Raw genomic sequence first — 72,089 nt, forward strand, 5'->3', positions numbered from 1 at the left:
TTACATTATTGTCACTACTGCACGCTAGGGAATTTTAAAATGTTTCTTTTCTAAAAAAAAAAATAATGGTGGTGTTGAGACATCCTGTTTTGCTGCCTGTTTGTGACGGTATCATGCCTCTCAGAAAGAAATGAACAGATTTATTCTCGATCTTTACAGTGATAGATATGCGCCAACGTCCTTCCTGCATCATTTTCCTATTATTTAATCCAAAATGTGTGCCTGAAATGAGTATATGTGAGTTTCCTAAGGGCACCTAGTATGTGTTGCCTACTAGGGCAGTTTCAGCAATAGTAGTTGCTTTAAGCAGAAAGGCGAGAAGTTTAACTTGACAATCAGGGCAGGTGTATGAGCACATAGTCACGTTTAGCTTGGCTAGTGAGTCCTGTGGTCATCTCTGTTGGCTACCCTCACAATGGGTAAATGGGGGCTCTTCCCGCTCATTCAGTATAAAAGCAATTTGCTTCTGGGACAGTGTAAGGACAGACATGTCTTTGTACAGTCTATGACTGAAAGTGTTTGAAATTACTTGGTATGTTATAATACTATTTAAAATTCTTCATATCAGCATAATACCTTACAGGGAAATAATACTATTTAAATTATCAGCAATTTCGAGTGCAAATTTACCATTATTCTTGTGTTTTTGAGAGGAAGTAGTTTGTCTATCAGTATCTTTGTTACCACGTGGTACCCAATGAAACAGTGACTTCATTTTCCGATGCAGTGTATTATGTGACACTGCTTCCAATGTGTAACGCAAATTTGTGGAACACAATGGTACGAAATGCGTCTCTGAATTTTATATTTTCTTAGATTTCAAGAAGTCGAAAGTTGGTGGCTTTGTTGAGTTATGATGCCACAGGATCGACGGTAGAGAACACGATCCTTCTTCCACTACTCATCAGTAAATGTAAATGCTTACACCTTCAGTGCCGGAATGATTAATGTGCGGTTTTGTGTATTTTAGGTAATTTATCTTGTAAAGCAGATGGGATTTCTAATTATGCATGCCAGTGAGTTCAACACGAGGCACTCAGACTGCATCGATATTCATGCCTTTCCTAATCACCGGACAAATCTAAAACTGCCAAGTGGAATGGGTAGTCACTTGAGTGTAATACTTAGCTTCACAATGGACTTCTGTACTTGAATAATTTGTCCCAAATTGGCACTAGCCTTGGGTTGAGCTAAGACTCATTTCTGAGTATGCAGTGGGACTCATAGTAGTTATCGCTGATGAACAATTACTTTCCTTTCCATCCTTTAATGCATGAACGAGAGTTTGATTATGAAGTTTCTTTCCTTTTTTTGCGACATATCAGTTCCTTCCCTTTTACTCTTCAGTGTTGATACGCGAATAGGACCATGCCTATGCATTATGTTCTCAAATGTTTCTTAATGTATTCTAATTAAATAAAATGTGTTGGATCAAAAAAATATTGGTCCAGAATGTTTAAAGGAAACATATGACTCCTATATGGTAAACCACCCGAATCCTTAATGCCTTTACGAGAGTATAAGATAAATTTCTGATCAGTAAAGTCAGGCATGATATTCTGATACTATTACAGAATTATTAAGAATGAAACAAAGTTGTTCGATACAGTTTGAGAAAGATGGTAGTATTAAGAGTGGATCAAGATGTAAAGACAGTTTAACTAAATTAGAAGCTTCCAGGATATATTATTTGATTAGCATAAGACCGTGTCATATGGCTCCGCTTCCCAGGATTGATATAAATCATTTACAGTAACCGTTTGTATGTCAGCCAAGCCCAGAAGAGAGAGAAGATAGCAATAGTAATGCTGTATATGCGTGACCCAGCCTGGAAGTATTATCTTACTGTCGAGATAGGTAGCAACATTGTATTCTAGCCCTCAATATGAATATGTCAAGTTCCTCTTTTGCTGTAGTCATGGTGAAGATGCCGGCAGTCTCTTCAAGAATATTTTGCGTTTGTATGATCGATAGTTGAGTTTTCTAAGCTACATTCAATAAGTGTTTTCAGTTTTGGTTCTTATTCCTACTAATTTCTTCTGCTGCTTTTTCTTTATAGCACAATACTTAATTCACCTCCATGATACAAACACTGATTCAGTAACAGCGTGTGGCTTCAGTGCCACATGGCTTTACTGTGCATTGCTCTACTGGAAATGGAATAACCATGCCTCTTGCTAATCTGTGAACTGTCTAGAAATCACAGTTTTCCGTGGACCATAAACCGTGGTGGGAAATGCCATTGACGTTTTAGCTTCAGATGAAACAAGTTGGAGATAACAAAAGATTATGTGACTGTGTAAAAATCAGATCGCAAACTTATTGGCGTGCAATCTTAACACTGAATCATAAGAATTTTCTACAAAACTAAATCTCGACAACTAGGCGCAGTATTACTGCGTATGAACATTGTTTTTTGTATGTTAGGCTAAGTTATTGATGTCTCTTGTACCGTATTTGTTCACTTAGACATATCCTTGGTTTTTCTTCATTTAGATATACTCCTTGTTTTAATGACTACCTTTGGCAGCAAACACGTTTCGTGCATTGTAGACGTTTAATAACAAGTTGTATGGTGCAGACAATGGAAGGAATGGTAACACTTCAATAGTATGATAACAGGTGTTATTAATGTTTAATGACCAGATGTTATTGCATTTGAAGGTATGTGTACCTGCTGTAGATGTATGTAAATACACTTCTAGTTGAAAAAAGTGAAGCGCCCAAAGCCATGGTCAGTTGTCAGTGTAATTTCGTACAATTAAACATCATCAGTGTTTATATAAATAGTTAGAGTTGCAATTCTCTTGGACGGGTAAAACTGACACCAAAGTGCATTTGTGTTATAAGTGGTCAGTATTCTTACCATATCTGGTAGCGTACATGAGGTGGCCGAATATCATCAGACGTTGAGAAAGCACTGTGAAGAACATGGAGATGCTGTACAGTTCTGTGGGACAGCGCTACACAGTTTGAAGTACCGCCATTGATGGTCCCCATTTGGCCGGCTGGTCGAATCGAAAATGTCCAGCTTTATGAGGTATTTGTATGTGACAGTGGCCCAGTGATGTACTGTATGAGTTCATGAGGGCAGTCATATATGTCGCCAGCGTTCCAGCTGCGCACATCCGAACACCACAAGGGAAAATCACTGCATTGAGCACGAGGTAGATCGTAATCCCTTCACATCTTCGTCTGCCATCTGAACAAGTTATGGATTCCCTAAGACATTATCTTTCATCCCACACTGCCCGCACAGTCGGTCAGAGATTAGCAGCAGTTGGACAAGGGAATTATCGTCGTATGTCTCGACTGCTTATATTGGGCAGACAATCCGGACCATTCAGGACCGATGTGTTGAGCATCAGCGGCACACACGGCTGCTTCAACCTGAGAAATCTGCAGTGGCGGAGCACTGTCTCACCGAGGGACACAGAATGCTATATGACAAGACACAAATGGTTGCCCCTGCATCTCGCTATTGGGACTGTGTTTTAAAAGAATCCATAGAGATTCGTTTATCTGACAATCTTCTTAATAGAGACAAGGGCTATCTTTTAAGTAAGACTTGGGACCCGGTGTTATCTGACATCAAAACACAACGGTCTGTGTTTCGATCGTCGGAATAAAAAATTTTTTAATTTTTGACAGCGATATCTCTATTTCGCCTATTTCCACCACTGGCGGCACGGTATGTTTTCTGCGCTAGAGGGCAGTTACGGCACCTTCTCGCGCACGCGTTGTGGGTCTTCTGCTGGCCTATATATGGGCCGCAGCTTGCGCTAGGAAGTCAGTTCCGGCGAGTTCGTGCACCAGCACCTTCACCTGAAGATGGCGGCCAGATGGACCGCGGAAATATTGTGTCATGAAGACGTTATGATCCGGCTGCATCCCCGAGAAGAATATTATCTATTACTTTGCATTGTGATATTACTGAGTTCACACATGGCTACGACGGATTCAAAGAAATAGAATGCTCACATGAATTATAGGTAATACTGTATTCAGTACAGGACGATAGATTTTCATTGCCAAGGCGTTGATTCAGTATGGAGTTATAGAGTATGAAATTTTAATGGTGTTAAGTCTGTAGGAATAAAGTCTGAAGTAAATTTTTACAAACGATTTAAAAAATAGGGAACATAGTATCTGAAAGTGAAAGAAACTCTTTTAATAGTCAAAGTATTGATTATACATACAATTTTTCTACATTGTAGGATTTGTGCAAAGTACAATACACAAGCAGCAAGGTAGGTATGTATGATCGTGCATCTACATAGCAAGACTAATATAGTCGTTTTCTTCGAGCAGAACGTATATATCGTCGCATCTTCACGAAGGTGGGAACACTGAGTTGTACGGGACCTTGCCAAACACTCTCCTGGCCATCTCCTTGAAAGAAGCGCCCAATGCTTCCCCTATGGCGGGTTCCAGCTCCTTCGCGATCTCCCCAGAATTCTCGTTGAGGAACTTGAGGGTGTTGTCAGCTGAAACATTCACACACATTTCTGAATTAGTTTTATTTCCCAGATGCATTCTTTAATCGTAACTAATATAATTTGTGAATTTTCAGCTCTAAAGCACAGATAAACAGGGTGATAGTTTCTGAGATGTACATCATGAAACAGAAATTTCGTAGCACCAATTTTCTAACCCCGCCCACCAAGTCAATGGGACCAGCATACATCACCAACTCTTGTCTCAGAAGGCGGCACAGTCAGTGACACACAGGGCCTCGCTGGGGTTGGCACGACACAGCTTTTATCAGTGTGGAGCTTATACAGGCGCGTCATCTGGAAAAGAAGCCAGCGCCATAGTTGGGGGGGGGGGCGGGGGGCAGGGTCTGGGCGAAGTATGGTGGGCTGTCCACACTTGTTTTGCAACAGCGTAGCTGGCCTAAGGAGCCGACAGGGAATGAAGTCGGAAATACGGGACTGAATCGGACACATCTTCTGGAAGCCAGCTCCGGGCTGCTGTGAGTACGTGGATGATAATGTTGTGGTTTGCAGCTGGGTCAGTGCATTGATGCCGTGTTTACGATTGATGGAAGCGTTGGAAAGACCCAAGACTGGCTGGACCAAAGCAGTAGGGAGTGCGACCAGTGACATCGTCTTGAGCTGGTGCTGTAGATCACTGTGGGTAGCCGTGGGCAAATTATGCAGTGCAGTAAAGTCAAGCTGGGGCATCAGTTGCCTTTTTCTTTGCATCATCGTCAATGATCAATATGTTGTGTGCAGCATTGGTCGGAGATACCGCAGTGGTTGGGGGTCGTTGATGGCTGCCCAGGAAAACCGTCTCTGGGGAACCAGAGTGCCGTTGAGCCGAGAGTAGTGTGGAAACAGCGGCAGTGCGCTGCAGTGGTTAGTGTTGGAGATGGCCGCTTGTAGTGCGGACATCGTCAAGCTTTGGTACCAGACGGTTTCTTCCTTCGAGAGCCCAGAGGAAGACGGGGCCTCATAGTCACGGAAAAAGACTGAATGTCCCTCATGGATTAGTTGTTGAAGTGACATTTGACGACCAGTTCACATTCGTCTTCAGGCCACAAGCAGCCCATCGGGACCATCCGACTGCAGTGTCATCCTCAGCTGAGAATGCGGATAGGACGGGAGTGTGCTCAGCACACCCCTCTTCCGGTCGTCATGATGGTTTTCTGTGACCGGAGCCGCTACTATTCGGTCGAGTAGCTCCTTAATTCGAATCACGAGGCTGAGTGCACCCTGAAAAATGGCCACAGCGCACTGCGGCCTAGATGGTCACCCATTCAAGTGCCAGCCACATCCGACAGCTCTTAACTTCGGTGATCTGACGGGAATCGGTGTATCCACTGCTACCTTGCATCCTTCGCAATTTAAAATGAAGAGTTCCTGTGATAGGAACACACTGTAGAGCACAGACCGACAAATCTTTTTTACGTATTATTTATGCAGTTGACAGGCACTAGCGTTTGTCAGAATTTTGACCAATAAAAATACATTGTGGGAGTATGCATGAAGGCCCGCGTAGTGAGCCTGGTGTTGGTTGTGGTATGAAGAAGGACGGCGATGCAGTGAGAAATCTGATTGTGAGATAACTGCATAATTTCATTACAAATCTGTTCACCTGTTTTCAAATGTTTATTATCTTCATCTTACAGATCTCCCGTTCCCTACTTCTGTATATCATGCCAGCCAGAAATTTGCAAGCGTAGGCCTGTAAACCCGATAGTTTACACACAGAAACACACACACACACACACACACACACACACACACACACACACACAAACACACACACACACACACACACACAATTTCCTTATAAGTCGGAAGAACGATGGCAATATTTAATATTGGTATATTCTGTTCCTTCTAGGTAAATAAGAGGATGTTTCTTTTGTGCTGTTTCTGTAGTTTACAATCGGCGCTACCTCTCTCATTCGTATTTATTTATTCTTTAGTTCTATGTCATACGTATCATTAATTTCCTATAACGATTTGCTATTGGACAATATCTCAGAATGATTGGAAACAACAGGGTACTAACGTAAATAAGGTTTACAATATACTGTTTTCAACAATGTGACTGAAATATGTATTAGGGCACCGATACACGTCGTTAACTTGGTTAGGAGTACAGGATTTTCCAGATGTTGCTTTCAAAAGAGCCAACATTCCTTGGCGTGTACAGGAATCTAACCAATATGACATAAATTCCATTGGTTACGTAATTTTCCTAAGTGATATAACTCATCAAAAATAAATTAACCAAATATATTTCCCACCTTAGATAAATCATTTGGTATAAGGAATAGCACCCTTCGAAGGACCCTTGGGCTGTAGAAAGTTGCCTTTTTTGTAACGGGTCTCATACTCTTCACAAAATGAAATAATTAATAACTCATTCAGTCCACATGGCATTAATGTTACTTCTACTGACCAAATGTAATAAACTCTGTGGATCGCTTCGTAAATTATTACCTTCAAGCTTAATTTCTCCTACGACTCTCCCCTTCAACGTACCTGACCTTTACAGTATAATTTTCTAGAACAGGTACATAAATTATTTGCTCAGTAACGCAAGATCTACTCCACTGCTTACCTAGTGCCTTGTCGTTGTTGTATAATCCCGTTAAGTCAACCACCAACTTTTCCAAATGGGGATTGACTTTGAAGTCCGTCACATCCCAGTACACCTCTCCATCGCGTTCAACCGGCTGTCCAGTCATCTCCAGGTCGGCCTCCAGTCTAGCTGTAAGCAAGAGGAACATGGGAAAGAATATTAGAGTAAATTTCAGGTCACTCAAGAAAAAGCACAGGACGAGGAGTCTCACATACATTAAGCTAGATTTAGCAGCTTTCAGTAGATAACAGATTAATAAGTTTATTTAAAGACGAATTATTTCCGTTTATGTCGCATTTCTTGAAATCTCCGTTATTCATAGTGGTGTCCTAAGTCGAATCAAATTATTACGAATGACACATGGTAGAAATAAAAAATCTTTGTAACGGTGTTGTTATCAAGTCTTATAAATGGTTACAGACATTCCTTCCAAGTCAATATTTTTAAAAATTGCTAATATGGTTAAATATTATTTACTGTACAGGCAACATCATTCTGTGTTATGAGAGGTGTACAGTCTTCAATAAGCTATTATGAATGATTATATACCTATAACAGTTAATAGGTGTGTTTATTGTAAGTGGCAAAGTTTAGGATCTTCAGGATCTCTGTTAAATCTAATTAGACATCTGTACTAAGTAAACATTACAATGAGTAGTACATAATAATAATAGTAATAATAAAAAATAATAATATCCATTTTTAGGCATCAGCTTTGAAATCATTATGCACGACCTGATCTACAACATTCACAGTTTCCACAATTAACAGTAAATATAAAGCTGGCTTCAAAACCTACTACAGATTTTGTACTATTTTGTGACCCAATTTAATATGAAAGGAAAAGGCCAATAACGTTTATCTTGCTCCACTGCACAAACAGCTGTTTAAAAGTGGGAATCAGTTTGTGGTATGCTGTCTTCTCAAATACTCCACTATTTACTTAACTGGTCCATATCATCGCATTTGTCTCATGCTGCAGTGGAATGTGGCGGTGGGAGACGGGGTGGAGGGATGTGGTCCCAACATACCTTAAATACCTGTGTTCATACATAGAGTGTATCATTATTAACAGCGTAAACGCACTGACAGTACACGATACCAAAAGCAAAAAAGTCTCGATACAAATAGCTCTGCAAACGAAGCATTTCCAAGGTAATTGCAACTTTGTGATTATCAGTCACTACCCATGCGATTCTGTGTAAATACCATATTACGGTCGCAGGTTCGAAACCTGCCTCGCGTATCGATGTGTGTGAAGTCTTTAGGTTAGTTAGGTTTAATTAGTTCTAGGTTCTAGGGGACTCATGACCTCAGATGTTAAGTCCCATAGTGCTCAGAGCCATGTGAGCCACATGCCGGTAGGGGGTGTGAGCTGTGTTCACGTTTTGTAAAACTGGAGTAGTAAACAGAATTGGTACTACAGTAGAGTACACAGTCAGAGTGTCACTCGCATCAAGTGTTTCCAGAGCATGAGTTGTTTTGTACGGTTGTTGGCAGTAGCTTGGAAAACTACAGTATGAGGAGTATGGGGACATGCATTTCATGTATGGTAAGGATAACGGCAATGCATGGGAGACTGCACGCTTGTTCCAAGGAATACTACTTTGACTGAAGGGACCTAGACAGTCGAACGTTTACAATGGTACATCAACGCCTCCGAGAAACTGGGAGCTTTGCAGATGCTGCGGGATTGGGTAGGCGTGCACGAATTCCACCAGAGTTTGATGATATGGAGCTGGAAACAGTCGAACATTGTCCATGGATCACGACAAGTAGATTTGCCACAGAAATTCCTGGAATGTGCCACATGGAGAATTGTGCTGCATCACCTTGCCATGTACACACACCACCTCCAACGAGTTCAGTGTCTTAGTAAGGCGGACCTCGGCCCTAGAATAACGTTCTGTCAGTGAATGCAACAACAAGCTGTAGCAACCTTGCATTGGACAATAACACTTTATTCACAGACGAAGCAGGGTTCGCATGTTGTGATTAATTATTACACGTTTGGAGTCATCTAGGCTCCAACGCACATGTGCACGTGTCTACATCCCCGCGTCGTTTCTTATTGAATGTATGATTAGAGGTGTTAAGTGATCGTCTTATTGGGCTGCACATTTTACCAAACCAGCTAAGTGGATGGTATGACCTTTGGTTTCTGCAACATCATCTAACAAGGATTGCTTGAGGATGTTCCCTGTTCGCAACGTCAGAGGACGTGATACACCCATGATTGGGCACAGGCGCATTTTGCTGTTATGGTGAGACGGCATCTAAATTGGCGATATGGCCGAAGATGAACTGGGCGAGGAGGACTCCAAGATCACTCGAGCTGAGCGACAACGGATTTCTACGCTGGGGCCACCATACGTGTAGCGTACGTCACTGCGGTTAACACTGTTAAAGAACTCAAACAGAGCTTGTCAGTGCTTGCAAGAATTTCGAAATAATTCAGTATGAAAGCGTTCGGAACTCTTTGATTAGAATATGTATAAGCAGTGTAAAACCTCACGTAGACTATTACAGCCTATAACCGTAATTTATCCTAACAATAAAATACATAAAGTTGATAGAGCTCAGTAGTTCGTGTAACGTAAATACACAATAGGAACATGTGTACTTATGTATAAGATTGTTCAATTTTGGACAACCTGCAGTTTCGTTGGTGTAAGGTCTCGGTTTGGTGAAGAGTAATTTGTGGATTAAGATTATATGTCGGTTTATAATTAAGGCTTAGTGCAAGATTTATTAGTATGTCAATTTACCCCTGTTTCGTTTAGAGCGACATATGAATAAGTTATTTTAAATTAAATAGAGTATTATGTATAATGACAAATATATTAAATACCAAGAATACCACAGTAGTGAAAGATAAAATGGACAGTTGTCCTCCCAGATAATAGAAAAAGCTACCTGAGTGAATGGTTTCCCAGAGTATACTATACATAAGAAGCTCTAGAGACTCTAGCCAGGTGGCAGTGTTTAAATACCGATCTAGACAGTACGTCTAGAGCGATAGTCATCATCTCCTAGCAGAATGTCGCCAAGTCCCTATATTTACTCATTATGGTGGCCATCGCCTCCACCAATGAATTCGTGGATACTTAAACAACACCTATCACAACATAACATTCATAATGGAGCTAGACGGGAAATTGATGTCTCGTTTTCTACTATTTCTTAATAAATAAGAACACTAATGGTAGTCTAGGTCGTGCAGTTTGTAGGAAGCATGCAACTAAATGCCACCATCGAATGGTGCAACATACAGTGCTTGCCGTACTGGTCCATAGCGCACAAGTCATCGTGCATCGTGATGAGCAAAGTCTTCCAGCGGAGCTACAATCACAGGGAGGAAGTGTTCCACCAAAGTGGTTACAGTAAACCCCATTAAAAAGGGCATTCATTGAAAGAAAAGACACCACGTCAGCCACCTTATGTGGGGCCACTCTTAATAAAGTGGATAGGCCGCCTGGATAAAGCGACATCAAAATTATCTTGCAGCCACCAATAAAAACGAATGATGCTCTAGGATCTACCGATCACCCAATGAAACTTTAAGTTCCGGGGATACGTATTATTTGATGTGAATAAAGTGTCCAGTAAATCAGAAAAACGCATAATGGGATCTCGACACGGAAATAGGGACTAGTTAGATTTCGCGCGGTACACTCACAGAAATCAGCAGCGGAAGAGTATAGCCTGAACGAAGAATATGCGCCGTACAAGTATCTGGACAACTGTTCGTGGACATTAATATGGAATGTGTCTGCGCTTCACAGGTATGGCCTCTTCACCTCTGCTGGATATACTTCCAAGGAGGTATCCAAATGTCTATGGAGGAATGGCAGGTCCTTATTCCTGAAGAGTCAAAAGTAGAGAAGGTCTGGGATCTTGAGCGAAGTCGACGTTCTCATAGCAGAGGAGTCCCAGTCGGTTCATGTCGTGATTCTGGGCACGCTTGTCCATTACAGGAATCTTATTGCTCACAGATCATTGCGTCAAAGATGCTGTTATATGACAGAACGAATTGTCATGCCGAAACAAACAATGTAAAATGTATTCATATGTTTCCTTGTTTCGGGTTTTCTTAAGCGCAGTAAGAGACCACATTAACACGAGAAACACCCCTATATCCTAACACCATCTCCTCTGTACTTCACAGTTGGCGCAACACGTGACAGCCGTTAACGTTCACCAGACATCAGCTGAACACAAACCCGTCCATCGGATTGCCCCAGGGTAGAGAGTGATTCATCACTCGAAATCACTCGTTTCCAGTCACCCAGTGACCACTGGCGTCGTTCTTTCCACCGTCACAACTGTCGCTTAGGATTGACTACGGAGATATATGGCTCATAATAAATATGGTCACGAAGTCAATGAAATTAAGGAATTCTGCTACCTAGGCAGTAAAATAACCAATGACGGACGGAGCAAGGAGGACATCAAAAGCAGACTCGCTATGGCAAAAAAGGCATTTCTGGCCAAGAGAAGTCTACTAATATCAAATACCGGCCTTAATTTGAGGAAGAAATTTCTGAGGATGTACCTCTGGAGTACAGCATTGTATGGTAGTGAAACATGGACTGTGGCAAAACCGGAACAGAAGAGAATCGAAGCATTTGAGATGTGGTGCTATAGACGAATGTTGAAAATTAGATGGACTGATAAGGTAAGGAATGAGGAGGTTCTACGCAGAGTCGGAGAGGAAAGGAATATGTGGAAAACACTGATAAGGAGAAGGCACAGGATGATAGGACATCTGCTAAGACATGAGGGAATGATTTCCATTGTACTAGAGGGCGCTGTAGAGGGCAAAAACTGTAGAGGAAGACAGAGACTGGAATACGTCAAGCAAATAATTGAGGACGTAGGTTGCAAGTGCTACTCTGAGATGAAGAGGTTAGCACAGGAAAAGAATTCGTGGCGGGCCGCAGCATCAAACCAGTCAGTAGACTGATGACAAAAAAAAAAAAAAAAAAAAAAAAGAGCGGCCGGTGTGGCCGTGCGGTTAAAGGCGCTTCAGTCTGGAACCGCGTGACCGCTACGGTCGCAGGTTCGAATTCTGCTTCGGGCATGGATGTGTGTGATGTCCTTAGGTTAGTTAGGTTTAAGTAGTTCTAAGTTCCAGGGGACTGATGACCACAGAAGTTAAGTCCCATAGTGCTCAGAGCCAACCAAAAAAAAATAAATAAATAAATAGATATCTGAACCCTTGCACCGCTTTCTTTGTAATTCCCTGCGCATAGTCACTGTGGTGGCTGGATTGATGGCAGCATTTTGCAACTCACTAATGACGTCTTCCACTGAATTAGTGCGATTTATTACAACTTTCCCCCAAACCTCGACGGTCCCTGTGCGTCAATACGAAGAGGTCTGGTTGGTCCGTGATGGATTACTTGGTGAGGTGACATCTGATGACTAGTCCACACATTTAGTAGCTGTGCTTTCCTCACCGATGAATTCTACTGTTACTGATTCTCTGCTGATAACAAAATACCCTCCGCTACCTTCTACAGTGAGGAGTCCCCTCTCGTCTCACAGGGTGGTTAATTCCACATTACACTGTGCTGTCCAAACACTTCCTATAGGACAGCGTACATTCGATATTGAAAACATCAAGTTGCTGTGCCGAGCTGGGCTAATAGGAATGCGTAATCCACAGAAATGATGTTCGACTCGTGTCTGTGAATAGGAAGGTAGATTATCAGCCAAATTCGGCGTGAAATTCCACGCTATGTATGGCCAGCACGCGGTACGGACGAACAACGCCCACTCAAAGATTGGAACACAGGTTGGCCCCCTTTCCCTCATGTCACAACGCTACGTCCCTTCCATTCCTCCCCACCTGCCGGTTCGAGAGCCTGGTAGCGAGGGCGGCCGAGGGGACGTCCGAAAAATTCAGCATTTCGCCCAAAAACGATGTGCAGTGACCGCCCATGAGTACACTATTTGTTTGTTCACATATTTTTTTATTCAGATTAATTGAGATAGCATCAGGTGAATAAGTGTTATGATTATGAACAAATTTATATCCCTGCAGCCACTGCCAGTAATAATTAATTTCTTTCTTTCTTTGTCTGAGCCTCGTCCCGTGGGTACGCAGGGTCAGCCATGGTTAATCGGATGTGGCATGTTAAGTATAAGGGGCGGCCGGATGCCCTTCCTGCCGCCACCCCGTACCCCCCAGGAAGGAATTAGTGTACCCCAGCTGTCTGTGTCTAATGTAAGCCATGGAATAGTGCGAAGGTGTTGCAAATGTCTGCGAGTCGTGTAACTGAGGCGGAACGTGGGGAACAGCCCGGTATTCCTCTAGGGGGATGTGGAAAACCGCCTAAAAACCACATCCAGGCTGGCCAGCACACCAACCCTTCGTCGTTAATACGCCGGGTGGATTCGATCCGAGGTCGGCGCGCCTACCTGAGTCCAGGAAGCAACGCGTTAGTGCTCTCGGCTACCCTGACGGGTCTCTACCAGTGATAATTACGCCAGACATATTATTTTTATGTATAGTGAGTGAATCAGAATGTCTGAGGAGCGTACTACAATCTAATTGGATTCATGTCGACTGCCAAGGGAACAGAGATAAACGACTGCCACAGTGTGCTGCCAAGGTTGGCATTGACGTAAACCTGCAGTTGAATAGTAAGGCTTAGATGTGCACGCCACGCAATGTGCACGTTGTTTATCCAATCCGTATGTATTTGACCCATAAGGCAATGGAGTCGTATCAGTTTGCGCGTGCACAAAAGCTGGTTAAAGGCATGCACAACGCAAGACATGCTCGCGACCGAAATGCCAAGTTTTACAGAGTCTAGAGGAGGAGCACTGTAGCATACCACGCTATGTTTCAGGTTCTGCGTCTATTCGTTTAACAGCATTCGATGAAAAATAATCAATTAATCCGCATGGCGTGAAAAGCGGATCCTCGTTGATAACCAGTAACACTTTCACGAAAAGTGTTTATGAGAGAGCGTAAGATGCGAGAATCTAGATACTTACGTGCTGTTACGTTGCTTATTCCCTCTCCTTTGACAGGGAGTACCAACACCTTGCCGTCGGCCTTGTAAGGCCCGACCAGCCGGAATGGTACGCCAGAGTGTATGTGTGCCTTCATGTTGTAGCTACCAGGCTTCATCCTGCAAACAGTTGCACAGACCAGCTTTGAGGTTAATCTACATTCAACAAATAATCACTTCTATAACTGTGTGGAAATAACATACAATTTACATAACAAAAGGAAATGCCGTAAAGATTTAAAATAGAATTTAAATAATGTAGCTATTCATTACAAGATGGATAGGAATGCATTTCTTCTCATTTCTCTATATAGTCATCAATGTTATCTAAGCACCTCTGCATATAAGTCAACAGCCAGGGCCCCCGACTGGTCTGTGAAGTTTTTCAACACCCCACTATACTACTTCAAAAATTAACACGGTTGCAAGAAAGGCTATGAAACTGGATAATGACCCCATCGTAGCTAAAAACATTTTCGTGATAGATTTTTTATTTTGCTGCTGGATACAGATTATTTGGTGTGGTCAGTAGAAGTGGGAAACCTATTTATATTTTCGTGATAGATTTTTTATTTTGCTGCTGGATACAGATTATTTGGAGTGGTCAGTAGAAGTGGGAAACCTATATATATTTTCGTGATAGATTTTTTATTTTGCTGTTGGATACAGATTATTTGGTGTGGTCAGTAGAAGTGGGAAACCTTTCTCACTTCCACTGACCACACCAAATAATCTGTATCCAGCAGCAAAATAAAAAATCTATGACGAAAATGTTTTTAACTACGATGGGGTCATTATCCAGTTTCATAGCCTTTCTTGCAACTGTGTTAATTACGAAGATAGTGCGTCTATTTTAAGTAGTACCTTGTATATTTTATTCTTTACTCCACTTCCTCTCCTCAAGAACCGTTCAAAAACGTATCAGTATCCCATTCATGTTATTAACAACATAAAATGAAATTAATCTGGCTCTCCTGTACTAACAACTACCCTCTGTAAGCTAAGTCGTCCGCTTGTTGAAGCTAAAAGTAAACAAATGGAAGTGCTTGGAAAATGCACATCTGTAATTCAGTCGACCGTTTTAAGTTGAAACTTTGCGTCAGTACAATGTACACGACAGAAGAGAAGGTGGAAATGCTACTCATCTGTGGACACTGTAAGTTAGGAGAACGGTAACTGCAATAATGTTTCCTTTTTAACAGAATGGGTAGGTGCAATACGGTATTGTAATACTACCCAACAAATTATTAGTGCTCTTTGCCTCCCGTTGCCGTAATAGGAAAAGCGTGATGATGTTGTAGTGAACAGGTACAGTGGTGACTAAGGAAAATACATCGCACTGTAACTGCTTCCAAGACAGTTTTGCATCCACTATCAAGTGGTTCAGCGTGTCCCCGTGAAATACTAGAATATAAAGTGACTACAGGCCGGACGAAGTGCTCTCACTCTCAGGTGCAATAATATTGCTGTCGAATAATACCACTAAACGATTTGTTGAATACAGTATTGGTAGGGCTTCCTTAAAAACTGCATCGTCATCCGTTTTGTTTTTTTTATTGTGATTGTAGGCAGGCGCGAGTTACTTACGAAGACGGAACTCTACAGACAGCTATAGTTTGACAAGAATCTACCTTCGTATCGGATGCTTTCTATTCTTGTTCTAACGCTTCAGGAAATAGGAAGTTTAAGCCCACTTACATTCTTCCGCTGTAGTGCACTGTTCTCACACAAACATTCAACTGAAGACGTTTTACAGAACGGACGGATTGTCAAAATCAGCAACTAGACCAGTCACTTTACCCCGAATATGTGCCCTATGTACTAGTACAGAGAGTCAAAGTCAGTTTCGTGTTATGATTTTAATAACGTCATTTCTACACACTGTAATATTTTTGGACAGGTCTTGATGAGAGAAGTGGATTACTGAATAGAAAATAGAGGGTTCTATTTAAAAAAATTCGTTCTGCTACTCATATGTTCGTTGTGAACAGAGTTACAATAAAGCCTATGATGCTGCCCTGATACCTAAACACCATTTGTTTCATACATTTTGTACAATGCTTCTACACAAAATGCTGTTTTGGATGATCAAGATAAATGGAACACACCATGTACAAGAAAGATTAATGAGATCCCCTATATACAAAACTTAAACATCTCTACTACACACTCTCATTCACACACACAAACAATCGTAGTTTTGTATAGAGTACAGTAAATAAGAGTATGACTGTCCTAGAGAAAAGTTAGTTCACATTCCCCAGTACCTTTTGAGGTTTTCAAGAAGTATTCCTTGGTCATAAGGCAAAGGACTTAATTTATAATCCCTTTCAATTTATTCCCATATGAGAATCCATCTGCTGCACTACAAACTTGCTGGTATTAACCTGGAAGGAAGCGCAACTCTAGGATGGATCTCAATCAATCCCTCCACTCCCTACTCCTTATAGAAGAGAATGAAAAGACAAATAACAGAAATGTGACGAAGTACTTCAGTGGCAAATTATTTCGTTATGAAGTACGCTGTCAAAGTTGAAATATCTCAACAAAAAGTACATTTTCTTTTGTGGCAGTGTCCAGAAGATATAAGTAAATCCAAGGATGGCATTTTGAAGTAATAAACTTGTGCCAATTTCCCTCATCAGTTTAGAATTTAGCAGTTTTTGGCTTTTGAAAGTAACTGAAAGATAATAATGGCCAATGTTTTCTTCTCGGGTTGCATGGGTAAAGGAGAAGCAGAGACCCTAAATTATGTTGCGCCACAGAATAATACTACTGGCCCATATTAAAAATTGCCCTGCAATGCCAGAGGCAGAGCAGAATGAATGAATGACCAAGTGGAATGCCAGCGAGAGAGAAATAATGATAGAGCAGCAGTAAATACAGAGACTGTTTCAACACCCTGGACAGGCTGAACACTCTTTCAAGCAATGTAGAAAAATGACGTCGTGGTAACACAGGAATAACGTAAAAATGCTGACTGTGCAGTGTCGCAATAATGCTCAGGTCAAACACAAGAGTAACTGTTCAGTTATTGATATAGCAGAAAAGAGTGTGCAGGCTAAGTTGTGACTTCCTGAGGTGACCAAGAATGGTGACAAGCAGAGAAAAGCAGGGCACATTCAATGATCTCACAGAATGATAATGAGTCTGGTGTAGCCAGACAAGTACATATACACAGACTTCCATAGCTTTGTTCTCACTTGTAGCTCAGCAGTTGCTTAGTGTAGCAGCTACCCAATACCGTGGCTCCATTCTGGGTCTACTGATATGGCTACAATGTAAGATGCCATTGGTTACTAGATCTGATGGACTCTGCTACTGACATCTGCTGCTGCCTCATCCACGCCTTGACTGATGGCAACAACAAAAAATGGCTCTGAGCACTATGGGACAACTGCTGAGGTCATTAGTCCCCTAGAACGTAGAACTAGTTAAACCTAACTAACCTAAGGACATCACAAACATCCATGCCCGAGGCAGGATTCGAAACTGCGACCGTAGCGGTCTTCCGGTTCCAGACTGCAGCGCCTTTAACCGCACGGCCACTTCGGCCGGCCTGATGGCAACACTTTGACACGTCTCAAGACCAGGTCTATGAAGGCGTCACTGATGATCCTTTACGAGCTGATCAACCACCATCATTCTGGGAGAGCACAGTAATAGCGGTCCCCCGACTTGCAGCTGTATGCAGTCTCCAGTGTTGCAGGCCAGTCTGTCGCAGAGAGCCCATGACATAACTTTCCATGACTGCAACCACTTATTGCAGAGCTATTCACTGCCTTTTTGGGATTGAGTCTATGTCATCAACGAGAGCACCGTAGTAGTGTGCTAGCTGTGCTCGTTCTGGCAACACAGACTATGGCATCCGTGCTGGGGCTAACTGGCTATGACGTCGGGATGTGCTAAGTGTGTGCCTTTCTCGCCACAGTAGTCAAGAATGCGAGATGAGCCGCAGTCAGCGCATATCAGCGTGGCCAGCGTCCTTCTTCCAGTTGCACTGACAGCAGCTGTGATGGAGGACGTCTGTGTATCTATGATCAGTGACTGTGCATTCTGATAACAATGTCCCATTATTACAGTCAGACGTTCGACAGATCCTCATGCCCACATTTGTCACAGTGCTATTCTGACGACTGTAGAGGTCACTGCCTTGGACTTCTATAACAACACCATAATGTGGAAAATATGGTGAAATGTTTTAATATTAATCGCAATGTTAAGGATATAGTTTGTTATGAGAGGGAAACACTGGAGGGTTCTGAAAGTACCTCGCACCCAAAATTGCAACAATTAGAACCTTTTGCAACCTGTGCTGTTTGTGACGCAGGTTGGTGTCCTTAATGTGTACTACAATTTGTGGATGCAGGTGTAATTGATTGCCCACTGCAGGACTATTGCCGGTCTTCGAAGCACGTACTTCCTTTATCAACAGAGCATGAAATGTTCGTGCCAGTGCGTGACATTCATGATCAAGGACAACAATATCAGAGAAGTCTTCGTCCACTTGATATCCACCACGTTCTCACGTTCTTAGTTCCAAACGTGCATTCTCACATGTGCCCTTTCCAATTTTTTTTTTCCTCTTGTAATTCGGTCACAGACACCAAAGGACGATTAGAAAGAGTGAATGGAGTCTTGAGAAAAAGTTAAAACGTGAACATCAACAAAAGTAAACCTAAGATGGTCGAGAAAGGACGGATTGAAATAGAAAAAGCACAAAGAATTAGGTAGGGTAATGAGACGCTAACAGTGGGAGAGAAATTTTGCTGTTTGAGTAACAAAATAACTGAAGATGGGAGATACAAAGAGGACGTAAAATGCAGACTTGCGATAGCAAGAAAAGATTTTCATAGAAAGATAAAAATGTAAACATCAAATATCAATTTAAGTGTTAGGGAGCGTTTTCCATGACCGTTCTTCTAAGGTGTGGCCTTGTACGGAAGTGAAACGTAGACGATAGACAGCACAACAAGAAGCAAATAAAAGGATAGAAAATGTTTCGCAGACGACTGCTATTGATGTGTTTAGTATGGCGGTTAAGTAATGAAGATGTATTCTGTCGTATTTGGGAGAAGAGAGCTATATGTGAAAATAGACAAAAGGGTTGACAAAAGTCGTCCTGGGGCATCAAGGAACAGTTAATTATGTAATTAATGGAGGCTTGGAGTGTAAAACGTGTAGTGGAGAACCAAGGTTTAACTACAGAAAAAAAGTTCAAGTTTATGAGGCAGAGAGCTGATTAGGTCGGAGAACTGCATCACACAAGAATTTGCTCTCAAGATCGCAGCAGCAGCAGCTACTTACTCAAGGGTGTCAACAATTCCCTCACCCATGCCGATCATATCGGCCTCATTGAATTCCAGGTTAAGAAACACTGGCCGATCGGGTGTGTCCTTAATGCTGATTTGCGTGAAGTGCATCGGGTCAATAGATGGGAGACCCAGACTCGGAATTCCTGGAAAGAAAACATGTATGAGAACGGATAGGCAGATGTGATGCAGTACTGCTACTTACATATATGAAGCATATACGGTCAACAACATCTTATCTTTTTGATTCGCTGCAGTTGACTCACTCCCACAAATAAGAGGAAGACACTAAATAGAAAGCAACAATCAAGACATTTGAGAACATCTGCAAATCAGTGGTTCTACGCAAAGTACTACAATATACCACTGGCGTAACAGTTCAGTTACACCAGGGTTCGGTGTTGATTTGGGGAGCCATATCGCGGTATTCAGTGGCTACCATGCACAGTCGCACTACAGCCAATGATTATCTGACTATTTTGGTTGATCGGATTGAAACATTATAGACGTGGCATGGACAGATTCATTAACGACTTCTGGTCCAGATTTACGATTTCGAGACGATACGTCTCTGACCCCTTAATCCTTCCAGATATGTTTCTGTAATAGGTAGGCGCTCCTTAAGGACTATATTCAAGAAATAAAATATAAGTTAAAGAAGACATTACTAACTTTCGAAATTTTTTATCAAAGTGAGCTTACAACTAAATTTACAAATGAACTACTCTCCAGAAAACTTAAATTACAATGTACAATTTACATATAAAAAACTCTGAATGTTAACAACATGGAAATGACCATTTAGTTTCAATAATAAATGAAAAGACGAAACTAACGAACAGTAAAATTATGTTGAATTACAAATTAAATTATCATCTGGAACTGAAACTTCCTGGCAGATTAAAACTGTGTGCCGGACCGAGACTCGAACTCGGGACCTTTGCCTTTCGCGGGAAAGTGCTCTACCAACTGAGCTACACAAGCACGACCCACGGCCCATCCTCACAGCTTTACTTCTGCCATTACCTCGTCTCCTACCTTCCAAGCTTTACAGAAGCTCTCCTGCAGAGCGAAAATCTCGTTCTGGAAACATCCCCCAGGCTGTGAAAAGCCATATCTCCGCAATATCCTTTCTTTCAGGAGTGCTAGTTCTGCAAGGTTCGCAGGAGAGCTTCTCTTCCATTTCCATAATATTGTCCTTAAGTACATCGCCCTTGTATAGACCCTCTATATACTCATTCCACCTTTCTGCTTTCCCTTCTTTGCTTAGAACTGGGTTTCCATCTGAGTTCTCTTATCTCCAAAGGTCTCTTTAATTTTCCTGTAGGCAGTATCTATCTTACCCCTAGTGAGATAGGCCTCTACATCCTTACATTTGTCCTCTAGCCATCCCTGCTTAGCCATTTTTCACTTCCTATCGATCTCATTTTTGAGACGTTTGTATTTCTTTTTGCCTGCTTCATTTACTGCATTTTTATATTTTCTCCTTTCATCAATTACATTCAATATTTCTTTTGTTACCCAACGATTTCTACTAGCCCTCGTCTTTTTACCTACTTGATCCTCTGCTTCCTTCACTACTTCATCCCTCAGAGCTACCCATTCTTCTTCTACTGTATTTCTTTCCCCATTCCTGTCAATTGTTCCCTTATGCTCTCCGTGAAACTCTGTACAATCTCTGAACATTTAGAAGTTTCCAATCTTTGCACCCCTTTGAAATCTTCCCAAAATCTGACAACAATAAGCGCTGTTTTATATATAACTCGAAAAAACACCGGCGCATGACATCCAAGAACTGCACGAGGAAATCGACTTCACGCTGCTGCTCCACCTACCTCTTATATAATATCGACGATTGGGAGGGGGAAGTAAAAATAATACATTCGAGAAATACATCACTGCGTCGACAGAAGTTACCTTGTCTCAGAATCGGTCTGGAGTCCATGAGAGCATTCTTCAAACAGCCGCTGAAGTCTGGGTCAGTCTGCTTGCAAGTTTTCATCGATGGTGCTGTAATAAAACAGAATTTCATTAGTGCACTATTTTACGTATGTAAAACACGTCGTATGACAAATAAAACTGACGAAACATCTGAACTATTGGACGTGGGCTGTCAACCGTGGCAAATATGATTTGTAATTTCTTTGCTACTTTTTAAAAAGACTTTTTTTTTATTTCAAGAACTTGAATTGCAGTTTTAACATATACCAGAAATGCTTCTAACTCTGTGAACATTATAGGGCTCGGTACTCATTGCACTGGTGCCAGGACATATACAAGTACGAAGATCTACAGCCATGAGCTATAGCTGAATGGTAAAATTAAGTACCCGGTTTTCGAGACTGTATGTCACAGATTCAGGGGAAAATTGTCTATTATCTGAAAAGGAAGCTGTTCACACATGTGACAAAGGTTCGTGTGTACAGACACTTTTCTTTATACTTTCAATTTCTTGTGCTTTTGCACTAGGATTGCATTTTAATGTTGTTTCTATTCTAGAGCTCGGCAATAGATTTAAAATTGGGAGTAATTTGGAGAAGGTAACGATAACGTCTGGAAACCTTGACGATACAGGGGTACTGAAACTATTTTCAATCTTGCTCAGAGACAATTTCTGCCAGACAAAAATACTAGGCCAACTGTAAGTATGAAACTACAAAATCGTTATAATTAAACTTAAGCTACTCAAGAGGACCCTGATAAAAAACGAGTGATCGTAGGACAATGGAACCTTGTGTAGGCGTTTTTTAAGAACATTCGGAAAAGAAACAGGAAATAAACTGTTGAAAGCAACACATTTTGATTTCCACATGAGAGGGTAACAATTTTTAACTGCGTACCATGTATGCGTCCTACGTTACAACCGTTGCTCGAAGTGACGATCATCTGCGTACACGACAGTCTGGAACTACACTAGAGACTGCTCTACTGCTATCCGAAATTTTTAAGGTGGGGTGTGGACGACGGATTATTCAGCTGTCAAAAATCAAATGGGTGTGAAATCTTATGGGACTTAACTGCTAAGGTCATCAGTCCCTAACCTAAATTATCCTAAGGACAAACACATACACACCCATGCCCGAGGGAGGACTCGAACCTCCGCCGGGACCAGCCGCACAGTCCATGACTGCAGCGGCCTAGACCGCTCGGCTAATCCCGGGCGGCATTCAAGTGTCGTGACACAGCTTGTGTACTGCTTCAAGACCGTACTTTGCGTCCAGCGCTCTCATCCACGTCAGCACTAAATTCTTCAAGAAACTTTGCTGAAATCGGCGTCTTCCAGCGTCAATTTCCAAATCGCCAGTTAACTGGAACTTACGAACCATATTTTTCAACCCCGGTGTGGACAGAGAACCTCTCCGTAAGGCATTAAAGTGTCGATACTGGCGAAGAGCAGCTGCAATACTGCTGTTGTTTTGGTAAAACAGCTTTACGAGTAAAACCCAGCCACCTTGTCCCGGCACTTATTGACTGTGTGGAACTATAGAGCACACTGGTGCCTGTGTTTCACCCCTACGTCGCCATGCCAGTTCTGGCGCCTAACGGCATGTCATGACGTTCAATCAGAATTACAGCACATGTTTTTCTTACCCTACTTCGGTTGAAAAAAATGCAGAATTTCTTGTGGAACTTCGTCGAATATTGGCGCTTCAGCCCCTACACCAATGGTTTCCAAGCTTTCTTAGACCCTGAGTGCAATTAGATGTTAGCTCGTACCACCGCCCTCCCACCTTCCCCTCCCGTCTCTTGTCACTGTCCCCCACATTATCACCAACATTAGCATCTAACTATGCTGTACAATAATGGCTTTTGTTGGAACACTTTTGTTTTTAAAATGACGAAATATGAGCGGTATTTACATTGTGTTTGTATGTGTGTGTGTTTGTATGTGTGTGAGAGAGAGGGAGAGAGAGAGAGAAAGAGAGAAAAGAGAGAGAGTGAGCTAGAGAGAGAAGAGAGACAATGAATGACGAAGGAATTCGAGGTGCATAGCACTTACTCCCCACTACTCCGTCTCAGACAAGAAAGCTAACTAATCACAGTGAAAGCAGACACTTCCTATGTATTACTCCTCTCCACTGCGTCAATTGGTTGAATTGCACACTGCAACCCCAATGAAACCCAATCAACTTAAAATGTGTGCACTATAGTTACTGTTCGTAAGTCACTTGATTGCTGCGCGCCTTACTTCTAACTGGCAAAAATTGGAAGACTTCAGGCTGTTAATCCTTTGTGTCTGACCACACGAACACAGTAATAGTAATAATAATAATAATAATAATAATAATAATAATAATAATAATAAAATATACAGCGCTACGGTAGGCCTTGCATAGTTACTGCTGTGTCGTGCTGTCAATTAATTCATTTACCTCTTTCGAAGCGAGTAGTGAAGCAATTTCTGGACTACTATCGACAACTTGGAGAAGACATTTTCTTGAGATATTCAACATTTGTTAGGTATGTGCCTCATTTTTATCATCAGCGATGCATGGTATAAAGCACAACGTATGTGTGGTGTGGACTGAGGGAGGAATCTCTAGCCACCAATACATTAATGCTACTAACTGCGAAAAAGTGTCCGCCCTTGGTAGCTGAGTGGTATGCCGGCACGGTAGCTCAGCGTGCGTCAACGCGACGGAATGTCATACCTAACGGCCCAGGTCCGATTCCCGGCTGGGTCGGAGATTTTCTCCGCTCAGGGACTGGGTGTTGTGTTGTCTTTATCATCATCATTTCATCCCCATCGACACGCAAGTCGCCAAAGTGGCGTCAACTCGAAAGACTTGCACGAGGCGAACGGTCTACCCGACGGGAGGCCCTAGTGACACGTCATTTACATTTTACTGCGAAAAAGTAGTGATTGATAACTTATATAATCAACACTATAGTCTTAAAAATTGTGATAATAGCAATTATCTTTTCGAAATAATTGAGTTTCGTGACTGAAACAGATCCGAATAATTTAGTTTTTACCCCTCAGAAAATTTCATTTCATCCCTTACGGGGTTATTGCTCCCACGTTGAGAACCACTGGCCTATATTTTCATGAAGTTCCGATAGGTGGGGGCGCTATACGTACCTTTTGAAACGGCTTTTGTAACAGAGGTGCTTTCCAAGCAGAGAGCTGAAACACTTTTGTCGGAAAACAAGAGCGTCGTGGGCCCTTGCAAAAAGTTTACAAAGATGTGAGAGTGAACGAAAGCACGGTGTCTTTGGGCGAGGCATCTGCCAACATCACGACAAGATCGTGGAAAACCTGTCCGATCATTGCTATAAAGTTATGTATCAGTGTGGTAAATAGTTTTCCATCGACGCTGGCTCAAGTAGCGAAAGTATTATAATCGCTGTGGGGTGGGGGGTGGAAAGGAGAGGACCAGTAATTTCTTACAAAATAAAATTGTAACGGAAAACATAGTTTATAAAACGACGAACATTCTGATAATATTACTTGATATTAAATACCTACGTAGGGACTTCAGAAAGTAAGTTACACGTGAAGTCCCAAACTAAGATCGTTGTACAACATGATGATAGTACATGTTTCGACTTCCCTGCAAACACAGTCCTGCTGCGGTGCGAGTAACAGGAGCACCACAGCGCGAGCGAACTTGTTCTGTCTTAATTAAGTGTTACCTACTCTCTGAAGTCTCCTCACACTATGATTGTCTACAATGTCCTCAAATGAGATCGTAAGAGTAGAAAAAAGTCATAGTGATTTGTAGGTACAACACTACTGGAAGCTGTGAGAACCTAGGGGCATCTGGCAAGGCGGATGACGGAAGAAGCAGAAATAGTCTTGAGTTTCGAAGAAAAATTGCTGTTGGCACACTTGATACCAGAAACAACCTTTAAACTTTATACCTTCCGCCAACACGTACTAAACTATTACGTCTGTCTGTTTGGCGAGGAATGATATTAACCGATTTACGAAGGCCACAATATTTTTCTTTCCTAGGGCGAAGCGGCAGCTATCACATGTCGACGAACAGACGCTGTAACATGCAATAATAAAGTAGAATCAAAGGGTTGTGTGCCGTACACGTAAATAAGTCTCCATAAATAGAAACTTTAAACTTGGTGCTTTCTCTGGACTTACTGTTCTTTCATGGATCAGTTTATACAACGATTGTTTTAGCCGCACGGGATTAGCCGAGAGGTGTAAGGTGCTGCAGTCATGGACTGTGCGGTTGGTCCCGGCGGAGGTTCGAGTCCTCCCTTGGGCTTGGGTGTGTGTGTTTGTCCTTCGGATACTTTAGGTTAAGTATTGTGTAAGTTTAGGGACTGATGACCTTAGTAGTTAAGTCCCATAAGATTTCACACACATTTGAACACTTGAGAGGAATGTGTTGTTCTATCTATGTCTACGAAACAATGCAAAGTCTGTTCCGTATATTTTCTAGTTTTAACGGATTGTGTGTAGTGCTTCCAAAAAGATAATATTTAATCAGCTAGGAATTTCCAGAATGAGATTTTCACTCTGCAGCGGAGTGTGCGCTGATATGAAACTCCGTGGCAGATTGTATGCCGCACCGAGACTCGAATTCGGGACCTTTGCCTTTCGCGGGCAAATGCTCTACCATCTGAGCTACCCAAGCACGACTCACACGCCATCCTCACAGGTTTACTTCTGCCAGTACCTCGTCTCCCTACCTTCCAAAGTTTCAGCTAGAAATTTGCTTGAAACAGTGTGATGTGTACCAAATGCAATAATCATTTTATTTTCGAAACATCTGTGATGTCATATCAGCGATTGAATTATTCAGATACCTCTGCACAGGACGAAACAATCATCCATTGACGTTAGACATCATGAACCTAGTATGAAAACTCACTAACAGGAATCAAGGTGTAAGTCTGTGTTGGGATAAAGCTCACAACGGTATTTCTGGAAATGAAACAGCAGATAGAGTAGCTACAGAAGCCCCTAGTATCAGAAAGGGAAACACTTAGGAGCAGCAGCTGCAGATATATTAATCGGCGTCAAACCAATAATCAGAGAGACGTGGTACGCAGAATTCTGATAGTCATCCAATTACTTTCTCCGAGGGTACGCTATAATAAACCCAGTACTGGTGATTTGAGTTCTGGCGGGAGAAACATCAGTTTATCAGAACATTTAAGAACATTAAAACACTCCTTACGTTCAACCATGGCTGATACACGAAACAACTTGCTATTATGTGATAGCGGTAACCGACAACATGCCAACCATTTCTACTTTAGCTGTCCGAACAGATGCGATACTACAACTGCTGCAACATCGGGTCAACATGAGCTGCCCTGTACAACTTCTATAACAATACTGCTACGTCGAATAAACTTTACAGTATATTCATTTTTGACTGAGGTGCTGGTCCTCTTTCATTGTAAACATCATATAAGACCTGTGCGTAAGTCTCTGAAGTAAGTGGTTTAGGAGGTTTCAAGCTGTGCGTCTGTTTTGTGTGAATTTGTTTCCAGAAGGCATATATATGCTTGATGACAATATGAGTCCCTACTCAAGTGCCAAGTAAATTAAACATAAAAGAACAAATGAACATTGAAAAGCTTCGTAATGTGTTTGTACGGGCTGCTTCATTACATCATTTGCAAACATTGTGGAACTGTAGCTTACAAACAGAACCTTCACCTCTTGAGGAAAATTTTTCTTTTAACACGTCATTTGCTACGCAAACGAGTGGTCTTGTAGGTTCCGAGAATGAAATTGAATAATTTTTACATGGTCGTTCGGATAATTCATAACAGGCATTGAGCCTTCCTGAGGCTGACTGTTTCCCTACCACAGGAAACTATTTGTTCCTCTGGAGTGGACCGTTACTTCTCGTGAAAAGTAAGAGTGATTTTAGGCTTCAACATACAACTGCTTCAAATAACCCGTCCCTTTTCATAACAAACTCTCAGCTGTTGCATGGCGTTTAAGTTTTCGTTTTTGATTTCCACTTTATAAATTATTAGTAACACGTACTAACAGTCAGAACCACATATTGAAACAACTGCGCTATCCTAGTGGATGCAGCAGGTCGAAATATAGCGTGACCGCAAAGTCCGCAAACATTTGAAAATGCTATAATTCACGGAATAATGTAAGTTGAGGTGTAAAACGTGACGCACGTGCCTAAAATGGCATGGGGTTTTTTTAACCCACAAGCGGGTGAAAAAACGGGCCAACAGATAAAACTGCAGAATTTGGGATACCGAAATTACTAGAACTGTCATGGAAACCGAACTGCATGACGACATCACGGTGAGGTGTGTATTTACCATGTCAGTCGTGAATACACCCTTTTTCTTCGAGGAAATGCGGGCTGCTACTTATCAAACTACGTGTGCGATGTACACCAATATGTTACATGAACGCATCGTCCCTAGCCTAGGTGATAAACACCCGCTGGAAGGTACGACTTTTATGCAAGATGGCTCTCCACCCCTCATTAACACTCGTGTGAAAGATCTCTTGCACACATCGTTCGATGGGGATCTAGTGCCGATCCGCCACATTCGGGATGCTTGGCCTGACAGGTACCCACACCGTAATCTGTGTGATTGTTGGTTATGTGGTTACGTGTAGTCTTAAGTGTACCGCGATCGTCCGACATCTTTAGGGATGCTGAAAGACAACATCGTGTAGCAATTTCTCGCCACACCTTCTGATATACTGTACAGTGATGTTCACAAAATTGTCCCTGAACTACAGGTATTGTTGATGATTGATGGCCGATATGGCGAGCATTTGCTATAAAGAACATCGTCTTTTTTGTGCTAATTATTGCTTTTGTATCATATGAAGAGCAGTCTGAGTTCTTTTTCTGCATTATTCTTTTGGTTTTGAATAAAACTATATGTCATTTCCAGCGTGTATGTGAGTTTATACCTTTTGAGCTACATTATTCAGTGAATTACTGAATTTTCAAATGTATACAGACTTTTGGATCACCCTCTGCATCAATTCAGACAATTGGTTCCACATACATGATGTTGTGATTTGGCAAGACAGCCAAGCCACTAGGAGGTGAAGCCGAAAGGCACGCGTTTAAGCTCACGCAGGCTGGCGTGAGGTCTGGAACAGTTAAAGGATTTGAGTCTAGCAAATAAAGTACGTAGCTGTTGGAATACTTAACTTTAATCCATAATTGGTGAACATCGGTCTGACGGTACATGCATCACAAGATAAATAGCAATTGATAATGGCGCCTTGCTAGGTCGTAGCAAATGACGTAGCTAAGGCTATGTTAACTATCGTCTCGGCAAATGAGAGCGTAATTTGTCAGTGAACCATCGCTAGCAAAGTCGGCTGTACAACTGGGGCGAGTGCTAGGACGTCTCTCTAGACCTGCCGTGTGGCGGCGCTCGGTCTGCAATCACTGGCAGTGGCGACACGCGGGTCCGACGTATACTAACGGACCGCGGTTGATTTAAAGGCTACCACCTAGCAAGCGTGGTGTCTGGCGGTGACACCACACATGACTTTATTTTCATTGGTGTATATTAACTAATTCCAGCTTGACGAAAAATGTTATCATCTGCGACAACCTAAAATCACTCTATTTTTTTTCCTTGAGACACGTCTCTGAGTACACGTAAAGTGTATACGACAGTTACCCGTATCAGAGCTTCAGGGGGTTTCTTTGACGTTTTCATGTTACGGCACTTACCTGTGGAACGCCATGGAAAGAGGTGGGTATGATGCAAGTCGGATTGAAAGCAAACTACACGAATTTGCTGCGTAGCCTCTGCCATTGATGATTTGTCTAATACGTCGTTCTTGTGCACCTCTTTTCTTCATCATTACAATAAGAAAACAAAACTCGAACATAGCGCACTGTACTTAATATACGAGTACCCTGTAAGAACACATAATCAGTTGCTCCAACACGTCAGTCTATTCTAAGTGGTTTCCACAGGTATAATGCACAATTTGTATGGACACCGCTAGTGGATATTTAGTGACAAATATCGCCTAATCACGAAAAGCCACAATCCGATATCATTTCCAAGTGAAAGAAGGACGGAGCAAAAAGGAAAGAACGTTATTGATCTGGCTTGAATAGAATCAGAAGAACTGTTTGCAATTTCCCATTACGACCAACATAAATTGGAAAGAACACATAGAAAATGTTGTGGGGAAGGCTAACCAAAGACTCCGTTTTATTGGCAGGACACTTAGAAAATGTAACAGACCTACTAAGGAGACTGCCTACACTACACTTGTCCGTCTTCTTTTAGAATACTGCTGCGCGGTGTGGGATCCTTACCAGATAGGACTGACGGAGTACATCGAAAAAGTTCAAAGAAAGGCAGCACGTTTTGTATTATCGCGAAATATGGGCGAGAGTGTCACAGAAATGATACAGGATTTGGGCTGGAAATCATTAAAAGAAAGGTCGTTGCGTCGGAACCTTCTCAAGAAATTCCAATATTTTGTTGACACCGACCTTCATAGAGCGGAACGATCATCACGATAAAATAAGGGAAATCAGATCTCGTACGGAAAGATATAGGTGTTCATTTTTCCCGCGCGCTATGCGAGATTGGAAAACAGGGAATTGTGATGGTGGTTCGATGAACCCTCTGCCAGGCATTTAAATGTGATTTGCAGAGTGTCCATGTAGATGTAGATGTAGACAGCAGATTTTCAAAGACATTGTGACCCTGCGATGAGATACAGCAGCTATAATTAAGTCTCTCTTCGTCACATCGAATTGCTCTTTCAGGTGTTACAACACATAATGTATGTTCAGCAGGACAACACTTTGAAATAATCTAGAAGATGAAATTAATTTTCGTTCAATACCGTTTTGTTTCTCTATCAGGTAGTTTACGCACTTTGTTACTATATTCACATGTATCTAGCTGGGCGTAAATGGTAGAGAAACACATTTTCCGCGATAAATTTTAAGGCGATGGGTATCAGAAGAGAGGCATGAGATGCCTTTCCAAATGTTATCTACCTTGAAACTTCATGGCAAATTAAAACTGTGTACCGGAACTGAGGACCTTTGCCTTCCGCGGGGAAGTGCTTTACTGTCTGAGCTACCTAAACGCGATTTACGATCCGCTCTCACAGGAGACGAGGTACTGGTGGAATTAAAGCTGTGAGGACGGGTCGTGAGTCGTGCTTCGGTAGCTCAGATAGTAGAGAACTTTCCCGAGCAGGGAAATAAGTCCCGAGCTCGAATCTTGGTTCGGCAAACTGGTCTGCAAATAAAGTAGATTAAAACTGAAAGGAAATTCCGCATCAGCGCACACTCCGCTGCAGTGTGAAAACTTCGTTCTGGTTATCTACTTTATTTGCAGACCAGTTTGGACAAGTTTGCTTCCATTCGCCGACTGTATTACGAGCACCACGCCATACACAAGAGAGCGGGGAAGTGCTCTACTGTCTGAGCTACCTAAACGCGATTTACGATCCGCTCTCACAGGAGACGAGGTACTGGTGGAATTAAAGCTGTGAGGACGGGTCGTGAGTCGTGCTTCGGTAGCTCAGATAGTAGAGAAGTTTCCCGAGCAAGGAAATAAGTCCCGAGCTCGAATCTTGGTTCGGCAAACTGGTCTGCAAATAAAGTAGATTAAAACTGAAAGGAAATTCCGCATCAGCGCACACTCCGCTGCAGTGTGAAAACTTCGTTCTGGTTATCTACTTTATTTGCAGACCAGTTTGGACAAGTTTGCTTCCATTCGCCGACTGTATTACGAGCACCACGCCATACACAAGAGAGCGGGGAAGTGCTCTACTGTCTGAGCTACCTAAACGCGATTTACGATCCGCTCTCACAGGAGACGAGGTACTGGTGGAATTAAAGCTGTGAGGACGGGTCGTGAGTCGTGCTTCGGTAGCTCAGATAGTAGAGAAGTTTCCCGAGCAAGGAAATAAGTCCCGAGCTCGAATCTTGGTTCGGCAAACTGGTCTGCAAATAAAGTAGATTAAAACTGAAAGGAAGTTCCGCATCAGCGCACACTCCGCTGCAGTGTGAAAACTTCGTTCTGGTTATCTACTTTATTTGCAGACCAGTTTGGACAAGTTTGCTTCCATTCGCCGACTGTATTACGAGCACCACGCCATACACAAGAGAGCGGGGAAGTGCTCTACTGTCTGAGCTACCTAAACGCGATTTACGATCCGCTCTCACAGGAGACGAGGTATTGGTGGAATTAAAGCTGTGAGGACGGGTCGTGAGTCGTGCTTCGGTAGCTCAGATAGTAGAGAACTTTCCCGAACAAGGAAATAAGTCCCGAGCTCGAATCTTGGTTCGGCAAACTGGTCTGCAAATAAAGTAGATTAAAACTGAAAGGAAGTTCCGCATCAGCGCACACTCCGCTGCAGTGTGAAAACTTCGTTCTGGTTATCTACTTTATTTGCAGACCAGTTTGGACAAGTTTGCTTCCATTCGCCGACTGTATTACGAGCACCACGCCATACACAAGAGAGCCGCTGCTCAAAGCACTGAGGGGTCGGTCTTGTGTAGTGGTCGACAACCAACCACGATCTTAAATCAGTGCAGCATGGCTTACGGAAACGGAAAAGTAAATTTCAGGAAAAATTCTTTTGTAGCTGTTTGGTGTATTCTTCTGCTCTACAAAATACACTACTAGCCATTAAAATTGCTACACCAAGAAGAAATTCAGATGATAAACGGGTATTCATTGGACAAATATATTATACTAGAACTGACATGTGATTACATTTGCACGCAGTTTGGATGCATAGATCCTGAGAAATCAGTACCCAGAACAACCACCTCTGGGCGTAATAGCGGCCTTGATACGCCTGGGCATTTAGTCAAACATAGCTTGCATGGTGTGTGCAGGTACAGCTGCCCATGCAGCTTCAACACGATACAGCAGTTCATCAAGAGTAGTGACTGGCGTATTGTGACGAGCCAGTTGCTCGGAAACCATTGTCAAGACGTTTTCAATTGGTAAGCGATCTGGAGAATGTGCTGGCCAGTGTAGCAGGCGAACATTTCAAAACAATGGTTCAAATGGCTCTGAGCACTATGGGACTCAACTGCTGTGGTCATCAGTCCCCTAGAACTCAGAACTACTTAAACCTAACTAACCTAAGGACATCACACACATCCATGCCCGAAACAGGATTCGAACCTGCGACCGTAGCGGTCGCGTGGTTCCAGACTGTAGCGCCTAGAACCGCTCGGCCACTCCGGCCGGCAGGCGAACATTTACGGTATCCAGAAAGGCCCATACAGGACCTGCAACATGCGGTCGTGCATTATCCTGCTGAAATGTAGGGTTTCGCAGGGATCGAATGAAGGGTAGAGCAACGGGTCGTAAAACATCTGAAATACAACGTCCACTGTCCAAAGTGCCGTCTATGCGAACAAGAGGTGACCGAGACGTGTAACCAATGGCACCACATACCATCACGCCGGCTGATACGCCAGTATGGCGATGACGAATACACGCTTCCAATGTGCGTTCACCGCGATGTCGCCAAACACGGATGCGTCGTCATTGAGTACACCATCGCATGGGCTCCTGTCTGGGATGCAGCGTCAAGGGTAACCGCAGCCATGGTCTCCGAGCTGATAGTCCATGCTGCTGCAAGCGTCGTCGAACTGTTCGTGCAGATGGTTGTTGTCTTGCAAACGTCCCCATCTGTTGACTCAGGGATCGAGACGTGACTGCACGATCCGTTACAGCCATGCGGATAAGATGCCTGTCATATCGACTGCTAGTGATACGAGGCCGTTGGGTTCCAGCACTGCTTTCCGTATTACCCTCCTGCACCCACCGATTCCATATTCTGCTAACAGTCATTGGATCTCGACCAACGCGAGCAGCAATGTCACGATACGATAAACCGCAATCGCGATAAGCTACAAGCCGACCTTTATCAAAGTCGTAAACGTGATGGTAAGCATTTCTCCTCCTTACACGAGGCATCACAACAACGTTTCACCAGGTAACGCCGGTCAACTGCTGTTTGTGTATGAGAAATCGGTTTGAAACTTTCCTCATGTCAGCACGTTGTAGGTGTCGCCGCCGGCGCCAACCCTGTGTGAATGCTGTGAAAAGCTAACCATTTGCATATCACAGCATCTTCTTCCTGTCGGTTAAATTTCGCGTCTGTAGCACGTTATCTTCGTGGTGTAGCAATTTTAATGGCCAGTAGTGTATCAAGTACTCACTTAGAGAAGTTGGAAACTGTAGATTAATAACACTGTGTAATCGCAAAGAGGTAAACATTTTCTTCACTGGAATAATAATATAACAAATGCCAATAAGAAGATTTGCAGAAAACATAGCATAAAGGGCGATTAAAAAGTTTCCGTCTGAGAGCGTTGCTGCAGCATATATACACCGTAGAGCGACATCGATACGGGTATATGAGCACCGACATTTAGGCAACGGATTAATGTGGCATTCATGTTTTTCCAAGGGGCCTGCGGTTGAAACGAATTATTGCGACGTTTTTACCAAATACGTTGAAATACGACCAGCGTGCTGCTACTCTTTTCTTGGCTGCTGATGGACGAACTCAGGTAGGCACAGATCGGAGAATGAAGAATATAGATGGGGCAGAACATCTCTCGAAAACCACAGTTGTGGAATCAAGGGCCAAATTTATGATAACGCACGTCCCCATGTCGCAAATTTCCTAAAGTGGGAGACACTCGAGCACCAGGCCAATCTCACGATCTCTCTCCGCCGGCCGCTGTGGGCGAGCGGCTCTAGGCGCTTCAGTCTGGAACCGCGCTGCTGTTACGATCGGAGGTTCGAGTCCTGCCTCGGCCATGGATGTGTGTGACGTCCTTAGGTTTAAGTCGTTCTAAGTCTAGGGGACTGATGACCTCAGATGTTAAATCCCATAGTGCGTAGAGCCATCTGAACTTTGCTCTCTCTTCGTGCGATTAACATGCCTTCGGTCCCTTAAAAGTTTCGACGATCTCTGTCGTAAAAATATGTACAGCAGGCAGTTACGGACATCTTGATGTAGCACGATACGGTATTTACCAGACTTGTATCTTCAACCTGGTTCGTCCGTGTGATGATTACCTCAAAGCCCACAGCGATTTTGCCTCGGTGGCATACTGGTTCTGCACTGTACGGCCTTCGAACGGATACGTCTTGATCGACCCTTATACCATAGGCAAAGGTTCTCAGGTATGTGCCATGTTCCTTGACTTCAGGAAGGATTCTATACAGTTCCGTATTGTGGTATTGAGAAGAATGTACAGGCTTATCCGGTATCGGAGCATATTTTTGGTTAGATACAGTAGTTTCTTACGGCATGAACACGTATTTCTCAACTACAAAAATTCGAGAAAGATAAACATACATTTCGGGATTACGATACGGAGTTAGAGAACCGCTGTTATTGACATTTTGTGATAATGATAAAGTAGATTATGTTTGCGTATCCGAGACGCTATTCGCGCACAATGCTGCTGTCTGTAGGACGGTTGCATCTGCCAGAGTACTACATCAAAATGACAGAAAAAGCTGCGCAGGTTCGACGCTTGGTGCAGCGACGACGAGATCTTCTGCTGCCCGACTACACTATTGACTACAAATCACTGGAAAGAGTAACTAGCATAGAATTCCTGTAGTAGCAGCAACCGTCCAGAGTGACAGGAAGTGGAATGACCAGATAAAACACATATGGCCCCTTATATGTAAATTGAAGTTGTAGGGGGAGAATGGAAAGGAAACGGGTTAGTGACATCAGCTGTGTTCAGACGTTATACAGAATCAGCGAAGTCGAGTGAAAACGCGTACCACACCGGGATTCGAACCCGGGATCTTCTGCTTACAAGGTGGATGCGTTAACCACTGTGTCACCCGGAACGCAGTGTTCATCACAACTGCTGGGGTTATCTCGGTAGGCCTCAAGGCCAACCGACTCCCCAACGAGCGCCACGGATCCATAGTCCATGTCCATTTCCTCCATGATCGCTACTCAGATTCCCGCAGGAGGTCTGACGTGCATCCGCACTGGAGAAGTTTGATCCATTGCCCATCTAACCGAAGCATTTGTATGAAAGCGTGGCATCTGTTCTTTTGGATATGTCCGAAAGAACAGACTCTAAGCATTCATATAAATATAGTCCCGTCAAATAGTAGATAAACCTTGCAAAAGGTGGGGTAGAAGATTTTATTTTACTAAATGTCTTTATTTTACTACACTCCTGGAAATTGAAATAAGATCACCGTGAATTCATTGTCTCAGGAAGGGGATACTTTATTGACACATTCCTGGGGTCAGATACATCACATGATCACACTGACACAACCACAGGCACATAGACACAGGCAACAGAGCATGCACAATGTCGGCACTAGTACAGTGTATATCCACCTTTCGCAGCAATGCAGGCTGCTATTCTCCCGTGGAGACGATCGTAGAGATGCTGGATGTAGTCCTGTGGAACGGCTTGCCATGCCATTTCCACCTGGCGCCTCAGTTGGACCAGCGTTCGTGCTGGACGTGCAGACCGCGTGAGACGACGCTTCATCCAGTCCCAAACATGCTCAATGGGGGACAGATCCGGAGATCTTGCTGGCCAGGGTAGTTGACTTACACCTTCTAGAGCACGTTGGGTGGCACGGGATACATGCGGACGTGCATTGTCCTGTTGGAACAGCAAGTTCCCTTGCCGGTCTAGGAATGGTTGAACGATGGGTTCGATGACGGTTTGGATGTACCGTGCACTATTCAGTGTCCCCTCGACGATCACCAGTGGTGTACAGCCAGTGTAGGAGATCGCTCCCCACACCATGATGCCGGGTGTTGGCCCTGTGTGCCTCGGTCGTATGCAGTCCTGATTGTGGCGCTCACCTGCACGGCGCCAAACACGCATACGACCATCATTGGCACCAAGGCAGAAGCGACTCTCATCGCTGAAGACGACACGTCTCCATTCGTCCCTCCATTCACGCCTGTCGCGACACCACTGGAGGCGGGCTGCACGATGTTGGGGCGTGAGCGGAAGACGGCCTAACTGTGTGCGGGACCGTAGCCCAGCTTCATGGAGACGGTTGCGAATGGTCCTCGCCGATACCCCAGGAGCAACAGTGTCCCTAATTTGCTGGGAAGTGGCGGTGCGGTCCCCTACGGCACTGCGTAGGATCCTACAGTCTTGGCGTGCATCCGTGTGTCGCTGCGGTCCGGTCCCAGGTCGACGGGCACGTGCACCTTCCGCCGACCACTGGCGACAACATCGATGTACTGTGGAGACCTCACGCCCCACGTGTTGAGCAATTCGGCGGTACGTCCACCCGGCCTCCCGCATGCCCACTATACGCCCTCGCTCAAAGTCCGTCAACTGCACATACGGTTCACGTCCACGCTGTCGCGGCATGCTACCAGTGTTAAAGACTGCGATGGAGCTCCGTATGCCACAGCAAACTGGCTGACACTGACGGCGGCGGTGCACAAATGCTGCGCAGCTAGCGCCATTCGACGGCCAACACCGCAGTTCCTGGTGTGTCCGCTGTGCCGTGCGTGTGATCATTGCTTGTACAGCCCTCTCGCAGTGTCCGCAGCAAGTATGGTGGGTCTGACACACCGGTGTCAATGTGTTCTTTTTTCCATTTCCAGGAGTGTATATGGCTCGAAAGATTAGAAAACAAATTTTTTTCAACAAAATTTATATTGCCTAAACTCTCTGTAGTCAAAATGTGTTCAAAATAAAGGACTCTTTTCAGTTTTCTTCTTCAAAAAATGTCAATCTCTTATGCTCGTAGAGCTTTGGCATCTATTCACTTTTTAAAAGAGCAGAAAATTCTCTGCAAATTTGACTATTACGACTTCCTTCAGTACCCTCCTTCAGTACCAAGTAGAGTTTGTCAAAAAATATGTTTTTAAAATTTTGAGTGGACGGCAAAATACCTAGTTCTTGAGCACTTTCATTTCGGTTTCTGTTTATATAGTAGATGTATAACATACATAATGTCATATATCGGAATTGAATATTTCACTTTGCAGTATTCAATTACTCCAAGTGCAGTTGGATGATTCCTGGGCATCCACATATTGTGATTGGTACTTCAACACGACATAATTTACTCATTATGTTATATAACCTTTGACAGAAAATTTAACTATTATTGAATGAAATAGGAGAACGGAAATAGGTAGCTAATTGCACTTGTATAAAGAAACCATACAATATAAATGACTCGTAGATGGCAATATTGTTAAGAAGGCATTAACATTTACTAACGCTTGTTAATACCACTTCTGTATGCGTAATAATTCTGACGGTGTTTTACAGTTTTTATAATTAATATCACTGCAGTTGTAGCAAATGGCAGAATTTCTCAAACCTCCACTAAATATCAACTTAAGCACGAAAAAAGGTGAAGAACTGACTAATGCGTCGGGTCTTGGCTTATGGCCTCAGACCGTTGTTAGTGTGAATTAGCCCCATTTTTCAGGATGTTCAAAGTTTCCCATCCAACGAACTAAATGTAGCGTTCTAGAAATAATAGGGGAGGAAAAGTTTATATGTGGATGGACTGTGGATGACAGCGGAATGAGGCAGTCGCAAGTGGAGAAACGTTAGATACGCTATGTTTTTAGACAAGTCAGGTGTGACGGAATCAGTTATTGAAGCGAAACTGGGTGGATTCTGAAACTCTGCATGTAGATCACAGAGTTGTGTGAAATAAAAATATGGTCGAATGGAAATTTGGAGATGAAGAAACTGGACGGTGTAAAAATTTTGTGCTAAAAATATATGTTAAATTTTAAGGTGGTAAACAGCGAATTAAATGTACACGTTCTAGAAATAATAAGTGAGGGAAAGTGTACATAAAATACTGTTATACTTAGGAAGGGTAGGACACCCGTTAATGTTTCATAGCACGAAATCTGATACTGAGACCTTAGACAGAAGCTGATAATAAAGGAAATATCAACAAGGGCAAATCTTCATGGTACAGGAATGTAGGTAGACGCGTTAGCACAACGCCTGTGCGTTCTAAGACATTCACAGTAAGCACTCACGTAGCTGAGCGGCGCCGGCGTATGCGACAAGCAGTAGCACAAACAGCGGCAGTATTGACCCCATGGTGCCTGGAACTGGAAGCCGACCTCTGGAGCTGGAGGATTGCGTGTGGCGTTGGCGGCACACCGGCTCCTGTCTTTTAAAGATTCCGTTCTCAAGGGCAACTACACCCACCATGTAGCCGGTCACCGTGACGTCGCCGCACGCATGCAGACTCTTCTCTGCTTAGGAGACAGCTGTAGAAGAGAAGGGCGTAGGTAATGTTTGTAGAAGAGAAGGGCGTAGGTAATGTTCAGCCTGAACTATGGACGATCCGATACGTACAGGCTACAACGTTCCCCATATCCGCACTCTTATTCCGAAACGCAGCCTGAGGCGTTCGCGAAGCTGTCGTACGATATGCTAGCCAACTTGTTTAAATCAATTCACATCAACAGATAAGCATCGGAGCGGTGTCTCAATAATAACACTGATAAACTAAATTCTAGGCAACATCACAACAAAGTTTTTCCTAATCGTTCGCCTTGGAAGTATGCATTGCCTGACCGATATAAAGAAAACTAACTACAAGTTCAAACGTTTTAGAGGATTCTGCCTCCAAGCTACTTACAAAGAGTTGGGCTCTTAAGGAGGAACCACCTGACAACAAGAGATTCTCACTACGAATGGAAATAGGAGGAAAAACACAATACAGAATAGAAGCAACTGGCCACCGTCTGGGATCTGTGTGGAAATACATAACCCTCAAATACGTACATCAGACGTTACATCCACGTGTTAAGAATAATATTGCAAGAAATGAAAAACTCCACGGAACAGGAACTAGAGACACGGATAAACGTCCTTCATGTGGTTTGGTTGATTCTCAACTTCAGCCTTTCACTAGCTACTGTCGTTTACGTAAGTGGCGATGGGTCAGGAACAGACTTGCCTCCTTGTTAACAAGGAGCTCGAAACCAGACAGACAGACATCGTACATCGCCCTGTATACAACATGTATCCTACCACAAAACATGACTCCATGGTGTGATTACTGGCACATTATATAACTGACATCCAAGGAGATGATAACCTTATCAACTTCTTTATCTACGTGGGAATGGTCGACTGGAAAACCAAAAAGGTTGATAAGCATAAATAATGTGGCAACAGCCTAGAAATAAAATTTGACAAACGCGGAACAGAATAATCTATTGGAGGCGAAGCAAGACAGGAACAGAACAACAATCTTTACAAGAAGAATTTTAAGTTTGTAAAAAGATTAATTTTGCCGCCCAAAAACATATTTTATCCTTTCATTTTTATTATTTAAATTAAAATATGCATTTTCATTGTGATTTTTCATGTATATGATTACTATTTGTTAATAAAGGTTTTTCTCAAAAACGGCTGTACAGCCTCTCTAGGAATAAAAGTTAAAATTTCGTAAACGACCATACGAAACATGAGACTGCGTTCCTGACTGGATGGAAGAGTTCGCAGCAGACAGAACTTAAGATGTCATTCTCAATGGAGGGACTCTTCAGACACAAAGGCTTCTGACGAGTCCGTGGTGAGTGGTGAGTGTTGTAGGACCTTTAGTCTTGACATTATTTATAAATGATTTTGTGGATGACATTGGAAGTTCTATGAAACGATTCGCAACTCATTGTAAAGAAATGTAACTAGATGCGTAGAAATAAGCGATAAGATATCTTAGTTTACTGCTGTTCGATAGCCCATCTATCTTTGGAAAGAGAAAAGTCCTCTAAATATTTACGAGTTATTATACTGAGTTATTTAAAGTGAAACAACAACATAAAATTTATCATAGGCAGATGCGAGACTGAGATTCATTTGAAGAATCCTCAGAAAGTGTGTACCAGCCATGTAACATGTAACCTACGAAACTTTCGTGTGACAGATTCTTGAGTTTTGCTTGTCAGTGTGGTACCGTTGCCGGATGCGATTAACAGAGGCAACAGAAGACAACCAGCGAAGAGCAACTGTTTCAACAAGGGTTCGATTAGCAAAATCTCCAGTGGCAGAGCCAACAGCACATGTTTTGCGCGTCATGTTGTGTTATACTGTGAAAAATCTGAGCGCCTAATTTCCTAGAAGAGTAATTTGATATATTTCTTCTGCTTATCTATATCTACGGAAAAGAAGGTAAAGTTATATAAAGACGATGCCAATTATCGTTCTTCTGGCACACCATTCGGCAGTGGTAAAAATAGAGGAATAACTGTAGTAAACGAGGTACCCTCTGCCACACACCAGGAGGTGTATTACGATGTATGGTTGTAGATTTGGACCAGAGCTCGCACCTTGTCACAAAGACGTATGAAGCAATTCAGACCTAATTTAAAGAGAGCCGGAACGTTCAATGGATAGAGCACCAGCAGCAGCGAGTACTGTTTGTATAAAGCGTTTATTTTGCATTTTGTTTACGACCTTCCACTAAGGAAGGGATTCTATTTGTGTTTATCTGCTCTGCATAGTAACTAACAGTTCTTGATAAAACTTTACGTAGTTTTCGTGTTAGATTTCTTAGTGTTTTCTTGATCATTTAGAACAGAAAGCGCCCTAAAACCGTCTTTTGTTTGTTTCGCGGCCGTTAGCCACTAGTCACTTGAATCAGCAGTTGTCTTGTGACAGCCAGAGCGAGAGCACCAGCAGCAGCGAGTACTGTTTGTATAAAGCGTTTTTGTACTTATTTGCAGCGCTTAGCTTTTAAATAGTTTTTCTGGGAAAACCTAGCGTAGTTTTCGCGTCTCGTATTTCAGTGAGTGTTTCTTGATTATCAGAGTAGCTCATCAGAAGATTATCTTGGGAATTTGTCACCGTATAGAGTAGGGTAAACATAGTCATGTGTAGGGACTGTGGTTGTTGTGAGCGGACGCAAGGAGAATTGGCCACTCTTCGGGGGCAGGTGGAGGCTTTGTCTGTTAGGCTCATCGAGCTCGAGGCGCAGGCGTCGGCTCGTAGTGGCGTTGGGGCAACTGTGGTGAGACCTATGCCTACTTCGGTGGCCTTGGAATCACATGGAACCCCTGATGTCGCTGCGTCTTCCGGCAGTGAGCATCTTACCGGTCAGCCATCACTCCAGGGTGAATGGCGGACAGTGGTGGGCTCGCGCGTGCCTGGCCGAAAGGCGAAGGTGGGATCTGGCCGCGTGGCAGCTGCCTTACCCCTTTCCAACAGGTACGGGGTGCTTCCTAGTGGTGATGACATCGTTTCCGAGCCACCACAGGATGCCTCGCCTGTTGGGCCAGTGGCCGATTCTCCGGCAAGGTCCCGGCAGTCACAGAGGGCGGGCCTATTAGTTATAGGGAGCTCCAACGTTAGGCGGGTTATGGAGCCCCTTAGGAAAATAGCGGGTAGGTCGGGGAAGAATGCCAGTGTGCACTCGGTGTGCTTGCCGGGGGGTCTCGTCCGTAATGTGGAGGAGGCCCTTCCGGCAGCTATTGAACGCACTGGGTGTGACCGGCTGCAGATAGTAGCACATGTCGGAACGAATGACGCCTGCCGCTTGGGTTCTGAGGCCATCCTTGGTTCCTTCCGGCGGCTGGCTGATTTGGTGAAGACAACCAGCATCGCACGCGGAGTGCAAGCTGAATCTGCAGCATAGTGCCCAGAGTCGATCGCGGTCCTCTGGTTTGGAGCCGTGTGGAGGGTCTAAACCAGAGGCTCAGACGACTCTGCGACTATAATGGTTGCAAATTCATCGACCTCCGTTATTGGGTGGAGAACTGTAGGGCCCCCCTAGACAGGTCAGGCGTGCACTACACACCGGAAGCAGCTACTAGGGTAGCAGAGTACGTGTGGCGTGCACACGGGGTTTTTTTAGGTTAGAGGGACCCCCCCTTGGGCGAAACGATAAAATACCTGACGGCTTACCAGAGAGGACATTATCATCGTTGATAAAGAACGTCCGTCCTCAGAGACCAAAAACAGGAAAAGTTAACGTAATATTGGTAAACTGCAGGAGTATCCAGGGCAAGGTTCCTGAATTAGTATCTCTTATTGAAGGAAATAGTGCGCATATAGTATTAGGAACGGAAAGTTGGTTAAAACCGGAAGTGAACAGTAACGAAATCCTAGACACAGAATGGAATATATACCGCAAGGATAGGATAAACGCCAATGGTGGAGGAGTATTTATAGCAGTAAAGAATTCAATAATATCCAGTGAAGTTATTAGCGAATGCGAGTGTGAAATAATCTGGGTTAAGTTAAGTATCAAAGGTGGGTCAGATATGATAGTCGGATGCTTCTATAGACCACCTGCATCAGCAACCGTAGTAGTTGAGCGCCTCAGAGAGAACCTGCAGAACGTCGTGAAGAAGTTTCGTGATCATACTATTGTAATAGGGGGAGACTTCAATCTACCAGGTATAGAATGGGATAGTCACACAATCAGAACTGGAGCCAGGGACAGAGACTCTTGTGACATTATCCTGACTGCCTTGTCCGAGAATTACTTCGAGCAGATAGTTAGAGAACCAACTCGTGAAGCTAACGTTTTAGACCTCATAGCAACAAATAGACCGGAACTTTTCGACTCCGTGAATGTAGAAGAGGGTATCAGTGATCATAAGTCAGTGGTTGCATCAATGACTACAAGTGCAATAAGAAATGCCAAGAAAGGAAGGAAAATATATTTGCTTAACAAGAGTGATAGGGCACAAATCGCAGAGTATCTGAGTGACCACCATCAAACGTTCATTTCTGAGGAAGAGGATGTGGAACAAAAATGGAAAAAATTCAGAAACATCGTCCAGTACGCCTTAGATAAGTTCGTACCGACTAAGGTCCAAAGCGAGGGGAAAGATCCACCGTGGTATAACAATCATGTACGAAAGGTACTACGGAAACAAAGAAAGCTTCATCATAGGTTTAAGAGTAGTCGAATCATAGCTGATAAGGAAAAGCTGAACGAAGCGAAAAAGAGCGTAAAGAGAGCAATGAGAGAAGCATTCAACGAATTCGAACATAAAACATTGGCAAACAATCTAAACAAGAACCCTAAAAAGTTTTGGTCATATGTAAAATCGGTAAGCGGATCTAAATCCCCTATTCAGTCACTCGTTGACCACGATGGCACCGAAACAGAGGACAACCGAAGAAAGGCAGAAATACTGAATTCAGTGTTCCGAAACTGTTTCACTGCGGAAAATCGTAACACGGTCCCTGACTTCAGCCGTCGCACGGACGCCAAAATGCAAAATATTGAAATAAACGATATCGGAATTGAAAAACAACTGCTATCACTTAGTAGCGGAAAAGCATCCGGACCAGACGAGATACCCTTAAGATTCTACAGTGATTATGCTAAAGAACTTGCCCCCTTTCTATCAGAAATTTATCGTAGATCGCTGGAAGAACGTAAAGTACCTAGCGACTGGAAGAAAGCGCAGGTCGTTCCCATTTTCAAGAAGGGTCATAAATCAGATGCGAATAATTATAGGCCTATTTCGCTTACGTCAATCTGTTGTAGAATAATGGAACATGTTTTGTGTTCTCGTATTATGACGTTCTTAGATAATACAAATCTCCTTCATCATAACCAACATGGATTCCGCAAACAGAGATCATGTGAAACTCAGCTCGCCCTATTTGCCCAAGAAATTCACAGTGCCGTAGACACTGGCGAGCAGATTGATGCCGTATTCCTGGACTTCAGGAAGGCATTTGATACGGTTCCGCACTTACGTTTAGTGAAAAAAATACGAGCTTACGGAATATCGGACCAGGTTTGTGATTGGATTCAGGATTTCCTAGAAGAAAGAACACAACATGTCATTCTTAACGGTTCAAAATCTGCAGATGTAGAGGTAATTTCGGGAGTACCGCAGGGAAGCGTGATAGGACCTTTGTTGTTTACAATATACATAAATGACTTAGTTCACAACATCGGTAGCTCCGTGAGGCTATTTGCAGATGACACGGTTGTCTACAAGAAAGTAGCAACATCAGAAGACTCGTACGTACTCCAGGAGGACCTGCAGAGGATTAATGCATGGTGCGACAGCTGGCAGCTTTCCCTAAACGTAGATAAATGTAATATAATGCGCATACATAGGGGCAGAAATCCATTCCAGTACGATTATGCCATAGGTGGTAAATCATTGGAAGCGGTAACGACCGTAAAATACTTAGGAGTTACTATCCGGAGCGATCTGTAGTGGAATGATCACATAAAACAAATAGTGGGAAAAGCAGGCGCCAGGTTGAGATTCATAGGAAGAATTCTAAGAAAATGTGACTCATCGACGAAAGAAGTAGCTTACAAAACGCTTGTTCGTCCGATTCTTGAGTATTGCTCATCAGTATGGGACCCTTACCAGGTTGGATTAATAGAAGAGATAGACATGATCCAGCGAAAAGCAGCGCGATTCGTCATGGGGACATTTAGTCAGCGCGAGAGCGTTACGGAGATGCTGAACAAGCTCCATTGGCGGACACTTCAAGAAAGGCGTTACGCAATACGGAGAGGTTTATTATCGAAATTACGAGAGAGCACATTCCGGGAAGAGATGGGCAACATATTACTACCGCCCACATATATCTCGCGTAATGATCACAACGAAAAGATCCGAGAAATTAGAGCAAATACGGAGACTTACAAGCAGTCGTTCTTCCCACGCACAATTCGTGAATGGAACAGGGAAGGGGGGATCAGATAGTGGTACAATAAGTACCCTCCGCCACACACCGTAAGGTGGCTCGCGGAGTATAGATGTAGATGTAGTAGCAGCATGTGCCCCCATAGACAGTTTCGTGAAATATAAAAAATGTTTCGCCGTATGACACAATGGCAATTGAATCTCAATGTAGACAAGTGTAATGTGTTGCGAATACATAGAAAGAAAGATCCCTTATCATTTAGCTACAATATAGCAGGTCAGCAACTGGAAGCAGTTAATTCCATAAATTATCTGGGAGTACGCATTAGGAGTGATTTAAAATGGAATGATCACATAAAGTTGATCGTCGGTAAAGCAGATGCCAGACTGAGATTCATTGGAAGAATCCTAAGGAAATGCAATCCGAAAACAGAGGAAGTAGGTTACAGTACGCTTGTTCGCCCACTGCTTGAATACTGCTCAGCAGTGTGGGATCCGTACCAGATAGAGTTGATAGAAGAGATAGAGAAGATCCAACGGAGAGCAGCGCGCTTTGTTGCAGGATCATTTAGTAATCGCGAAAGCGTTACGGAGATGATAGATAAACTCCAGTGGAAGACTCTGCAGGTGAGACGCTCAGTAGCTCGGTACGGGCTTTTGTTGAAGTTTCGAGAACATACCTTCACCGAGGAGTCAAGCAGTATATTGCTCCCTCCTACGTATATCTCGCGAAGAGACCATGAGGATAAAATCAGAGAGATTAGAGCCCACACAGAGGCATACCGACAATCTTTCTTTCCACGAACAACACGAGACTGGAATAGAAGGGAGAACCGATAGAGGTACTCAAAGTACCCTCCGCCACACACCGTCAGGTGGCTTGCGGAGTACGGATGTAGATGTAGATGTTGATGGATATTACAGCTGAAAATTCCATATGGCTCTGGATTCTCAAACGCCCAATTTGGAAATTTTGGAAATTTGTGTAAAGGTCTTAAGGGACCAAACTGCTGATGTCATCGGCCCTTAAGCTTACGCACTACTTAATCTAACTTAAACTACTAACTCACCCACGCCCGAGGGAGAACTCGAACCTCCGACGGGGGGAGCCGCCCAGTTCAACTTGCTCGTACGTTCAATTGAAGGAGGTTCTCTTGTTAACAGCCAAAATCAAAAACAACTAAACAGTTTAGAATTCCATACCAACAATATTCTCCTACTTAACAACATTGTAAGAAGCAGCTACTTGTTATCAAGTGGTAGCTTCAGCATGTCTGGTGATCACCAAACACCGTTTTTTAGTAGTTTCGATTTCTACTTCAGATGAAACCTCTCTTTCGTTTCTCCACCCCTTACATGAGTTGGCTTAGTTCTCCCTCCCCCACCTCCCCCTCCTTATCCGCCCGTCATAGCTTTTGTACGCTATCAGCGTGAACTCAGAAAATTTGTCGCTGTTTAGTTCACGAATTCCAGTTGCATTCGTTGTAAAGCAGAAGACATTTTTATGATGACTGTGTTAAAGTTTGCTAAATCTGAAGTGAATTTGACTTTCAGTTTGCATTAACTGCAAGTAGTATGTAGATTACTGCTCTTGCGTAAGGGAACCAATGTTTTCTACAAACTGTTTCATTCCATCATACCCAATAATTTTTTTTAAATATTACCCAGCTGTGAGTTCGTTCTACACTGAAGTCTAAAAAAAAAAAAAACTGGTATGGGTATGCGTATTCAAATACAGACATATTTAAACAGGCAGAATAGGGTGCTACGGTCGGAAAAACGTATACAACACATCGAGGGCCTGGTGCAGTTGTTAGATCGGTTACTGCGGTTACAATGACAGGTTATCAAGATTTAAGTGAGTTTGAACGTGGTGTTATAGACGGCGCACGAGCGACGGGACATAGAAACTTCGCGGCAGCTATGAAGTGTAGATTTTCTCATACGTCCATTTCACGAGTGTACCGTGAATATCAGCAGTCCGGTAAAACATCAGATCTCCGACATCACTGCGGCTGGAGAAAGATCCTGCAAGAATGGGACCAACGAAACATAATCGATATGGACTTTTGGAACCGAAGGTCCACTTGGGTACTCTTGTTGACCGGACGACACGAAGCTTTAGGCCTCGCCTGGGTACGTCAACACCGACAATGAACTGATAATGACTGGAAACATGTTGTCTGGTCAAACGAATCTCGTTTCAAATTCTACCGAGTGGATGGACGTGTACGGGTATGGAGGCAGTCTCATGAATCCATGGACCCTGCATATTAGCAGGGAACTGTTCAAGCTGGTGGAAGCTCTGTAATGGGGTGGGGTGTGTGCAGTTGGAGTCATATGGGGCACCTGATACGTCTAGATACGAGTCTTACGTACGTAAGCATACAGCCAGGTCACCTGCATCCATTCATATTCACTGTGCATTCCGACGGACTTGGGTATTTCGAGCAGGACAATGCGACACCCTGCACTTCCAGAATCGCTACAGAGTGGCTCTAGGAACACTCTTCTGAGTTTTAACACTTCCGTTGGCCACCAAACCCCCTCTAAGTATATCTAACGCAGACGTATTAATTTTTGTGGAAACTGAAACTCTTTCAGGACATTCGCTAATACGCCCCTATGCGTATTCTCATAGCTTTTTGAACAGTACTATGTCCCCAGTCTCCGTTTCCTGTCTGAGCGTGGAGAGCTGATCTACAGTTGGCTTACTCCTTTTGAAACCACAGTGACAGTCCCCTATAATTTCTTCTCCAATAGGAATCATTCTTTTCAGTATAAACTGATACAGAATTTTGTACTTCACGTTAAGTACTTCGGCCATCGTCGTTCTACTTCAGAGGTATTAGTGAGGATCTTCCCATGTGTGTCATTACCTAATGTTTCTTTTGTTTTATATCTCTGTGTTACTTTCTGTCCTTATCGTTATATTTGTCTTGTCCTGCGCTGAATACATTCCCGTTCGGCTTCTTCTATTAGCTTCTTGTTATACATCGGTTTCTCCCGCCTTAGTATACTTGCCATTTCCTTCCTTACCCTAACATACATGTCTGTAGCTCCTGATGCCTGACATTTGCTAGCCACGTCTTCTTAACCAACCTCCTCTCTCCACTCTTTTGCTGGCACACTTGACTGAACCACACCTTACCTGACGCCTTTCGTTTGCCCAGACTTTATGAGGCTACTTGTTTACCGTTTCCTTAATCTGACACCAGTCGTGTTTATCAGTGTCTCCTTCTTTTTCCTCACAATTACTTGGGCTTCCTGGCAGTGCTGACTCGTACTTCCTTTTAATCTATTTTTATAATAATGTGTAATCTGCTTAATAGTTCTACATACCTATTTAAGTTTCACGTTTACCAGTGCTTCAGTGCGGTTTTATAAGCTCCACGGATCTTTAGTTCTGTTCGCATACTGCTTCGGGATGCTTCCGTATCCTATGTATATGTTCGTTTGTGTATGTTTTTATGTTGAAACCATGTACTCTTGATACAGATGTTATTATCAATTACGAAGTTTATCGAATGGGTACTACTATCGATTCTCTCTTGTCGCAGACATTCATTACCGACCACCGGTTAATAGATGTCTTCCTGACCCACTCCGGCGTCAAAATCACTCAGCATTGTTATAACACTATGATTTGGCAACCAGAGATACACACAATACGTTTCAGTAGAGAATTCCTCCTTCATGAATTCCTCCTTAACTGCGCAGTCGGCGTGTGCATTAAAGGAGGATACGTCGCTATGACTGGCAGTCATTGTATTATAGGAGATTCTGTTGTTGATGGATATAGATTCTTGTGAATGGTGAACGTGAAGTAACTTGAGCTATGGGAACATACACTATCCGGACACCCCCAAAAACATACGTTTTTCAAATTAGGTGTATTTTGCTGCCATCAACTTGTAACCTCCCCCTCACTTATCGACCTTAATGACAGTGAAAAATTAAACCGCGTGTACCTAATGGAAATTTGGGAAAAGCAATCGTCACCGAAGTTAATCTGTCGGTAAAGAGGGAGGAAAGGCTTACATCTAAATGAAAGGAAAAATGCAAATAAAACTGGTGGAAATTAATTTTGAAAAACGGTAAAGTTAATAAAGAAAGTAAATGTGCGGTCGTTACGTTAACAATTAACTAGCGGTAATTAGATATTTGAGATTTGGGGGAAATTACGGTCGCCAGTCCTATGGACAATTACTATAGTAACTGAAAAAGAAAGGTTATTACACATATAATTAGCACTAGAAGCGTGGCAACTGAAGGTTGACACGTGTAGTGTGAAAACTGAAAGTTTGTCAGAAGTAATAAATTTCGCTACACTCTGACTTAATTTAGCAAAAGAATTAATAAAAGCGGAAAATTGAAAGTTAATTTAGTGACTGAGATTAATAGTGAACTTTGTTTCTGAAGCATATCGAAATTCAGTAAAATACAGTTAGTCTGGGGCTACCTCAACAATCATTTCAAAAGCTACTTGAATCTAAGCAATTTAGAAGTAAGAGATTTAACTTCGAACTTGAATGAAATGATTCTGAACAATTAACAATAGTAAAATTTTGTACGTACCAAGCTGAGCTGCAGTCACAGGTAAGCTAAAATACGGTAACAAAACTCGCACTCTTAATTTGTGCTCGTGTAATCTAAATATTGTAGCCAGCTATGAATACTTAAACTGAACTTTGAAATTAAAGCAGTGAAATTGAATGATGCTGCTTTAATGCTGGCGTTTGAATTTCAACGACACTCGGGTTCATTTCGGAAAAGGAAGGGACCCTGCTTGGTAATGCAATTGGGACACTGAGCAACAAAGGTTCATGCTAAGTTGCTGTAATTTTGCGATTTGAACAGTTCGAAAATCTGAGGTCTGCCATACAGTTCTGAAACTTTACGTGCTTTTAGTGTTCCTTGTTGGTTGATTGAAGGTTTGAAGTTGTCGATCGAGGAGGTGGCGACGGTCACTCATTGCCGGCCGTCGCTGTTGCAGAAGCTGGACGCTGGCGCGCCTTCTTCTCGACACGGTCACCAGGCGAAACGGGCTCTTGATATCCGCCAGCTAATGCTTCCCGTCCGCGACACCATGTCAGAAACAATCATCGCAAGTCGAGCGCAATTACATGCTGCTGAACCCGAAAAGCGCGGCAACTCGCGGGAGCGTCACACAACACCTCCTCCACTCGCTACTCCAGCCAGACCCCTTCTGCTCATCCCGCGCTCCACGCGGCCGAGTTCACACTACCAAAGATCCTACACACTTTCGTTCTTCACACGACCTATCGATCTATTCGTTCGATAGCATAGTTTTCCCTAGGCAAGACCCAGCGTAAAATACAAATAATATTTACAAAACAATCCAATTATACATCGACATAAATGCACATATATATATATATATGTGCATATATATATATATGTGCATATATATATATATATATATAGAAATATTAAAACAATTACAATATATAAAGTCACAGGTAACAAAATAAGGAAAAAATTATGGTACAATAGATGGAAATAGGATGATATGCATTTCCGGCGTTACACGTGCCCCACATTGTCTGAGGATGTTCGTGTAACCTAAACAGACTCAGAAAATGTCCCAAAAAGAAAAAAACAGCGGAAATGCATATGCTCAAAACATCAAGAAAATTTAGCATTAGGCTAATTAACCATAAACCAATTTTTAGACCATAATAATTGAGTGGAGACACTCCTAATCTTATTCCACTCTGTCATATTACACAAAAGAAAACAGGGTGACAACATATTAAAATTCATAGAAAACATAGAAAATGGTTTAGCTATCCAAAAAATCAAAATTCTTACCAGTATCAAGAAATGTAATACTATTTACAAAATTAATCGGAGTACATGGTCATAAAAAACAGGTATATCAAAATACGCAAATTAATAATTAATTACATAGAATACACATTTTATATAGCCTTTTCATAATTAATACTCTCGCCGTGAGAGTCCACTTAACGCTAAACAAAAAAATAATATACAGCAGATCGACAAAAACATAAATATTGACAGCAGAATTCTTTCACATCAGCTGTCCAGGAAGAAAAACAACTCCGCCTTCCGTACTCGCAAGTGCAAAGAATGCCGACAGCGGCACATGAGCCGACAGCGGCTCCGCCTCGCCAGTAATGTTGCGCCCGCCTGTGCTGCACGCTTGATCTCACTCGCCTGTGTAACGGCATTTCCAGAACGTCCGTTTCACTGAATTCTTTCGGAAAAACTCACTCCCGAGTAATCTCAAGGAGTCCGTTAACAATATCACAGTGGATAACTCAACACTGTCCATCATCACACATGTACAAGCCTGAAACTTAAAACATCGTCTAAGTACATCGGCAATGACTAGTAAAACACATATTCATGAAATCTTACAGCTTGTTACAAAATCATATTTACATTAAATCTACTGTGACTCAGCTGAAAACTTAAACTAGCAGCTTGGATTTTTCAATTGATCAAATCATTTAATCAAAAATTAATTACTTATTAATTACAACTTCTTTAATGACCTCTTGGTCAGGCAAAAGCATGGCATTCTAGCAAACCTTAAATCTTACACTCTATATTTACATACTGTACAAATTACCCATTGTGTGGTATTAATCGATCCTAGGTTGGTACAATTTCAAGTCTACAATATTCCGTATACCTAATAGTTTTCCAGAGCTTGGATACTCTAAGCAATAAGCATTTGTGTGAGGTATACCAATGACTTTATATGGTCCATTATAAACAAACTTAAATTTCGAGATTTCATTGTCTATCTCGCTCGATTTCTCATGAGCTTTTACAAGTACTAAGTCTCCGATTGCAAACTTAGCAAAACGCGCTTTAGCGTCATGACGTCGTATGCGAGCATCGGCTTTTAGCTTCATTACTTCTCGCAAACGATCTTTTTTCACACCAATACTAATGTCAATCCGTGGAGAGAATTTGATTATCTCTTCCAATTCACTTTCTACACTTTTGTCAATGCTGAGATTCCTCACGTTACAGCAGTTCAAATTCATTCCTGCGTCAATGTCATCCGGCCAGTTAACAATGTGTATAGGCTGGTATTGCCTATGCACACCGTCTCCCGCCTCGTCAAAACTAAATACTATTGTTTTATCTTGGGACGTACATGTCAAAGTTTTGCTTTCGCAATAAATCACTGCACGGTACTTTAATAGCCAATCTAACCCGATAATTACTTCCGTAGTTATGTCTGGCACGACGACAAACTCTTGTTCAAATCGTGCCCCACATATCTCGAAGTTGACAAAAATCTGTTTTGTGACCGGTTTACTGGCCTTCCCAGTAGCACCGATAATTTTCACTCCTGTTACTGGCATAACTACGATGCCAGGTCTGTCTTTCAGTAACTCAAATATTTTCGCAGATACAGCACTCAATTCTGCACCGGTGTCAATCAACACGTTTAGTTGTAGGTCGTGCATATTAACAGACACTACTATCTGTCTACACTTTTCCTCGACTGTTTCTTTATTTTCCCACAGTAAATCCTCGTCTATATCCAGGTCATTCCAGAAGAAACCATCCGGCTTTGATCCTAAATCCTGCTTATCTGGCGGCTTTTTCAGCCTCTGTTCACATACAGTTTTAATCTCAACACGTTTGTCCTGAGGCTTAGTCTGTAGCTTCGCCTCCAATACCGAAACCTTTTCCTGTAACTCGTCTACTAGTGAGTGTTGCTTTGCTATCAATTCATTAATTGTCACCTTCCTCTTTGGTCAGATTGATCTCATCTGCCACTCCACCTGGAGGAATGTGCCCAGTAGTATCTGCAATTACTTCCTCTGGATCTGCGCAACCCACATTCTACCGTCTGACAGTATAAAGTCACCTCTAACCTCATACACGCTGTAATCTACGTGCTTTTCTACCAGTCGTGTCCGGCTATCACTAAAATTCTCGTAATCTTTCTCCTCAATACTTTCGCAATGCTTAAACTGGAGTTTTGCGTCGGATGGGTCGGCTACTTCTACCACTATAACTTTCGATAAAGTCTGCCGGTCAGGGCCAGAACTTTCCGTTACTACTTCAACATTCAACTCCTGCGGGAGGAAACACGACGAATCTTGCTCGTGCTCCCCATTAACATCAACTGTTTCCGGTAAAGTCTGCCGGTTAGGGCCAGAACTTTCTATCATTTCACAAACACTTATCTTCCTGAGGGACGAGACGCGGCAAATCCTGCACGCGCTCCCCATAAACACTTCTCCCATACAGACCCCTATAATCTCTTAGTTCGTCGTATAAGCGACCGAACTGCCTTAACCTCTCTGCATCCCCTCGCTCGATGACGGACGTTTTATCCGACATCTGATCTTCTCTCAACACTTGCGAATCATTCTTAAACTCAATCTCCAGTTCCGCTGTGGGTATTACAGCTGCCACTTTATAATCGATTTCCGGAACACTACTTACATTGTTCTCACTGACAGTGAATGTATTTTCTACTGCCGTGTCTACAGCTGATCTACTACTTGTGGGCGCACTCCTTTCTCCTAACACTGGCACACTCTCCTGCCGTTGATTATTCCACACGGAATTTTCGTAACGACGACACCTGGGTTTTCTCCTGTTATTGGGCCGCCAAAATTTCTCCACGCCCGGTCGGCCCCTCACCGTCGCGGTTAATGGTTTCCCTGTCTCGTCCCAGCAGATCTGCTCCCCGAATGCTGCTGAGGCGGCTTATCGCACCCTCTGGTGTTATTACTATCCTGTGAAGCCCGTATCACGTTAGTATGATACTGGTTTCCGTCATTCCTGTTATTATTTGCATTGTACCGATTGTTATTACGGTCCGAACCACTATTCTTATTGCTGCCAAAGTTGCGGTATGCATTATTCCCATGGTTATCGTTGTTGTGGTTGCTGTGGTACCCGTTGTTGTTACCACGGCCACTACCACTGTCGCGATTATTGCGCCAATTGTCCTCGTCCTCACCTCTTTCCAGGAAATCATTGATTGTCCTGTAATTGCTTCCTATGTAGCGTTTTGTATCATCTGGAAGCTTCTTGTAGAGTTCCCAAACTATTTCAGATTCCGTGCGGCGATCACGCAAATATTTCAACTTGCAGATCCACCCCTCACAGAACTCTTTCATCGAGCCACGCGAATTCGCATCGAAAGGCCTCGATACGACAAATTCGCGCCAGACACTTTGTTGTTTTTGCTCTGACCAGTATTCAGCCAGAAACAAATTTTTAAACTCGTCAAAAGTCAGGTTCGTAAAGTTGATGTTTAAGCCCCAACGCTTGGCATCACCAGCCAACACATCAATAACCGCATTAATTTTTCTCTCATTAGTCCATGATCTGGGTAAAACTCTTTCACAATTTTTAATGAAATCCGTCGCGTGTATACCGCCTTTTTTCAAGGGGTCGAACCGCTCCTCTTTCGTCAACAATTCCGAACTATGTGCACAGATTGGCACATAGCTCTGTTTTTCGTCAAGTTTCTTTTCTAATTCCGACACTTTCGTAATTACTTGGCAAGTGGTTGTCGCAAGCGTTTCTACTTCCTTTTTTTTCTCTTCGCAGGAATTAGCCTGCTTCGTCACTTTGGTATCTACTTCGGATACTAAAGCCTTTAAAGTTTCCGCCTTCTTTTGATCCTCTTTTTTCACTAATTGAATTTGTTCCGTCACCTTATTCTCGATGATAGGAGCAACTGCTTCTCCTACACTTTTTTCGATTCTGCTAACTTCTGAATTAAAACGCGTATTTATGCCCGCAATTTCCGCCTGAACGCCTATCATTTCCTGTTTAAGATTACCGATTTCGGTATTAATCACAACAATATATTCTTTGATTTTATCAACTTTTGCGTTAACAACTCCAACATTGTTGTTAACAACATTAATAGCTTTGTTCTGATTGTCTAGCTTCCTGTCAATTTTTTCAGACTGATCTTCTTGCTTGGCAGCCTGAGCTTTAATTTCTGCCGATTGAGTTTCTATCTTGCTAGACTGAGCCTTGATTTCGTTAATCAAAACATTCAATAAATCAGCTAAATTCCCGGAAACTACCGGTTTTACTTCCGTAGCGGCTTCCTCTTTAATTGTCCCTGCGTATTCGTCATCAAGGGGTTCGGATTTGATTTTCACTTCCGATTCCGAAACATTTTCTAAAGTTTGGAATTCCATTTCTGCTCTTATTTGCGTTTCGGTGGTCGCGTCTTTCACGCTAGCCGCCTGCCCCTGAACAATGGGTACCGCGGTGCGCGTTTCCCACTGTTCGACCGATTGTTCCGTATCCAAGTCTGCCAAATTTTGGTAATTGTTGCCTTCACTCATCTTAATAATTTTCAATATAAATAACAAATCTCAAATCTAATTAGGATTCCTCCCACTACTTAATCTCGCTGACGTAACTATCTGTTCGTAATCAATACTTTGTTACGACAATTGCACCAAACAAAATTCGTGTCCAGAACAACCTCAAATCTGAAGATTGTCCTGTCACCAGGCGCCACGTGTAACCTCCCCCTCACTTATCGACCTTAATGACAGTGAAAAATTAAACCGCGTGTACCTAATGGAAATTTGGGAAAAGCAATCGTCACCGAAGTTAATCTGTCGGTAAAGAGGGAGGAAAGGCTTACATCTAAATGAAAGGAAAAATGCAAATAAAACTGGTGGAAATTAATTTTGAAAAACGGTAAAGTTAATAAAGAAAGTAAATGTGCGGTCGTTACGTTAACAATTAACTAGCGGTAATTAGATATTTGAGATTTGGGGGAAATTACGGTCGCCAGTCCTATGGACAATTACTATAGTAACTGAAAAAGAAAGGTTATTACACATATAATTAGCACTAGAAGCGTGGCAACTGAAGGTTGACACGTGTAGTGTGAAAACTGAAAGTTTGTCAGAAGTAATAAATTTCGCTACACTCTGACTTAATTTAGCAAAAGAATTAATAAAAGCGGAAAATTGAAAGTTAATTTAGTGACTGAGATTAATAGTGAACTTTGTTTCTGAAGCATATCGAAATTCAGTAAAATACAGTTAGTCTGGGGCTACCTCAACAATCATTTCAAAAGCTACTTGAATCTAAGCAATTTAGAAGTAAGAGATTTAACTTCGAACTTGAATGAAATGATTCTGAACAATTAACAATAGTAAAATTTTGTACGTACCAAGCTGAGCTGCAGTCACAGGTAAGCTAAAATACGGTAACAAAACTCGCACTCTTAATTTGTGCTCGTGTAATCTAAATATTGTAGCCAGCTATGAATACTTAAACTGAACTTTGAAATTAAAGCAGTGAAATTGAATGATGCTGCTTTAATGCTGGCGTTTGAATTTCAACGACACTCGGGTTCATTTCGGAAAAGGAAGGGACCCTGCTTGGTAATGCAATTGGGACACTGAGCAACAAAGGTTCATGCTAAGTTGCTGTAATTTTGCGATTTGAACAGTTCGAAAATCTGAGGTCTGCCATACAGTTCTGAAACTTTACGTGCTTTTAGTGTTCCTTGTTGGTTGATTGAAGGTTTGAAGTCGTCGATCGAGGAGGTGGCGACGGTCACTCATTGCCGGCCGTCGCTGTTGCAGAAGCTGGACGCTGGCGCGCCTTCTTCTCGACACGGTCACCAGGCGAAACGGGCTCTTGATATCCGCCAGCTAATGCTTCCCGTCCGCGACACCATGTCAGAAACAATCATCGCAAGTCGAGCGCAATTACATGCTGCTGAACCCGAAAAGCGCGGCAGCTCGCGGGAGCGTCACACAACACCTCCTCCACTCGCTACTCCAGCCAGACCCCTTCTGCTCTGCCCGCGCTCCACGCGGCCGAGTTCACACTACCAAAGATATCCTACACACTTTCGTTCTTCACACGACCTATCGATCTATTCGTTCGATAGCATAGTTTTCCCTAGGCAAGACCCAGCGTAAAATACAAATAATATTTACAAAACAAACCAATTATACATCGACATAAATGCATATATATATATATATATATATATATATATATATATATATATACTAAAACAATTACAATATATAAAGACACAGAAATGTTATATCTTCAGGTAACAAAATAATGAAAAAATTATGGTACAATAGATGGAAATAGGAGGATATGCATTTCCGGTGTTACAAATTGTCAGATACTCTATATCAGTGCGCTCAGTACTCATTAGACATAGTGAGAGAGATAGAAGCGGCGTTCCCCAGAACTCACAGACTTAGAAGTGGTCAGGTGATTGGGTGTCACTTGTGTCATACGTCTGTACGCGAGATTTCCACAATCCTAAACATCCCTAGGTCCACTGTTTCCGATGTGATAGTAAAGTCGAAACGTGAAGGGACACGTAAAGCATAAAAGCTTGCAGTCCGACCTCGTCTGTTGACTGACAGAGACCGCCGACAATTGAAGAAGGTCATAATGTGTAATAGGCAGTCTATAAAGACCATCACACAGGAATTCCAAACTGCATCCACAGCAAGTACTATGACAGTTAGGAGGGAGGTGATAAAACTTGGATTTTACGGTTGAGCGGTAAATGCCAAACGACGCCTCACTTGGTGGAAGGAGCGTTGGACGATTGAACAGTGGAAAAACGTTGTGTGGAGTGACTAATCACGGTATACAATGTGGCGATCCGATGGCAGAGTGTGGGTAAGGCGAATGCCACGTGAACGTCGTCTGCCAACTTGTGTAGTGCTAACAGTAAAATTCGGAGGCAGTGGTGTTATGGCGTGGTCGTGTTTTTCATGGAGGGGCTTGCACCCCATGTTGTTTTGCGTGGAACTATCACAGCACAGGCCTACATTGATGTTTTAAGCACCTTCTTGCTTCTCACTGTTGAAGAGCAATTCGGGGATGGCGACTGCAGCTTTCAACACGATCGAGCACCTATTCATAATGCACGCCCTGTGGTGGAGGGGTTACACGACAGTAACATCCGTGTATTGAAATGGCCTGCACAGAGTCCTGACCCGAATCATATAGAACACCTGTGGGATGTTCTGGAACGCCGACTTCGTGCCAGGCCTCACCGACCGACATCGATACCTCTCCTCAGTGAAGCACTCCGTGAAGAATGGGTTACCATTCCCCAAGAAACCTCCCAGCTGCTAATTGGACGTATGCCTGCGAGGCGAGAGTGGAAGCTGTCGTAAAGGCTATGAATGGGCCAACACTATATTGAATTCCAGCATTGCTGATGGAGGTCGCCTCGAACATGTAAGTCATTTTCAGCCAGATGTCCGGATACTTTTGGTTACATAATGTATGTGTCGGTACTACCCGTCGTCAGGCGCGTGACCAGTTGGAACCCCCGATGCGCGAGAAATCGCGTCGTTAGAGCAGGCACCTGGGCCATCGTACAGGTACATCTACATCTATGTCTATACTCTGCAAAACACATTCAAGAGCCTAGCAGAGGGTTCATCGAACCATCTCCACAATAATTCTCCGTAATCCACTCGCGCATAACGTGCGGAGAAAACGAACACCTATATCTTCCCGTGCGAGCTCTGATTTCCCTTATTTTATTATGATGATAATTTTTCCCTGTGTAGGGTGATGTCAACATAATGTTTTCTCATTCGGAGGAGAATGTTGGTGACTGAAATTTCGTGCCCCAGTGAGACAAACTTGTTTCAATGATTCCCACCCCAAATCCTGTATCATGTCAGTGACACTCTCTTCTTTGTCGATAATACATAACATGCTCTCCCTTTTCGGAATTTCTCGATTTACTCCTTTAATCCTTCCTGGTAAGTACCCCGCACAACACAACGGTATTCCAAAAGAGACCGGACGAGCGTAGTTTAGGCAGTCTAGATCTGTTGGATCTTCTGAATGTTCTGCCAATAAAACACAGTTTTTGGTTCCCTTTTCCCACAACATTTTCTATGTATTCTTTTCACCTTCAGTTGTTCGTAATTGTAATTGAAACTGCAATTATTTAATTGAATTTAAGACCTTTATACTTGTATTTGAGTGATTAATCGTGTAACCGATGTTTAACGGATTTCGTTTAGCACTTATGCGGATGACATCACACATTATCATTATTTAGGGTCGATTGCCAATTTTCATGCCATACAGATACCTCTTCTACATCTTTTTGAAAATTTTTATGACCTTTCTGATGATTTTACTAGACGGTAAGTGACAGCATCATCTGTAAGCAGTTTGAAACGGTAGCTCAGATTGTCTCCTAAACCGTTTATATAGACAGATAAGGAACGGGGCCTGTAACACTATCCTTGGGGAATGCTAGAAATCACTTCTGTTTTACTCGAAGACTTTCCGTCGCTTACCACGAGCTGCGGCCTCTGTGACAGAAAATCGCGAATCCAATCGCATAACTGAGGCGATTTTCCATAGGCACTAACTTGGTTACAAATAGCTTGTGGGGTACTGTGTCGAAGGCCTTCTGGAAATCTACAAATACGGAATCAATTTGAAATCCTATGTTGACAGCTCTCAACACCTTGTGTGAGTAAACAACTAGCTGTGTTTCACAAGAACGATGTTTTCTAAATCGTGTTGACTGTGTGTCAAGAGACCATTCTCTTCGAGGTAGCACTAATTTTCGAATACAATATATGGTCCAAAATCCTACTGCATATCGACGTTAATAATATGGGCATGTAGTTTAGAGGATTACTGCTATTGCCTTTCTTGAATATTTGTGTCACATGGGCAGCTTTCCAATCTTTTAGTACGGATCTTCCTTCCAGCGAGCATTGTAATTATGGAGCTAATGCATGAACATACTCTGAAAGGGAACTACTTGATACACAGTCTGACCTGGAAAACTTGCTTTTATTAAGTGATTTATGTCTCTTTCGCTACTCCAAGGATATCTACTTCTAAATTACTCATGTTGGCAGCTGTTCTTGCTTCGAATTCTGGAATATTTACTTCGTCTTCTTTGATGAAGGAATTTCAGTAGAAGGCGTTTAGTAACTCCGCTTTATCACCACTGTCATTAATAGTGTTGCTGTCGCGCAGAGGAAGCCTTGACTATGTCTTGATGCTAGCATATTTTGTATACGACCGAAATCTCTTTGGATTCTCTGCCAGGTATCGAGACAAGTTTTCGTAGTGGAAAGTCTTATAAGCATCTCGCATTGAACTCCGCACTAAGTTTCGAGCTTCTGTAAAAGTTCGCCAGCCTTGGGAAGTTAGTGGTCACTTAAATTTGGCGCGCTTTTTCCGTTCTTTCTGCAACAGCGTTCTGACCTGTTTTTGTGCCATGGGATCATCTCCGTCGTTTGTTATATTATTTTACATAAATTTCTCAACTGCTGCCGACACTATTCCTTTGAATTTAAGCCCCGTCTGGTCTAAACATACATGGTTAATTGGAAAGGAGTGGACACTGTCTCTCGGGAAGAAGTCAAGGGAATCTATTATCCGCTTTTTTGAAGAAATATATTTTTCGTTTATTATTGGAGGGGTTGGAAGTTACGGCATTCGGTCTCGAAACGACAACACTCCGTCACAAAGCCCTGTATCCGTTTTTATGCTCTTTAATTCTTCATGGTTAATTGTTGCTAAGAGCTGAACTATGATTCCATAACCGTTTACTATTCGAGTGGGATCATGAGTTAACTGCTCGAAATAATTTTCATAGCATGCGTTTGGTACAATGATGATGTTTTATGCATAGCCCCGTATTTATAAAAGTATTTCGACAACATACCGAGGGTAAATTGAAGTCTCCAGCAACTATAATTATATGAGTTAGATACTTGTTTGAAATTAGATTTAATTTTTCTTTGAACATTTCAGCTATTGTATCATCTGTGTTGGGACGTTGGTAAAAGAATGTAATTATTGTTTTATTCCGGTTGCCAAGAATAACCTCCATTCATAATAACTGGAGGGAACTACCTACCTCAAACTCGATACAAGGAAAATATTTCTAACAGCAACAAACACGCCACTGCCAACTGTATTTAGCCTATCCTTTCTCGACACTGTTACGTCTTTCGCAAATATTTCGACTGGACTTATCTCCAGCTTTCAGGGCTTATAACGATTTGAGTATCAGTAGTTTCTATTAGTATTCAGGACTCTCGTACTTTCCCATCACAGCTACTACAATTTACAACTGTTATACCAATGGTTCGTAGACGTACGTTCTTCCTGTGTTCGACCTGCACCATTTGAGACTGAAGCCCTTTCTATCGTTCCCCAAGACCCTCTAAACTAAGAAATGGCCAGTTCATGCCACACAGTCCTTGCTACCCGTGCAGTCATCTCCTTCATGTAATGGACTCCTGGCCAATTTAGCGGAACCTGAAACCCTACTACCCTATGGTGCAAGTCGAGGAATCTGCAATTTACATGGTCAGAGAACCATCTGAGCTTCTGATTCAGACCATCCAGGTCTGTAGATCGGTCCTGTCGACTGTGCTGCAAATGGTGAGTTCTGCTTTCATCTCGCAAGAAGATTGGCAGCCTTTACCACTTCTAATATCACCTAGAAACCAGAGAGAATCTCTTCCGATCCAAAGCAATACCCGTCAGTTTTACTGACGTGATGCACCACCTGCGATTAGCTGCAGCTTATGCTCTCTCTTCGTACTATATGGAACTCCTTCCACATGTGGAATGACTTCACCCGGTGTGCACATGAAGTGCACACTGGCTTTCTTCGCCTCCTTGCAGCCATGTCCATAAGGGGTCTCGCAAAACGCCTCACACTGGAGCTCCCAATGATAAATAATTCCACCTCTGTGACTGCACGTATCTTACAGACTGAGATGTTTACTCTGAAATAGGACTAATGAATGCGTGTGTCTGTGAGAGACTGTCGGCCACAGACAGCACGTGGAACCTGTTTGTCAGACTGAGAGGCTTTACAGTCAGCCCCTTGGGGAGTCTTCTGCAGCCTGCCATGCCCCCCACTCGACCTGGGGTGAGGTGTTACTGGGCTGGTCACCACTGCAGACGGATCAGCGGATTTGTGGGTCGTGCTGGACGTTTGTTGAATCCCCAAGGCCGGTCCATCCACTGCAGCCCCACGCTAAGTAACCGAAGTCAACACTGCCTGCAGCTGAAAGCGAAGCATCACCAACTCAGCTCGCAGCAGTCACAGGCCCTAATTGCAAGAAGTGTGTCTGAATAACTCGCTCCTCATGAACTTAGTGTATATCACAAAATAGGTTTACTTTTCGACACAAACGAAAACGCGAGAACTGTGTCTATTAAATATTACCCATTAATACTCAGAAATTCAAAGGCTGAACTACCAAAGCACAGAGAATAACTATATAATTGGCTTCTGGTTAGGAGCTACTATATTCTATGAGAACTGCCACGCCAGCTCGAGTCGGTCAGTGCAACAGGCATCGGAAGTTGGTAGCAGCGAGCAACAGGCCAACATTGGTGTGAGGACAGAGATCATACAGGGAAGCCTGGGGAGTGGCGAGACGACACTGTTTGCATTTCACCGGCTGGACTGGCAGCAATGGAGCACTCTAGTGGTGGTAGCAGACTGAGAGAGTTGATACTAGGAAGGACTCAGAACAACAAGAGCACATTGATATATCCTGTTGTATTAAGTCCTGATGATTCTTTCTCTGGTTAGAGTGGGTCAAACTCAAAGGACATTGTAGGTTATCGATATTTCTGTTCCCTGTCGATCTGTCACTGATTATTGATGGATTGATCTGCTGTGAAATTTTTTGTATTGTTAACCAGCGATGTGTATTTGTAAGAAGGTGTTTCACAGCCGAGGAGCGGTTTGCAAAGAAGTGTCCTTGTTATTGTTGTGGTTAGAAACTGATCTTATGCTTTGTCGACAAACGGCCGTCCATCGGTGAGCTTGTGCTCTGTGTTCATGTGTTCTATTGATTCTTAACTAGAAACGAGCAGTACCTATGAGTTACTTATTATCTTGTTGAATAGCACAAAGTTATTTATGCGCCAGCTACCTTGGAGCCCTCCTCTTTGGCAGTAAATGACCATTCGTGCAGTCTGTTATGGGTCGTTGGTATTTTGTACCGACTATTCTTTACATGTCAATCATTCCGGCGTGTTTGGATGTGTATTGTATGTTATTAAGACTATGGCATTAAAAATAAGTCGTGTTGATCGTAGGTAAACTTTTGATATGAACCTTGGAATTTACTGAAACCGTAACTGAAGCTAGAGCCTGACCAGTACTAGTGTTCTGGGACTGTAACTTGCGTATGTTGAGAAACTTGTGTGGATAGTTTGTTTAATCATTTAAGGAAATTAATTTGGGAGTGCTGTAGCTGGAGCTACACGCACCTGAATCTGTCAACACTGCGATACGAAAATCCTAAATTTTAATGTTAATTTTCTATTTTCTTGTTTGAGCATTTATGAATTGTGCAAAGCTTTAATTCTGTTAAAATGATGTTTTGATATTTTGTCGAATAATTGTGAACTGGGTGCACACCCTCTTGGAGTGGGGATTTCAATTGTTTGGAGAAAGAAATAGGTTTAAAGTTTGTACATCGTCTCTCAGTCCAGCACCACCTCTTACGAAATTCCAGTTCTCATAACAATATGCAGGGTAATTATGATTTATGTTAAACTTTCAAAACACTGAAAAATAACACCATTGGCTAGAATGACGCCAAATTGTGGGAGAAGGGGGAAAACGTATGGCAGAAGAAAAAAAAATTGTGTGAAAATCGATATCGATCAATAGATGGCCCTGTATGCATCATAATATGAAAATGAAAGCACTCGTCATGCACAAGACCCACTGAAGTTGGTCTAAACACGCCGGGTACACGGCTACTCCTTCTTTCGCGTCTGCGACATTCGCCATGACTGTCTCAATGCAGGACCGTGCTCTGCTTGTAAAGCTGTATTACAAGAATGATGACTGTGCACACGTCGCTAGCAGACGTTCCGGACACTGAAGGGTTTGAAACAGGCGTTGGTCCGATAACTGCCGTTGGTATGGAGACAATGATTTGGAAATTCGAAAAGACGGTCTCTTTTGGTGTGCACCCTGGTAGAGGGAGGAAACCAATTTATTCGGCGTCAGTGGAAGCAGTGGCCACAGCAATGCAGGAGGAGACGAGTGGTGGTGTGCAAACGTGTAGTGAACGGGGAATTTCCCGAACATTGGCCATACCCTTGAGCACGGTGCGTAAACTACTACGGAACATCTTTCTTTAGTATCGATTCAAAATTACCCATGTGCATGAGTTGCTTTCTGTTGGCTTGCCAGCAAGAGAGACCTTTGTTTTAGAATTTCTTGCTCCCATTGAAGTGGACAATGACTGGCCGTGGAAGATTTTGTGGACAGACGAAGCCCACTTCCCAGTGGCAGCATATGTCAAATCACCGAACTGTCGAATATGGGCAATGGAAAATCCACAAGCAAATCAACCAGTACCACTTCATCCTGAAAAGGTCACTGCGTCGTGCGGGTTTACAGCATCATTTATCATAGGGCCATATTTTTTCGAAGAGACCGGTGATTCCCGTCCTGTTACCTGTACCATCACTGGTAAGCGCTACAAGTGTCTTTTGCGCAATCGCGCTATTCCAGCTATCCAACAGCGTGGATGGCGCATCCCAGCACATTGAAAATCCAGTTAAGTAGTTGCTGAAGCGCCATTTCGGAAATGCTAGAAATATCAGCCGCCATTTCCGTACAGCCTGGCCGTCCTGACCACCTGATCTTAATCCATGTGACTTCTGGCTGTGAGGATATCTGAAAGAAGTGGTGTTCAGTGTTCCGACTGCCAACTTAACTGCATTGAAGGCACGCATTGCGCAACATATTCTGGACGTAACCCCGGAAACACTTCAAAAAAAGGGTTCAAATGGCTCTGAGCACTATCAGCCCGCTAAAACTTAGAACTACTTAAACCTAACTAACCTAAGGACATCACACACATCCATGTCCGAGGCATGGTCGCATGCCGGTCGCGCGGTTCCAGACCGAAGCGCCCATAACCGCTCGGCCACTGCGGCCGGCTGGAAACACTTCCATCAGTTGTGGAACATGCTGTTTCTCGGTTTCAACTTGTTCCAGAAAACTGTGGACAGCATATGGAGCATGTTTTGAGCCAGTCACAAAGATATTAATAATCGGATTTGATTTTGATTGATGTTTGTATGCAGTTTTTCTCCTCAAAACAATTAGAAACCAATTGATGCTTTTTGTGCTGTTTTTGGCCTCAGGACGGTTAAAAACCGATGTGTTTGATAGTTTTTATGCGGATTTTTGCCTCAGGACAGTTCAAAACCGATTTCTCCCATCAGATGTAATATGAGCTTGCCGCGGTGGATGAGCTTACGTAACTAACAGTATTACACGTGTATACACATGCACACAGAGTAGTACAGTTTGTGTAACGACGAACGTACCCTCAGGCATTGTTGTATGATTCATTTGTCATTTTCAGTGGACCACTTTTATCTTATGATGCTTACAGCGCCATCTATTGCTACATTTTGTAACTATTTATTTTTCTTCCACCCTATGTTTTTCTCCTTCTCCGATACTATTCAGTTGCAATTTGACGTCACTCTGACCAGTGGACTTATTTCTACAGCGGTTTGAAATTTTAACTTTAGTTGCAGTCACCCTATTTATATAAACCAGAACCGAACTCACGGCGCTCCCCACAGTTCCCATGCAGGACATTCACATTGCTTCTTCATTAATACCATACTCTTCCATCTAATCTCCTGGAGAGCTATACCTTCAGCTTGTATTTTTCTAAGTCCTTGGTCATATTCTACACCCTTCCTAGCTTGTGTAAACTCCTTACATTCCAGGTTCCAAAGGGGAGGTCCACTGTCCGCCGCCGTGTCCGAACCCAGCTGAGACAACTCTCATTCCGAGGTTTCTCGAGAGAGTCTGCATAAATGGTTTATGTGGGGAGGCTGCCCTTTGCACGAACTCCAACCAGGACGGCCAATGGCGCTATATTTGAATGCCCACACTAGAGGCATTGCCTTTTCCACTACTTTCGATCCACCACTGAGTTTGATAGTTTTGGACCACCCCAAGTGTTCTATTTCCTCTTTGCGCATTATACGTAATGAGTGTTCTTTGATCCACCATCTGGGAAGAGGCTCGATGTGGGACTATGACCCGACACAGGCTTGCGGGTATCTCCATCAGGAAATTAATTCATTTCCTTCTTTCGTCTCTTGGAAGGGCTGCACAGTCTTTAAATAAATTTTATGTACACCATGTCTCATATTAAAAGTCATCGACCAGTAGAAAAACAACGAAATTACCACACACAACTACACTCTTCATTAGATCTGGAATACCTCCAAAATAGCTTCATTTTAATTTCTTATAGTTACGGAACCTCTGTCTCCACTGTTACCAAAACGTAACAGTCTAAAACTTGTTTTATATTATTTATTTCCACCTCATTACATGAATGATTCCTCCCTAAAAGAGGGACATATGCGAAAGCGACCAAAATTGTAAAAGCCTTCTTATTGGCTCTTCATTTACTACATAGTATTGAAATTTAAATTCCTGAATATTGCGTTCCAATTCCACTCCTAAGCGTGATAAAAATAACTGCCAAATGCTTGCACAATGCCCTTTCTTGTTCTTTGTTTCCTCATATTATTTATTCCTGTGGCATTTTCTTGCAGTTTTATCCACTCACGGTGAAGAGAATGTTTGTGTAATACATCAAGAAGGCTGTGGAATAACATCAATGCCACTGGTTTTGAAATCTTTGGCTTATGCTGTTTGTTTATATGCGATTGCTAAGAAGTAGGTTTTTGAAAAAGTTGTGTGTAGATCTGTTATTAAATCTGCAGCGTGCCTCGTTGCAGTAAAATGTTTAAAAGAGTTAGATAGTGTCGTTCGTCTCAGCGCTGTAAAGACATCTTGAAAATTAGCTGAATAACAATGAAGGAAGACCTCTATCCAAGTAAGAAAACAACTAATTCAAACAGAAAAATGGATCGTAATGTATCAATTGATGAATGTGGCTCAGGCGCTCAAGCTATTAGTGGTTTAAGGCTTATTGATTTGAAAATATTATCCAATAATACTTAACTGCTGGCATTTCTGTTGCATTTGGTGCAATAGCTTTGCGGTTATAAGGTGAAGAATGATGAATGCAACAGAATTGGAATAGTGTGAAAGTTGCATTTCATTTGCGACAACGGTCATTCAGACACAGCTTTTAGAACTTGAGCAACAAGTAACCGTAGATATGAAGCAAATATGCAATGACTGAATGTTGTGAGATGTTTTGGTATAGGCAGAGAAGGTACCAGACTGTTTTGTGGAATTCTGAGGATGCTAGGTTCACCACCGGAAGTAAAGAACATCCAAGTACTCTTCAAAAGAGCTGGAACAAAAGTTAAAGTACTCTGCACAGGAAGCTGCGAAGACAAATAATTATACGACGTTAGAAGCAGATAAAACACTAGACACCGATTTGTCTGTTTCATATGATGGAACATGGATGAAGTATGGCCATACCTCAGCGATGACGCTTTAAAATACTTGACATTCAGGAAATAAATAAATATTGTAGTAACTGTACATTCAGGAAGAATACTGAGAATAAAGAGGGGAAAAATAAGTTTCATGCTGAACCTAAGAAAATTTCCTATAGAAATGATTCCGGTTTCAGTGGTGAAATGTAACCTGCAGGTATGAAGCTTATGTGTCATCGAAGTGAGGAAAAGTATGATGTTACGCATGCACGATACTTAGCTGATAATGACTCCAGCGCATTCAAAACTGTTTTGAAAAACAACTCTATGGCGCTAGTTGTGCTATGAAAACGTCAGAATGTGTTAGTCTTGTGTAAAGACGAACAGACTTTGAAGATTAAAACGTGAATGGAAAGGAAAAGCTTTAGATGGGGACCTGTAGGCGGTACTAAGAGGCTCACGGACAAATAAATCCGTTCTTTACAAGTGTACACGGCAAGGCCGTAAGGGGAAACAGTGGAAATGCAAAGAATATGCGGAAAGCTGTGAGATCTATATATTTTCGTTAACTGTCTACTGATGTCAAACCTTTACGTAATTTGTATGATATCATTGTGCAAATTCAAGAAAGCTGAGCACGATGCACCAACTATTCACATAAGCAGGTTACCTGAGGCTCTATCAAATACAAAAAAATCTACATTTAGATGTTTACCAGATTCAAAACTTCTAGAAAAGTTTGTACATGGAGAAACTCAAAATCTTGATGAAAGTCACAACTTTTTTGATATGGAAACGACGCCCCAAGACAACATTTGTCTCCTCAACTTTTGTTGAAATTGCAGTACATGATGCTTGTATAGGTTTTAGCTGTGGTAATCTTGGCAGACTACGAACTCTACAATGGCTATGATTCGACCCAGGTACTTTCACACTGTCGATACTGAAGGAAATTTATAACAGGAGAATTTCTGCGGCTGACATTGTTGCTATTCAATTTGAAAACCAGGTTAAGCAAAGATAATAAGTAAAGAAAAGATTGCTCGAGGATGAAGAGGAGTATGCTTATGGTTTGTATTAGTTCACCAGATCAGATAAGGCGTAATAAAATACATTGTCAAATCCTTGATTCAGGTTTCTTATAACTTGCATTTTAAAAACCACTGACGTTGGCAAGCAACTAGTTATTACTCTAGTGAAACGTTCTAGGGACGGAATTTCCATTTAATACAATGGTAAGACATTTGCGTAACAGAACAGCCACAAATTTTTTTGCCTTTTCCACATGTATGGTGTTGTAAAAACCCAGCAAGAAGAGGTATCAAAATTCCGACACACAGATGTTTTTAATATTGGAACATCAAACTCTGTACAAAAATGCGTTAATTTCGTTGCGATACTTCTTTTCAAAAAAAGGATTATTTATACTCACCTTGCTTATAATGAAAAACTTATAGCGTCGATAAGAACGAAAACGTGTTTGTGTAGGCGTATAGCATATTTTAACATATGTGCCGAATGCAAAATTGTTAAGGCTTTCGTGGCCACTTGTTGACAAACTGCCTATTGGCTTCTGTCTCGGGTTCTTCGGCCGACGTTCATCTAATGATTTTTCTGACGTTTCGCCAGCACGAGTGGCTGGCATTGTCAGAGCTTCACCCTCCACGCACTGAATGAGACCGACCACGTAGTAAAATTCGCCGACACGGAAGTTCTGGCTGTAGAGAAGCATTATCACACGCGCTTGTTCAGAGAAGTTGTAGAAATACAAAAACACGCGAACTGTTTGAACAAGAAAGAGGAAAGCCTTAAGGTAAACGGATCCTGGCTTCCCGTACTGCAGCGAACGACCGTCGCAGGTAGCAAGAAGAGAACCGCACCGGAAATGACCGCGGAGAAGCCCTCGGACGTTGGCGCGCCAGGTACATATAGTCTGCGCCCGCTATCTTGGCTCCAGTTCACCACCGGCAATGGAGGGTGAAGCTTTGACAATGCCAGCCACTCGTGCTGGCGAAACGTCAGAAAAATCATTAGATGAACGTCGGCCGAAGATCCCAGGACAGAAGCCAATAGGCAGTTTGTCATCTGTGCCGAATTTAGTTAACCTAATGCCGTAATCTTACACCATCTCTCAAGTGTCTTCTTGTTCATTTACACAACATAGATAATAATCACCTAAAGGCCATAGTGCTTCATTACATAAACCACAAAATATGCGCAGCACACGTTTAATAATTTAACATTACATGAAAGTACAGCAAACGAAATTCAATGATAAGAAAAATTTCATACCTCAAAATACACACGTTACGTATTTCTGTTAAGAAGAGTTGGTGCCTCGATGAACTAGTGGGAGCCAGTACGGTAGCTCATTAGGTCCGATGAGAGGGTTGTCTGCCCTCTGTAATAATAATAATAATAATAATAATCATCATCATCATAGGTAGGTGCAATATTCAACAATAATCCCGAGATGGTGTCATGTGACGTCCGTGACGTCCGTGAAGATGAAATAACGGCTACAATGACGAACAAAATGAAAGAAAAGTTGTAAGCGTCGTGCAACTTAGAAATAAAAAGTATATGGGTGGAGTACTAGACCCTGGCCCTACAGGTTCTGGTTTGACACCCAGCTACGGGCGGTGTTTTTCGTCGTTCCAGTACCTCATGGAAGCCCGCAGGTCTATTCAGCCACCTATCAAAGCAAGTACCGGGGCTCTTTCCAGGCATGGGCCTGTGTCACAGAGTTAACCTTTAATCATTAAATAGGCAATAAATTATGAAAAAAGATATTTAACAAAACAAAGAATACTTGCCGAATCGATCCCTGTTAATTACATAGAAAAAAAACTAAAATCCCCATTACCAAGTGTGATGAACAATAAATACACTCCGCAACAAAATTAAAGGATAACTTTTTCGAATCAGTGCAATTGTTTCACATTCTGACGGATAAGTCCAAAATTTGGCTGAAACAGACCTAGAACCCTCCTCTGCAACGGTGCAAAATCATGGCTACCTGTGACATCACTCCTGCTTGACGGCGTTGGCACATTCGAAAAAAAAAAAGGAAAGAGCTCAGAAATTCATGTGAGATGCAAAGAGGGTTAATGATGTCACACTGGTACCAAATTTCACCATACGTTTGCCCAGCGCCATCGTGGTCACGACACACAATGGGAATGTCGTCACTGGCCCTCTTAGCCACATTTGACTCTTTCTTTTGACTCTTCTGCGACGAAGGTCAGTGATGTGACGCCCAGCCTTGAAGTCACTCGCTTATTTTTATGGGTGACGAGAAAACAATCAACACGAAACGCCCTCCGGAGGTGCAATAAACGGGGTCGATGAAACCACTTGTTCTCTTGGTGCGCTGATTCCCACGACTAAGTGGTGTCAAAGAGGTTGCCTGGCCTCAGATGCTACAGCAGTCGCGAGTCACGACATCTGAATTGATGTCGAGGTCTCTGGCAGGCATATTTTGAAACTGCTGAACAAAGCTGCGTAGGTGGGCCTACGTAGGTGTTGGCGATCTGGGGGATCTTTAAGGAACCCTTTGCCGTTTCATCCTGGTACATGTCACTGCTGCGCCTCCCCGTGATCACGCCACAAGGGTGCGTGGAACAAGTGAGCTGCTTCGGATCACCTTTACATTTCATCGAATGGTTTTGATGGTTCTTAGTGTTTCCCTCCTGTATACCCGACCAAAAATTGCAGTCGTGCACTCTGAATGAGGGTGTAGCTCCACAACATCCATAGAGAAGGGTCCAATCGTCCAGGGGCTGTCAACAGCGCTTAACATTATCATGAACATCGTCCTGTTGCTCCACACAATGCGAATGTCATTTCTGACCGCTAAATGCATGGAAATCAACGCCACAATGTAACGGGTGGTTTCATTGACGCCGTTTGTACCACATCCTGAGAGTTTTTCTCGTCGATTCTCAGCGGCGGTGTGTCTCAAAAGTTTCCTTCGGCCACCCAACTGCGTCAGGTCACCACTTGCAGTAGCGATGCTGCTGTTCATCGCAGAGGGGTCCAAATGAGGGGTAAAGATAAGAGGGGTTGTGATGACCTTGTCGTGTCATGTCAAGGATGGCGTTGCCAGAGGTGTGGTGAAATTTCGTGAGAATTTGACATCATCAACGCGTTTCACATCTCACATGAACTTCTGATCTGCGGTCTTTTTTTCACATTCGTCAACACCTTGCTGTTTGAACCATCGCCATGGCGCCACGATTTTGCACAGTTATATAAGCATGTTGTTGGCATGTTGGAGTCAAATTTCACACTTACGACCCACAACTGGTGAAAATTACGCGGTTTCTAAGAAGTTATCCTGCGCTTTTGACGCGCAGGTTTTAAATGTACGAAATGTTTTTCACTCTAGACTAATGTCGATAATGACTAAGTCGATAACATAAAAAGTGGAAGGTTTGAATAGTGGTGAGAAATGTTCTTTCTAAACTCAGTGACACTAGCTGGCACAGTGGTTTTTGTGTAAAACACATTCATTTTATGAGAGGCAGTCAAAAGAAATTATTTCAGGACTAATCACCATAACTATTAATACATTTATCCCACTAAGAGACAAAACTGTCACTGCCTTCAGGGAAAAATGTAGTATCAAGA

General features: G+C 42.8%; 1 protein-coding gene across 1 annotated transcript; it reads right to left on the reverse strand.

Moving 5' to 3' along the window:
* Positions 1-4,150: 4,150 nt before the first annotated feature.
* LOC126419788 (protein takeout-like) lies at positions 4,151-38,534 on the reverse strand. Its single transcript, XM_050086973.1, has 6 exons — positions 38,409-38,534; positions 21,353-21,445; positions 19,431-19,581; positions 14,107-14,243; positions 7,078-7,227; positions 4,151-4,487 (listed from the first exon to the last, which is right to left on the reverse strand). Exons 1-6 carry the CDS (start codon positions 38,470-38,472, stop codon positions 4,333-4,335), a joined length of 750 nt encoding a protein of 249 aa, XP_049942930.1. The 5' UTR covers positions 38,473-38,534; the 3' UTR covers positions 4,151-4,332.
* Between the last annotated feature and the right edge of the window lie 33,555 nt (positions 38,535-72,089).

Source organism: Schistocerca serialis, chromosome 9 (assembly GCF_023864345.2).
Source record: "Schistocerca serialis cubense isolate TAMUIC-IGC-003099 chromosome 9, iqSchSeri2.2, whole genome shotgun sequence".
Taxonomy (NCBI): Eukaryota; Metazoa; Arthropoda; class Insecta; order Orthoptera; family Acrididae; genus Schistocerca; species Schistocerca serialis.

Bases quoted from the DNA above. Each gene is read 5' to 3' on its own strand.
- LOC126419788 (XM_050086973.1), bottom strand. From the start codon at position 38,472: ATGGGGTCAATACTGCCGCTGTTTGTGCTACTGCTTGTCGCATACGCC. The intron at 14,244-19,430 runs GTAAGTAGCTGC...AACTGTTTGCAG, and splicing joins GGAATTGTTGACACCCTTGA to GATGAAGCCTGGTAGCTACA. The intron at 4,488-7,077 runs GTAAGCAGTGGA...TGAATGTTTCAG, and splicing joins CAACAACGACAAGGCACTAG to CTGACAACACCCTCAAGTTC.